Genomic DNA, 59,470 nt, shown 5'->3' with positions numbered 1-59,470 from the left:
GGAGCATAATAGACCCTCTGCAATCCAGGAGCAAGTAGTTAGTGACCTGTTGAGCCATTTAGGCACACACAAGTCTATGGGTCCGAACAGCACCCGCTCAAGGGTACAGAAGGAGCTGGCAAAGAGGTTGCCAAGTCACTCCTGATAATTTATCGTTAGTCCTGGTTAACTGTGGAGGTTCCAAACAGTTGGAAGTTAGCCAGTGTGATGCTCATCTACCAGAAGGGTTGGAAGAAGGATCCAGGGAACTACAGGCCTGTCAGCCTGACTTCAGTGCCGTGGAAGGTTATGGAACAGATCATCTTGAGTGCCATCATATGGCACATACAGGACAACCCAGGGGATCATGCCCAGCCAGCACTGGTTTAGGAAAGGCAAGTCCTGCTTGACTGACCTGATCTCCTTTTATGACCAAGTGACCTGGCTAGCAGATGAGGGAAAGGCTGTGGATGTAGTCTACCTGGACTTAAATAAAGCCTTTGATGCTGTCTTGCACAGCAACCTGCTGGAGAAGCTGTCAGCCTATAGCTTGGACAGGTGCACTCTCCACTGGGTAAAAGGCTGTCTGAATGGCCAGGCCCAGGGAGTCCTGGTGAATAGTGCCACATCCAGTTGGCAGCTGTCACCAGTGGTGTTCCAGAAGGCTCAATATTGGGGTCAGTCCTGTTTAATCAATGATCTGGATGAGGAGATTGAGTGCACTCTGAGTCAGTTGGTGGAAGATACTTAGTAGGGCATGAGTATTGATTTGCTGGAGGGTAGGAACGCTCTGCAGAGGTAACTGGACAAGCTGCATCAGTGGGCTGAGGCCAGCAGTGTGAGGTTCAACAAGGCAAATTGCTGGACCCTGCACTTGGATCACAACAACCCCATGCAGCGCTACAGGCTGGAGGAACAGTGGCTGGAAAGCACAAAATAACCTGGCAGTGCTGGTTGACAGCAGCTAAATGTGAACTGTCAGAGTGCCCAGGTAGCCAAGAAGGCCAATGGCATTCTGGTTTGTATTAGAAATATAGCATGGCCAGCAGGACTAGGGAAGGTGATTCTCCCTTCTGTGATTTTCAGCCTGGAGAAAAGGACGCTGAGGGGAGACCTTATCACTCTTTACAACTACCTGAAAGGAGGTTGTAGCCAGGTGGGGGTCAGCCTCTTCTTCCAGGCAACTTTGTATGTATGGCCAGTCTTCGCGAGCGAAGATTTGGGAAAGGTCATTAACCCTTCGAGCCTGCGCAGTGGATTTTTTAGGTGAGACACAGCGTGCGCTGAACTGAGCCCACCCTTTAATCCTGAGGTTCATCTGCCGGGGCCGAGCAAGCTTGGACAGTGGCAGTGAGGGTCTCAGGACGCAGGTTTGTTTAGGATTGCCTTACAGGGCTGACGAGCTCCATCTGCCCAGGGGCTGGGAATCGAACCCGGGTCGCAGTGGTGAGAGTGCTGCACCCTAACCACTAGACCACCAGGGGCCCCTCCAGACAGCTAGTGACAGAACAAGAAGACATAGCCTCAAGCTGTGCCAGGGGAAGTTCAGGTTGGACATCAGGAGGAATTTTTTCACTGAAAGGGTTAAGCATTGGAACAGGTTGCCCATGGAGGTGATGGAGTCACTAACCATGCTAGTGTTCAAGAAATGATTGGATGTGGCACTTAATGCCATAGTCTAGTTGACATGGTGGTTTTTGGTCAATGGTTGGACTCAATGATCTTGGAGGTCTTTTCCAACCTTAATGATTCCGTGATTCTATGATCCCGTTGACTGCAGGCTCTCATGAGTGGGATGCTACCATGGAAAATTCTAATATGCACAAGGACCCAGCATACAAAGTTAAAATAACTCACCCAAAATCACATATCAAATCAAGGGGAAACCCCCAGGCCCCAGGAGATCCCTATCACCAAGTGTGTACTTCAGCCGGTGCCGCCTGTCTCCTGCCACGCAAACGCAGCTAAGAAAAAGGAGGGTGGCGCTGTGAGAGCTCTTTCTCTACGCTTGTGATCAGATATGTCCCTTACCCCTCTCGGCCCGCTTCAAACAGCACGTCAAACACCCCTCCGCCTAGTGCCACCCCTCCCTGCCCAGGCGTGTGCCCACATGTGGAAGAGAACCATCCGGGATTGAGAGAACTTCCTCCTCGCCCCGCGGCTCGTTTACAGCATCCTCACCGCCCGCGGCCCCCCTCCCGCGGGGCCCGTCCTGTTTTCCGGGAGCTGCGGGCAGAGCGGTCCCGACGGCCGGGAAAGCGCCGCCACCTGCCGACAGCCGGGAGCGCGACCCCTCCCCAAAACACCCCCGCGACAGAGATTCCTGGCAAACCCGGCAGTCAGCGGGGAAAGGTTCTCCTGTCCCCAAAACCACCGCTTGGAAAAGTGCGGGGCAAGGGGAGGGCGATGGTGCCTAGGTGAGAGTAGAGCGATGCTCAGGAATCCCCAAGCAGAATATGAAGGGGAGGATGACCCCTGATAAGGGAACAGCGTGGTGGCATTCACAAAATGCAGAGAAGCAGCGCAGGGAGAAATGAGCCTGGTCAGGGCCGAAGTGCTGCAAAATCAGGAGCCGGGTCTGCCTCCCTCCGGGGCCTGGCACCAGTTTACAAAGTTTCCTAATGCAGACCTGGAGATTATGGGATGATTTCCAGCCTCTGACAGCTTAAGGCACACAAACTTCATAGCAGTGGACATTTCTTGCAGCCATCAGGACTAGAGTATTTTTGATGAAAAGCAAAATTTTCATAAATATTTGCTGACTCCAAGAGTGTAAAAAATCCAAGCTATTGCATAATTTGGGGTAATTTTTAAACTTTAGTGTTGCAACAACATTAATAGAAAAGTATTGTTATTTAAAGAGAGAGGAAAGTTGTATGAAGTGTTTTAGGGGTGGGTTTAAATGTCTTTAAATATAACAACTAATTTCCCTGTCTGAGGATTTTCACCCTATAGTCACACCAGACAAAAAGTTTTGTGAAGATATGTATTAGGTCTGCAGACACTACATTTTGTTTTAGCTCTCAAAGAAATTAATTCATGTTAGAAATTTGTAAGCTTTGTAAGATTTTAATTTTTTAATGAAAGCATTGTCAGTGTTTAGCTTTGTAAATGCTTTTGTATAGAAGTGACGCACAAGCGTCCTCGCTAAACCAGTTCCCAAACCCAGATTGCCTAGATGGCGAGCTCACCTATGCAGAAAATGTCAACATGATATTCCCACAAGATCCATCATGAAAACCACCAGACAGCCTTTCAACCTCCCAGTGCCTGCTCATCCCCACTTCAACCTGAAACAAAAATCTTAATGGTAAATGTGTTATTTTTACTTAGTCCTAAATAGAAGTTAACCATTTCTGCTCAAATTACAAAAAAAAACCCCTGACCACTTTCCCCCAAACCCCAGGAAATATCAGTATGAAAGATTCAGCAAGGTAGAATTGGTGAAAACTTACATGGATTTCAGAGCTGCTTCTAAAATCAGCTGCTAATGACAGACTTAGAGGTTCCTAAACCAACATAGTTATAAAAAATATGAATAGTGAAAAAAAATCAGAAACCTGCAAGTGACTGAGGACTTTTCAATGGAAACCACTGAAAGTTAAAGCTTTGCTAAGGTGCCAGTGGTAAGTGGTTTGTGTACAACTTTTATCGAGATACAAGTTCCAGGCTTATAGAAGAAAGGTCTAGTGGTTTATACTTTGAGGAAATGACGTTGTGCACTGATGATTATTTTATAGGTCTTGTTGTTGCTATTGAAACATGAAAGCACTTATCTTTATGTAGTTTCCTCTATCTCTATCAACTAGTTGTAAACTCTGTTTGATTTTCCAGATCCTTTTCAGTCAAATGTTATTTAATAAGGACTGTAGTGTATACAGAGCAGAGCAGCCAAAGGGCAGTTTTTAATTTGCAGGCTGAAGGAGGCTGTATTATAGCCAGGCAGGGAGGAACTTCCTGGCCATTTTTTTATAAATTAATAAAGTTTTTTGAGAGAAGGCAGCTAATCTTCTTCTTACTGTATGATTTCTCTTCACTTGGAACAGGAACCCTCTGCCAACAAAAGCAAAGCTGGTTGTAGAAAAAGGCTCTGCTCAGCCTTCCTGACCCTGTCTGCAGATAAAAGGGGGAAATAGCAGGATATGTTGCATATATGTAAGTCCTTGCATTGTTGTCAAGGAAATGCTATGAGCTTCTGGGAAATCCATAGTTCCTCTTTAATATGTCAACAGGTTAACAGTGTTGTGCAGACTGTATCTGACTGTGCAAGCAAGATGACGTTCATATGGCTGGATAGTGGTAACAATGACTGGATGGGATAAGTTCTGATTCCTTCAGGAAATATCATCTTTCCATATGAGACGTAAGCACAGGTGTTGACTTAATTTATCCTTACTGGCACACTTTTGTTACACAACACCAATTCATTCAGCAAATTCCACCTATACGAGTGGAATGTCTTTGTATTTGCTCAAAACCCACCACATACTCCTTTTCCTTCATAACACATTTTGAGTTTGAGAACAAGTGCTCTTTTTAAAATCCTCTCCTTACCAAATGCTGGGGAAGTCTTTGAAAACTCGGAAGTTCCAAATGATGCAACATTTTTTCTCTTGTTTTCTGCTTGTGAAGAGCCACTTGGCTGCAGCACAGTATTGGGGGGAGTCTCTAGGAAGAGTTCTTGGGTGCTGCCCACCCTTCCACCACCCACACGTGGAGAGGGTGGTCTGTGCTGCACATCAAGGCCCCACTGCAGGGCAGATACAGGCTGGGGACTGTACAGGCCACTAGTGAGAGAGGTCAGAATGACTTTCTGTGCTATTTTTTGTCCTTTTCATCCCCTCCTATGAGGGCATGTGCTCTGAAAAACAGTTACATCACAGCACAAGAAAGAATTGCCATCCCGTGAGATGCCTGCATAGCTCAGGCCTTCTGCAAGCAGAAGGAATAACTTGATTATTTTTCAGTGCTAGGAGAGGAAAAGCCAAGGACAGCCCACAACAAGAACTGAATCAATACTCAAGAAGGATTCGGAAAATTATTTTTTCTGATCATAAATTTTTCAGAAGCAGCTAATTGATGAGGGACGGGTATTTTCTCATATCTTGAGGTTATTTGCCAAATGCTGAAGGAGGAATTCTGAATAATTTTTGGTCTGTAGGGTTTTTTCCTGTGTCGTTCACAATGAATACACCATGTCTAAAATTTTGATCTCTTTGGGCAAAACAACAACAGCCAACATTTATGTTTTGAGAACTTTCAGTGGGTTGTGGGTTTGGGGGTCACAGCTACCTTCTTACATTCCTTCTGCACTACTGGCTTAGAATGCACTGGAAATCCCCTCCACTTATTGGGTGTTATTTTGCCCATGAACACATTTCCTGAATACTACTTTGAAGTGGTGACACAAGCTAAGAACAATCCCAAAGACCTTGTTTTACAATTCTGACAGGGATTAAAGCATAAATAAATTAAACCAGTTCGTCTCTGGGAACTGTAAATAAGCTTTTTATTCCATTATCTATTTCTTTGTAGCTCTCCTTGTTTTCAAAGGTTTCTTCTTTCAGTTTATTTCTTTTTATGCCTGCTTTTGTGGTTTTGTCCCTTGCCTTGCATCATGAGTGACCTCACTAGAAAATCCAAGAAAATCTCAACATAAAGTTTGTGAGTTCTCCCAAGGCAAGAAACACCCCAACCTCCCACCCCCCCTTATTTTCCATTTGGTTTCATCAGTGTTCTTTCCACTGTTGACCCCAGGCACCAGAAATATCCTGTGGCCAGTCTGATCTCAGCCTACAAGAGCAAATGCCTGCTTCCTCCTGTGCTGTGCAAAGAGGGAACGAACTGGGGCTGAGTCATGCCTGGTGAAACTCTGGGTGGTGTTATTCTAGGGCAAAAGTCATTTGGATGAAAGTGAGACCAAGAACCAAGGGGAGAAGTAGAACTGCTACATATCAGCAGAGGTGCAGAAAGTAGAAAGTACCAGGATTTGCACAGTAGTGTGGCGAATCAGTGGCATGGATGTGCCCAGCATGCCCAGAAACCTCTCAGTGCCACTCAGCCACCAGCACCAGTGAGTGCCCAGAGCTGCACTCTGTATCTCATGGGGAAGTAGATGAAGGGAAAAACTGGAATGGAAGAAAAGAGGATTTGAAAGAAAATGGATTTGGGCTCCAAAATAGAATAAAAGCAAGCCACAGTTGTCAGGGTGTCCTTTCACAGCACTCTGAGACTGCAGGGTTGGGATCAGAGTAGAAAGCTCTCCAGTTCCCTATCCCTGCCTATTCACTCCCATATTTATTCAATTTTATTGTGACATCATTTTAAAATCAGTCCCAATCTCAAGCAGGAGTGAGAGAGAGAGACATTCTGCATGGGGATGGGAACAAATGCCTGGGGCAGGGCCAAGAGATGGGCTCACGTAACTTCACCTGTGTGAACTGCACCAGCTGGTAGCAAGGAAGGACAGAGCAACAAGCTAGTCATACTTTTATTTGACTTTTTTTGTGTATCTATTTTTTTCATCTTGTGAACCTGGATCCTCCTGCTCCTACTGCACAAATATTTTGGGTCATCTCTTAAGAGTTTTCTGTTTAATAAAATTCAACTGTCTTGGATTAAGTTTACTTCACTGGTGAATTGACAAGTGCTTGCCATTTTCTAATGAACAGCTTAATGAGTTTATTTTTGCATAGAGGACATTTACGTGCTTTGTGGTTCATGTTTCTTCTCTGTGCCACATTAATTCTTGCATCTGAGGTTTGTCCTATATTTTGTAGCAGTAATGCTGGACTGCACATAAAATGCTTGTAACACCAAATTATCAGGATATTTATATTTCTCATCTAACTCGTGAAACACAAGGGAGGTCATGCTGCACTTGAGGATTTAAACTGAGCACTGATCCTATGCTGCCCCTCGGCAGGTGACCGCTGGTTCGTGTTTCCTGGCTGCCACAGCCACGTGTCTGCTGCCGGCAGAGCAGAGGTGACAAGGTGGCAGCCACTGGCAGCACGTAACCCCTGTGCCCTCCCTGCAGGCTCAGCCACAGTTTAGACCCGTAGCATTCCCGGAGGAAAGCAGGGAGCTGGTGCAGTCGCGAGCCAGCCCACCAATCCCGCGGGGAGGCGGCTGCAGCTGCCCCGCTTCCAGCTGCCCTTTCCTCTCTCCCTTGGGAAATTCAGGGCTCCAGGGGAGCCCTCCAGCCGTGCAGCTCCCCAGCGTGTGATTCTCGCAGGGTCATCACTAGATGGCGACAGAAGTTTTCAAACTGAGTCTAGTCTCCCGAGGTTTGCACAAGACTAAGAGGTGAGGTTCAGGCTTTAGCCGAACATTAAGAGGCAGGATCTACAGCTTGGGCTGCTGATGGGCCTCTTTAGCTCCAGCCATCATCCCCTTTCCCTCACAGAGAGACAAATAAGCCACATAATGCTACACTTACCTTTGTTTCAAGGTGAGAATCCAGAATGCTGGGCTGGAGATACAGAGGGTGCTGGAGGGCCTTTTATCTGCCAGCAAGGCAATGCAAATAATCACCTCACATTGCACCCACTGCAGCTCCTGAACGTGGCTGAGTAACCTGAGCTTGGTCAACGGGATGAAATAATAACACTGAGATGTCAAGAGTGGCATTTGACACATCATTCAGGAGAAAAAGTCTTTCAAAGTCTTTGGGCTCATTCCCAGGCTGCAGCAGCAGTCACCCATCCCTTCAGCCCTGACCTGGCACATCTCTATCCTGTGCCCAGGCTCAGGCTTAATGTAATTCCATGCAAAAAGGGTGAGGGGGGGAAAAAAAAAGAAGAGAGGCCAAGAAAAATTAAAATTAACTGCATATAAAATAAAAGTGTTCTGCAAGGAAGTCGCTTGCCGTTTTGGGTGTTAAGCTACTCCCTGGGGAAGATGTGGGAGGCATATCTCCTGATTATATGCTGTAAACATGATTAACTTGTTTTTCTGTATAAATGAACCCTGTGATTCATTGCTGTCAGACAACCTACAGGGTTTCAGTTCCAGCTGTATTTAAAAACTGGGTTGAGCAAATTGTTGGTGTTTTCTGACCTGTGATGCAAAATTGTAAAGTCACAAAAGGGTTGATTATTGAAACTGCTTTGGAATATTACTGAAGTTATTATATTACTGCTGCTTGCTGTGCTCTGCTAGGGAAGCAGAAGTGGCATCCTGAAGTGATGACAGTTCACTGCCTCACAGCAGGGACAGCAGGACCTGTTGGGGTGCTGAAACTTGCCCGCTGCTCTTCCAGTTCCTATCATCTTCAACGTCATATTTGTGGGCTTACAGGGACATACTTTGACAGCTTTACATGTGCCCATTCTCCAGATTTCCCCAAGGAAACTCAGAAAACAACATATCTCCCAGGAGGTTGTCTCCTCCCAGGAGTCAAGGTTGAATGTAGGCACAGGCAGGGTCTGGTGGTCTCTTTGCAGCATGGAAATGAGTCCTTTCAGTGCCAGGATGAAATCCAGGACAAAAGCAATTTGCCATGGGCTGGACATTCTCATACCACATTCTAATTGCCAAGTCTATTTTATGTACATTGAAACCCCACATCACACAATGAAGGTCTGGATGAAATTGGGTAGAAAACATAGAAAGAAGAGGCCATGGTCTAGATGACAGTCTTTTGGTTTCTAACTGCGAAGTCTCAGCCAGAGAGTCCATCTGCACAGACTTCCAAGTTTTTATCTTCTCAATGGCTTTATGAGCAGGAAAGTGCAGATGGACACAGAGGCATTGGGAACAGGAGTGACCCACCAGCATCCTGGGAACCTGCTGCAGAGAAGGGAGTTGCACCAGCCACTGAATCACTTTTTCAGTCCTGGTTGGGTCATTTTCAGGAAAAAGAGTCTCTTGGTGGTGCTGAGAACAGAGAAGATTCATTGCCCCAGCAAAAGTGGTTCGGCCGCTGCAAGGTTCAGTAGGCAGGACACTGCCCTGCAGCACCCTGGGAAATGCACTGGTGAACATCTCTCATGCTGGGGAGAGAACCTGGCACGTGCCATTATTACCAGCTTGGTATCAGCATGGCTTTGAGTAAGGATGGTGCTCACAGGTGACAGTCCCAGTAGTTGCTCTGTTTTTCCCCAAAAGTGGAAACCCAAACCACAACCCCCCCACCTTCCATCGCTGTTCATAATCCAGGTGTTTCTTAGAAAATATGCTGTTGAACTGTTCAAGAGAATTTTAGGTGGTTTTCTGATACTGTTTCTCATCTTTTGTGGCAATCCAAGTGTGTTAGTACCCACCAAGAATCTAACTGGGCTGTGGAAGTGTTGGAAATCCTGGAATATCACAAAAGCCATTTAAACCCATTTCTGTGTTTCTAAGGTGATTTATAGAAAGAGGATGAAACTGTGTTGTGTCATTCCTGACACACTGCTTAAACTGGTAAAAGGAGCTGAAAGGCAGGAGCAACATGAGAAGTGGACAAGAAGAGGCACAGTCCACTGTTGTGAGGGCTGGGTGCAGGAGAGGAGCCATTGGTGGGGGAGCACTGAGGAGACAGATGGCAAAACCCTTAGGAAACATCTGGTGTGGCTGCAAGAGCAGAAGGTTACCTCACTTCTTAGGAAGAAATTTTTTACCGAGAGAGTAATCAGATATTGGAATGGGCTGCCCAGGGAGGTGGTGGATTTTCTGTCCCTGGAGGTTTATAAGATGAGATTGGATGTGGCACTTAGTGCCATGGTCTGGTAACCATGGGTGTTGCATCAAGGGTTGGACTTGATGATCTTGGAGGTCTTTTCCAACTTGATTGATTCTATGATTCTATAATTTTATGATTCAAAAGGCTGGGGAAAGCTCATCTACTTTCTGGGGTGGGTTCCTGCCACAGACAAGTGTGCTGCTGGGCACTTCCCATGGTTCTAGAGGGTTGTCTGAAGGAAGGTCAGAATTGCACCCCATGCTTTTAATATGGGTAGAAACTGCTCACAACCCCCTACTGACCCTGACAGGACTCAGGCTGACCTAGCAAGCAGTGTTCTACCAAAACAAGGGGATTGGGATCAAATGCCCACTTCTCGGTGCCAAAGCAAGATCCTGGGAATTCCTCCCTTAAGGACATGTGTACCTGGAAAAGGGAAAAGAAAAGCCCTTCAAGATCCAAAACTGTGTTTTTGCCACTCACAGTCAGTGTCAGTGATTCAGATTTAATCCCTGCATCTGGGTGGGCAATCGCCAGCCAGGCTGCAGGCAAATAACCTGGCCCTGTACACTGGTAGAAATAACTGCAGTCACAACAGCCTCCTCCCTTCAGGCTCCACTGAAAGTTCAGACCAATCTGGGAAGTTTTAGCATTTTTCCCACTGGTAGTTAAAAGGAGTGAATGTAATTCTCTTTCTCCCACCACTACTGTTTTCGTATGCACTGGAGCTTCTGGTTTCCAGTTACCACCGAAAGCAGAAGTGAAAAGCAGCAAGAAAAGCTGTTCTCAGGGTATTTTAGGTTCATGCAACGTCAGGAGATTTTTGGAAACAAAACAGGGGCACTATGAGATAATTTGGCTTGTGCTTAGCTAAAGGTAAGTCAAACTTTGACACCTGCCTATCCCTATGAACCAGTCACATACTTTCTCCTCCCTCTCAAATACCTGTTTGATATCAGCATCCACAGCTCACTCCCAGTTTTGCCTAGCAGAAAGTGTTTATGAATAATAATGTTTTGCTGTTGAGTCAAAACTCATGTCTGAAAGCTTCAAAATAACTGCAAAATTTAAATTTTGCTAAAGTAAGAGCTGAGTAACAACAGATTTTCAGAAAACAAGACCTTACCCTATTTGCCCAAACTTATGCTCCATTTCTGGGATAGAGACCTACTATCTTGTTTCCTTAAGTAGGAAATATTTCTGCACATTTTTCTTCATAGAGTAAACACGTTTTAATACATGTAGTAACTATCTCTTTTTCACAGTCACTCTTTTGTACAGATTTGGTGTTACCCAGGGAGGCAGTGAGAGAGCTGAAAAAAATATTGGAGGGTCTTAGCCAGGGGCACAGCTGTGCTTCAGCAGTTCACCCAGCTGTCCTCCTACTATGGACCAAGGATGAATGGAAAGGACTAAGTCTTGCTACAGCCACTGATTCCTTCAGTCACTCAGGTATCATGAGAAGTGTTGGAATAGATCCAAGAGAAAGGCTCTGATTTTTGCCATTGATCTTAATCAGCACTGTGTACGATGCTGCCATGTACTGAAGATGGCCAGGACCTGGAAACCAAAGATGAATAAAAAGGTCTCAGAAAACAAACAAACAAACAAACAAACAAACAAACAACCGGTTAGGATGGAGACATGAGATTCAGATTAATTTATCTGCCTGTGCACTTCTTATGAGGGAAGCTGAAAAGTTTCTCTGCAGAGCAAACATATTTGCCAAGATCAATGACAATAAGTGAAGATTTGAAAGTGCAACGATCATCTGAGAGCAGTGAAAGCCTGCGGGTTTTCTTTGTTAGACCGAATGACTGTGAGCAATTCATACTGGAGTAGGCAATGGAAGATGCTCTCAGTGAAGAAGTTTAGGTGATGTCCCGTGGACTTTTGTGGCCACAGAAAGGACTGTGAAGCCCTGATTGCAGAGTGAAAACAAAGAGTTGTTTCAAGACTTCATGCTGTAAGGACACTTCGGGAATGTGAGGACTTAAATGACATTCACAACACGAAATCTATGTAGCTGAAAGACCAGACTTTAGGGGTGAGATCTGACCCAGTGCATCCTAGTTGATACTTTAGGTTTAAAAAAAAAAAAAAAAGAAGAAAACTTTGAAACTTAGATCTGGGCAGGGAATTGTTCTTGCAGCCTATGGCATATTGTCAAAGCACTTCCCATTTAGCTCCAGCTTTCAACTGCGATAAAGCTTTGTTTGCTGTGCCTACTTCTACTAGACAGGAAAAGAAAAGTAAGAGTCAGATATACAAGAGGGCAGGGGAATATGCATCAAGGAGAAAGGAAGTAGTCGTGCTGATAAGGATAGCTATTAAGGAAATGTTACAGTAAAAGAGAGAACTGTGTCTCTTTCCATTAAGAAATATGGAGAGGAAAAAAAGAAGGAAGGGGAGAAAGCAGGAAGGAGAGAAAGAAGGAAGGAAGGAAGGAGGGAAAGAATGAAGAAGAGAAAATAAAGAAAGAAAGAAAAAGAAAAAAGGAAGAAAGAAAGAAAGAAAAGAAAAGAAAGAAAGAAAAAGAAAAAAGCAAGAAAGCAAGAAAGCAAGAAAGCAAGAAAGCAAGAAAGCAAGAAAGAAAGGAAGAAAGAAAGAAAGAAAGAAAAAGAAAGAAAGGAAAAGAATCATACAAAAATGCAGGCAGCCAAGATAACAAAATAGAAGAGTATCTTGATATTCCAAAGAAAGACATGAAATCAGCTATAACAGCAGCAGGAATCTCACTTAGGGTTGTAGGGTCAATATAGAGCAGGGAAGAGAATAGTACCAGAAGAGGGGATGGAATGCTTTCCTCACTTTGGGAATGGGAAAGAAAGTAGTTTTGCTGTGGGTAAAAATTGATTTGTTGAACCAGTCATAAAGAAGTTCTAACAGGGTAATGTTGGAAGGTCAAATTTGCATTGTGATCCACTCTCCAGACAGGGGGCAACAGTGACAATTTTGGAGGTCAGCAGTTTTTCTTTCCCTTGTGGACTTGATGTGCCAAGGTGCAGGGCCCATGTGTGATGTCCTTCCCTGCTGCAGAACCAGACATGTCCCTGCCACACTTGCCCACATCTTCCAGATGTGTGGATGGGCAGCTGTTGCATGCCCAAGAGATCTCTGTTCGGTTGCATAACAGATGCTCACAGGTCACGTAGGAGATCAAAAACACAAAGGCCTTGGTAGACAGAGCAGCAGGCCGAGGACTGGCAGGACAAATCCAGGAGTAAGTGTTGACAACCTTCTGGGCTATATGCTATCCTAAAGTCAACCAAGCAAAAGACGCAGGAGATGTTTGAAGAAACACCTCTTCAGAAAAATAAGAAGGTGTGGAAAGGCTCCAACCCTAATGGAATGAGTCGGTAGTTGAGTGAGGGTTTCAGGTGTAGAGCAGGGGCCTACAGAGACAAAGAAAAGGCATGGAGCAGACGAGTTCATGCCTTGGGCACCTCAGAGTGCAAGGGGAAAGTAGAGTTGTCATGAGACACATAAAATCAGTCAAAGGACATTAAAACAAACTGCAAAGTATGGGTTAAATTAAGCGGAAAAAGAACTCAACAGCTGGAACTCTTCCTCTTTTATGCAAGGGCTGCTGTATGATCCAGCAGTGCCGGGGTGTTGCAAAAAACAGCACTATTGTACAGACATTTTCCCTGACAGTATTTGTACTACATCCTCTTAGTTTTTCTGTAGTTCTAGATTTCCTCCATTTTCTAGGGAAGTCTGGGCATAAAGAAAAAATAAACAGCCTTTAGACAGGATCAAGGGTTGGCATCAGCTGATCAGGTGCTGGACATCATTTCCTATGTCCTTTTTAGGGTCTAGTTCCAGGCACCTTCCTCCTTAAAGCTCTCAGGAAATCCCCAAGCTAGAAGGGCTGAAAATAAAACTAGCCTACATTTGCCAGAGTTCAGAAAGGCATCTGAAAATATAGCAGAAAAAGAACTTTTCTCTGCATTCAGCTAAGTCTGAAAGTGGTTCTTAAAGCAAACTTTCCTCACTGTCAACTCATTTCTGCACTGACTTCATTCATAATGGAACATCAGTCTGAGACAGACTTTTCCAAGAAAGTGGTCAAGGGGGTGCAAGATGGAAGCAGCTCCTTGCTGAGGGGTCACCTCCCTTTCCCCTTTCATATAGGTTCTCATTGACCAAGGAAGGTTGGTGGTCAGAGAGGGTGAGTCACAGGGAAATTGGGCAGGGGAATACCAACATTTTGGTTCCAGTGACTGCTCATGCAGCTGCTGGGAGAGCACCAAAAACCACTGGGGCACCAAGCAGCAGCCTGAGAGAGAAGGAGGCAAAGCCTAGGGCTCATCGGTCTGTACAGGAGAAGGATGAGAGCGGAGCAGGTCTGGGATTGCAAAAACGTGAAGACACTGGATGAGACGGTAAGCACAGGCAGGGATGTGGCTCCTAGGGTGGCTAGCAGTAAGCTAGGGGCATGGAATGGACTAGAGACAGTAGCCATTTCCTGTATCCTTCTGACATAACACTTCCATTGCCATCAGCAGAGACAGGAGAGGACCTTCTGTTGCAGGTGCCCCATCCCAGGGATGTTTGCAGTGCCCACACTGCCCAGCCCTGCTCAGACATCCTGCTGCACTCCTCTGCTTGCAGCAGAAATGCACACAGCTCATGTCCATCAGGCCAGTTTTCACAGCTGGTATCCCTCAGCCGTGGCATTTGGGTCTTCTTGTATTTCTAAAGTAATTCATCCACTGCTCTCTATCCCTCCTGCTCCAGGGGAAGGGCAGGGCAGAGGAGTTTGAGTTTCTGCAACGAGTCTCCTTTAGCTTGTGATATGCAAAAGGCTGGACAAAATGATAATTATCCCTTTCACTTTTTAGGGTTCTGAACCATTTCTTGTCTCTATCTCACACATCCGCTCTGTTCATTTTGCCCCACGCTAGAGCTTTCTCCTCTGTCCAAGCTGGTTTGCAGCAAAGTCTGATCCCCGAGACATTTCCACCACCTGACAGGAACTCCACAAAACCTCTCTGTGGAAAGCACCTCAAAGGCTGGGGAACCACACCAGAGGGAGGGGAAGACAGGGAACATACCATTGCTGAAATGCCCAGCCCAAACTGGAGGGAAATGCAATCCTTCCCAGGTCCTGAGGGCCACAGCTTTCCTCTCAGGGAGTGAGGCTGTGAGCGCTGCCTTGCTTGGGGCACATGGACACACTGCTCTACAGACACGAGCCTTTCCTTCCCACACCCTGTGAAAGGTGAGGCAGGCTTCAGGCACAAATAAATAAACATTGTACCGTACTTGGCTCTCAACAGCAAGGAAATAAGATGAGGGCTCCAGTGTACATGGCTGAGAAAACATTTACCATCCAGGACAAATGCAGAAAGGTATCCCGTCCCTGGCAGCGTGCCCGTACAGTCAGCGGCATGACATGGGGAGTCAGCTACGTGCCAGGAGTGAGTCCGTGGGAGTTGTGGAAGTTGTGAATAATCCTGCATGCACCAGCTTGGGATGGAAAGCTGTGTGAAACTCATCACTAGCAGCAATATACCTCCCTAAGTATATGTGGCTGCCTGTTGACCCAACAGATGCAAAACAGGTGGGGTCTGTATGGGGTATCTGAGGTGCATGCCCAGGACTGTGCTACTGGCTGCCAGGGAAGAGATATTTGTAAGGATGATGCTGCAAATGAGTGGCTCAGAGCTCAAGAGTCTGAGTGACAGGAGACAGCTCAGCTGCCATGGCTGGGCTGGGGCAGGAGCCAGGCTCACTGAATGCAGGCAGCTTGCCTGTTTTGCTGGCTAGAGAGCTCCATACAGGCTGCTTGGGATGTGGCCAAATGCAAGGCAAGGGGCATGGAAGCATCACCCTAGCAAAGATGTAAGTGTCTTACTGTACCTGAGGGTAGGGTGGCACAAACTGCGCTGTCACTTTTCTCAGAAGAGGGATTTAAAGTCAGAAACACCAGCCTGCTCAGTGCAATGCAGAAAGAGTGCTGCTAGTGTCCTGCAAAATGTGTGGTGCTAGATAAACACCTGAAAAAGTCTTATTTAAAACAAAAGAGAAACTTGTGTGGATGTTATGGGTAAATGCACTAAGCAAATTAACAGTCAGACTGTATAGCTTATCTCAGGACAGCTTCTGCATCCCTGTTCCCTTTTGTGTTTGACTCACAAGTTGGCAGTGGAACAGCTTTGGATGTACTGTCTCATGTCCTGAGAGGAGACAAGGTGGAGGCACTGACATTGCTTGAAAAGTGGAAATAATCTTTAATCATTCTGCTCTGTATTACAGCAATATCCTGGTGCTCCTGCAGGAGAACCAGCTGCTGCTGGGAACCATACTCAGCATACCAGCTGGTGGGTAGCACAGGACCTGATCCCGCAGCAATCAGCTTCCCAAATTACCTGACATCTGAGCCAGCCCAGCACTGACAGCACACTGGCTTAGGACAAGCACAGTGTACAGGCCACCTCTTCTCTTCAGTGTGTTTTGGTGCAAATGCAAATATTGTACCTATACTAAAGGCTTGTGTCCTTCCAGGGAAGCATAGGGGGACAAAGCCTCAGAACATGTCAAAAGTTGCCTGGATGGGGTAAACAAATCTTCTTCTGTAGCTTCATCCAGCCACAAGGAATAACCTGGGAGAGCTACAGGGAGAAGGAGTAAAAGACTGTGTCATGAGAAGGTGGAATTTATAAAAGCCATTCCTGAGATCTTGCAAGACTGAGAAGGAAGGTGAGGCAACAAAACAGGAAGAGGAAGATCCCAGTGCTGTGGGACATCAGACGGAGATGAGATTCCAGGCAGACTCTCAAGGAAAACAAGGTTTGCCTTGTGTCTGCCTTTTTGGCAGACTTCTACTTTGTATCCAAAACATGGGTCAGTGTGACTCAGCTTTCTCCTGCTGCCTCTCAACATTCAGATCCACATGGATCAGGAGGTATCTCTAGTCCAACTCCACACAGGACAGATTGCAAAGTCACACTCAGTTATTTGGGCTATCCCATTCAAGCTTTGAAAACATATCCCCATGTCTGTAAAAACAACAATTTACAAACTTATAAAGCTACTGACCTTAAAAATTAGACTTGAAATTGTTCATGCAATCTTATATGCACCCAGGTGGTTGCTTGTATTTTCAAAACTCTGGTCTGAAACTCCTATGTCACTGTCAGTGCATGACTTCAGCTGAAGGACTTGGGAGAGAAGTGCCCAGCCAGGAGTGTTACAGAGACGAGTCATACTCAACAGGCCCATATTTAATAGCTGGACATGTTTCCCTGGTGTCTAACCTCTGCCTCATTTCTTAATCGTTCAGGGGCAGAGGTGATGGTGCCTGGGACTTTTGCAAATACAACACCATCAGTATAATTTCTGAGAAGATGATCTGTCTTGATGGCTTCTGGAACTAATTACTCCTATGAGAATCTTGACTCTGACGTGATGTCTTTTCATATAGAAGCACTGTCCAGTTCACTAAAACAACCTCCTAGATGTAAATAAGACCTTTTCTGATTAAAAAGGCTCAATGAGTTACTGTAACCACCACTATTGCATAACCTAGAATAGTATCTGCTGAAATATGAAGGCTGAGCATGCAAAACATTTAAGTCTAAGGGAAGGCAAAATTCCAGCATACAGCTGCTGGAGTTTGCTGAGGTTTGCAAGGAGCTGAAGTTTGGAAGGAAAACCATATTTCCTTGAGTAAATCCAGAATTTTCCTCCTTTCCCCAGGCAGTTGAATGATGAGAGGTCTCTGTTGCTGCTCATCTCCAGCATTCTTCTTATCATGCTGGTTTGATTTCCCATGTGTCCTAACAAGTGATCTGGAGGGGAAAAAAATAACAAACAAAAAAAGTGGCTCTTGCCCAAGACCTGCCTACGGAGAGGTTTGCTGTGTGGTCCCTCTTGTGCTCTGGTATGGCAGAACACAGCATGTGCAGGGACAGGCACAGACATTAATTCTGGCTTCAGGTGTCTGAATTTGCAACTCTGCTCAAGCAATCACCTGATAAATTAGCTCCAAAGTCATTCCCCCTCCACCATGGAAGAAGGAATGGTTCTGGCTCCGTTTATGAATTTCATGGGGTGCAGGAGGAAATACCACACCTGTCTTTGAGATATGTGTGCTCAGAGACACACCTTGAGGCCTCCTCCTTTCAGGTGATTTCTGACTTGTTATCAAATCTGCACCTGTCCGCAAGCACTACAGAGAAGGCCAAGAGAAGATGGCACAGTTAATACTGGAGTCTTGCTGCAAGGCTGGAAAATACAACCTAACTGGTGTATTAGTTGCATAAAACAGTGCGGAAAGGGAGATGGACCTTCCCGAACATTTTTAACATATTTGGGTTATTTCCCTTCCCTGAAATGTTGCTCTTTTGGCAAAATGAGTTGTTAATATGTTGCTGCCAAGGATGGTTTCATATTTCTGAGGAAAAGCCAGCTTAACTTCAAAGTGTACTTTTTGCTTAGGATCTTTCAAAGATCCTTTTTTTACACAGAAAATGGTTTTCCCTGAAGACAACCCAGTGCTATGTGGAAATGGTGTCTGGCTAACTCTGCCTAAGGCAGCGAAGCCTGGTCTTCTGTTTTTTCAAAACCACCTGCACTCAAACCCACATGGATGCAGCATATGTGTCCCTCCTCAGCGAGTCTGCAGGGTGAGCAGGGAGCCAGTTAGACCAGTCATTTTTATATGGTGTTTTATACCCTATTTCAAGCATATCCCTTAGTGGAAGTCTTTGCTGGCTTCCCAGGTCTTACCATCTCTGTATGCCAGAAAGCACAGCCATGGTCCTCGCAGTGCCCAGCCCCATAGCTCCCAGGGATCCAGATTGTCCTTGGGCCATCGGCATCTTGGGGATGGGAGCACAGTGCCACTGGGCTGTTGTCATCCCCAGGGCATGGCCATGCTCCTGGCCCTGCTCAGGACAGCAGTTGAAAACCACTCCCTCCTGCCCAGGAGCTCAATGGGCGAAGGAGCCAGCGGTCCGCAAACAGCTCCACCTGTGCCACTACTGACAGAGGACATCCAGGAGGCTGATGGCCCAGTGCCGGGGCACAGCCATAGTGTCAGCCTCCTGTAAAGTCCCCCTGCATCTGTACCAGAGGGCCACCAGGCTGGGTGGTACTGTGGGATGTGCTGGGCAGACAGTGACTCATGGGGACCAGATAGTGTTGCAGAGCGAGGGCAGATACTGTGAGGTAGGAGGGAAGCTGTTCACAGGAAGCTATATGGGGACACCAGGTCAGGCTTGGAAACTACTGTCATTATGCACAAAAATGAGGCACAACAGCTCAATGGTCGGAGGGGATTTTTATACCACAGGTGAATAAAGGCTCCTGAAGGATCATCCACAGTGACACTGTGATACAGGCACAGGCTGTGCTCAAAGTCAGCTCTGCCATGAGCTTACAGGTACCCAGATCATACACAGCAGCTCCTGTTCACTTGCAATTTAAAAAGGCAAGAGAAGAGTTGACAAAAGGAAAAGACTAACACTGGAAATTCACGCACTAATTTTGCAGATTTCCTCTTTGGGCAAACAATGTTTTGTTTTCTTTTTTTCAGGGGGAAGGTATCCTGGTTTCAGCTGGGATAGAGTTAGTTTTCTTCTTAGTAGCTGGTACAGTGCTGTGTTTTGGATTTAGAATGAGAATGATGTTGATAACACACTGATGTTTTGGTTGTTGCTAAGTAGTGCTTATACTCAGTCAAGGACTTCCCAGTGTCTCATGCTCTGCCAGTGAGGAGGTGCACAAAAAGCTGGGAGGGAGCATAGCCAGGAGAGCTCGCTCTAAGTGGGCCAAGGGATGTTCTACGCCATAGAAAATCAAGCTTAATATATGAACTGGGGGGTGTTGTTCAGAAGGGGTTAATTGCTTCTTGGTGGTGGGCTGGGCATCAGTCAGCATGTGCGCGTCAGACTTTGAGCGTGAGGCTGCCATTGCACGTAGCTTTGATGAGGGTCAGCCACGTGCATCCATTTTCTCTGTACACCTCATTCGGGGAGCATCCCTGGCTCTCCTCCCTCTGACAGCTTCTCTCCAGACAAACCCACCTTCTTCTGAACTGATGCTGTGGCCATTCCTCCCCACTGCTCAGGTGGCACATGCTGCTGCCTCGCCAGGAGGTTGCATAAAACCTTGCAGGTGAGCAAAGGCGCGTGGTTGTCACAGCAGTTCACCTCCTTCCTGGTGAGTCACCATGTCCCAGTATCTGTCAGCATGGCTGTATCTGGTGACCAGCCTGAAGCAGCACGAGTGTGCCCATGGGACTATAATGAGCCACTCCCAAGGTCCAGCTGGAATTTTTTGGGCGTTGCTGAGTTTGGTCAGCACACACTGTTTATAAAGGATTTGTTTTCCCTTTGCCCGAATGATTAGCTATGGATGGTGACAGTTTTAGAAATGGACCTTGCTGGGCCTTTCCTGTAAGGAAAGAAAAGGTTGCTCAGGCTCCAGAAAGTGCTTTGGTGCTCTCTTACTGGGAATTTGCAAAGTCCCTGTGTATGGGATGCAAAGTGAAGCATAGGAAGCAAAGTCTTTCTCCGTGGTATCTGAGCCTGCCTTGGAAGCAGCTAGTGTAGCCCTAAGGGAAGCTATTTCCAGCCTTCCCAGTTTTGGCCATACACAGCACCATGCAGCTCCCTACATCCCAGGCCGTCCAATCAACCAGTTTGGCCTTCCCAGCTGCAGCAGGGTCACGTCTCCAGTGACTCTTCCTCAACTGCTCCTTTGCTCCTGCCATTTAGCCAGAAGAGCAACACACTTATTTCCCCAATGTCCCAACAAAGGGACTAATTCTTGGCCAAGGGCCACACATTTGTATTTTCCTTTGCAGTTAGTCTGACTCTCAGTATTCCCCCAAGAGAAAATGAAACTACACACCAGAAATCAACACGAACAGAGGCAAACCATTTGCAAAATCGAGCTCAGTGATGACCAGCCATCCCCCTAGGGCTTATGCCGGCAGGGTTTTCTCACCACCCATTTTCATTCCCTCCTCCTCACCTCCAGACTCCGTTGCTCCAAGTACACAGCTGCTCAGGCAACCAGATTAGAGAAATAATCTTTCCCCTCCCAGGATATTTCTAACCCAGTTCATTTCCCTGACCTCATTCCCCAGGTGTTGGCACAAACAGGTGAACCTACACAACACAGGGATCAACCACTGTGGGATATGCTTGAGGGATGTGATATGCTTGGGATATGACGTACTGCTCCAGAGAGAAATCCCTGCTTAGCTGCAGCCTGAGGCTCACCTGAAAAACAGTCCTCAGCTATTAAAAAGATCACAGAGCTGAGAGCAATGCTTGGTGTTTGGTGTGCCTAAACAGCTACTTGTTGATTGTGTAGCAGTTCTCTGAAGTGATATTTATCATGAAGCTCTCACACTTTTTAGGCATGTGGATGTGTCTATAAAGAGGTATTGATTCACTCAGCCAAACCTTATCATTTATGTCTGGCAATACATAAACTGTAATTATTTTGGATAATCTGATTAGTTATTACTTTCTTACTGAGCAGATATATAACAGCAATATACTAATGCAAATATTAAATAGTGTCTATATTAAATAGTGTCCCCATAGACAGATTTCTATGGTAAATCATTTAACTTTGTGGGGGAAAAGAGAATGGCATAACAGAAAACAATAAGAGGAAAAATCAATGTAAGGTTTTTTAAGCAAAGGTAGAAGTCCCCTTTGGCAGCCTGTAATTTTGACATGGATCTCATTGTTGAAGTATACAGGCACTTGATAAGCATTTGCAAAACACCCATGCATTATTTGCTGAGAATAAACGCCTGAGTTTTATTGAAGGGAAACTGGGGAAGAGATCATAAACCCATCTCCAGTTACCTGAAAAACTGCTTCCTACTAATTTTATGAATCTCCTTAAAGGTCAAAAGCTATCAGCAAAAGATCCGAAAATTGAAACCAGGTCTCTCAAAGCACAGGTGAGCATCCAAACCACTAGATCATGTTTTCTTTAAGTCAGCTGCACTGAAAATCTGATCCCTGAATATCCTGATCACTACAGTCAGTATAAATACTAAGCAGCTAGTCATCTAGAGAATTTGCACAAAGCACTGGAGCAAGTGGGTTATTCCCAGGAGAAATTTTTGCAGCAATTAACATCAGGACTGAATCACTGCATGCTGTACACAACCACTGTGCAACATCCAGGCAGTCCATAAGGATCACTGGGGTGTGAGAATAAGATTTTATCAGAAACACTTATCATCTATTACCAGAGTCCAAACATCCATCAACAATCACCTTCACCCAACTTGCCAATACATGGAATGATGCCTGTAGCGTACCCGGACCATTAGTAGGGGAGATTGGCCCAAATATAGTCACAGCCCCACACTGTTTTCAAAGATGAAGGAACAGTGACTATGTCTCAAGGCACTGAGCTGGATTTATTCATATGACAATATCAGTATCAAACTAGAAATCATCTGTTTAAGATCATGTGTTAGACAGGAACAGCATTAAATAACAGACATATGAAAAAGAGACTGTGCTTCAGAACAGATTCAGTGTACAACATACACAGTATGCCATTAAACACAAATGCTTATAAAGAGTCATCCTAAGCATCAAAGAGAGTTTTATAAAAGTTTACGTTCTCATCCCATGGGATGTACAGAACTATGCAGTTTACATAGTTTTACTATCATCCAAAACATCATGTTTCAAATGTATGAGGCACAGCAAAAACAATATAATTCCATTTCCATAGGAACATAAACACCGCTTGTCACTAATGACATGCTTTCCAAACTGTAGCACTCACAGCAATTATACATGTGTACAGTTTTAAAGTATTAAAAAGCAAGAGTCTGGAGCCTGCCCATTGTTACTGTGCAATAGGGAATAACATTTGATCTACCCTTGAAAACTATCATAAATATCCTTGCAATAGCTGTAACAGAGGAAGCAGGTGGAATCACTGCCATGTTTTGCCAGGGCCAGCTTGCTGTGCTACTCCCAAAGCTAGCCAATACAGCCAGTGAAGGATTCCCTCCACCCACAGAGAAATGGACAGCAACCTGCTTAGCTCCGCAGCCCAGGGAAGATGCAAAGTTCACACAAATCTGTAACCAAGTGATGCTTTGACTCCAGAGACAGCTGGTAGAAATTAGCTCAGCTTAAGGGATGCCCTGATTTCCAACAAGAATGACCAGAGATGGCCAAATCTTAAAGAGAGAACAAGACTGAACCAGTCTTTGACCGGCTAAATCAAAGATATTTTTTTTTTTTTGGGGTGGGGGAGGGTTTGCTCTAAGGACAGCTCAGAGAGACTGAATCTTATAGCCCACATGCTCAATTATTATTATATTTTTTCATGACATTATTTGCAAGCATATATTATAAGTTTTATAAAAGTGCAAGGCCCAGCACAGGAAGATATCCTGGATTAAGACATTCCTAGCAGTGTTCTTTTTGCCATCTTCTTGTCGGTCAACCAGCAGCCGCACAAGTACCGTTGCTTGGGATCAGCTTATCAGAGCCCCTACGGGTTTAGCTTAATCATCTGTGCAATTAAACACTATTCACATTTGACAGCCTACAATGGCAATAGTTTTATGTACAAATTTGAAAATCAAGTCTTAAAATCAAATTTTAAGAGGTAGAGGTCCATTTCTGACCCGTCAACATAAAATGTTACCGAGTCAGTCATATTCTAATGCTGGTGGTCCCCTAACAATATTGAAGTAACCAGCTAGAGCTCCAAGGTCTATGTAGAGTGATCTTTGCCTCTTTAGCAGGTCTGACTCTTCCATGCTCCCGTTACACAATGAGGAATCTAAAAAGGAAAAAGAGAAAGCACGTCATTATTGCACAAATAGCTACAGCAGTTTATTTTCGTGACTGTAGGTATTACTGGAATAATTGGCCTATTATTTGATTTTACTAATCTGTGGTTTAGAAAATTTCATTTTTAAGGACAACATAAATCAAACCTCACGAAGTATAACAAATCAACTCTAGGGTAAAGAGAGGTAAGCAGTTGGCAAGTGAAAACAGTAAGTGCGTTCAACTATTTCAAAAAAAGCCTCCATCAGCTGGGACAGCTTCCTCATCCACGGAGCTATAGTGATAAAGGAGAGTTTGGTACAAGGAAAAAACCTGCTAACTTTCTGCCAGCTGAAAATTCTGCTTCATCATAGGGCAATTTTCATCTAAACAGATGACATCATCTTTGTCTGGGTGTGACAATACAGAACGAATATGGGACTGTCAGTCTCAGTTTCTTTAGGTCTTTTAAGTCAAGGTCTGAAGAAACCAGACCTGGTTTGCAATAGCAGAATTCCCCTGAATACTTGTATAATGAGTATCTTGGAATCTCAAGCACCTACACTAAAGTTCTAGTTTAATGGTCAAATATTTTTTTCGTGTTCAAAACAATTGATTCAGATGGTCTGAGCCTGTCAAAGGATTATGCAACCTCAAGGCAAAATCCAGAAGGTACAACGCCATTCTAAATTCAAAGACTGTGACTGATTTAAATGTTAAGTAAATTTGTTGCAACAATCATGCATTACAGCACCCAAAACTTTGCATAGATATCTTTTCAAATACTTATCCCAATTAAATAAACCCCTTATCTGGGGTGACTCTTTCCATGTCTTTTGTCAGAACCCTCCTAATGTATTTTATAAGTAGAAGAAAATAATTTTGAAGCCTGTTCACAGGTTGCTGGCACTAAATCTCCCTTGGTCTTGATACAATCCAAGGGCACACTGAGTTTCCTACCTGGTTCGTGTATTATCCTCATAAAGCACTTACTAATGCACAAGGGCAACTGTGTTCTATCCTACAGTCATTTCTGTTTTTAAAACAAAGGTCTTGTACTGCTGACACTCAGCAACCTTAGTATGGCTTTGCGTGCATCTTTTTCCTTAAGGAGGCAAAAAGATTTGGTGGTGGTGTCTGTTGGACTTTGTTGTTGTTGACAAATCACTAGTATCTATAAAACATCTCTAGTACTGTGGCAAATTAAGGCAATTTGGGACAACGATCTATACTTCATGAAGTGCCTTGAATGATTGCCAGGGCTTTTTCAAGAGCCAGTCCTTCCGGAGCTGCAGAATTCAGGCTGAGTTCCTACCCATTGAAGTCAATGGGCGTTTTACAGATCACTTAATGACCTCTGGGTCTGATCTCATCCGATTGGGATTTTCACTGGTCTCTTTCCAGACGAGTTTTGAGTTTCGCTGGCTTCTTAACACTCACTCAAATCAAGATTTGACGCAAAGTAAAATCTAAACGTGCAAGGTAAGCAAGCCTGATACCATTACCTGTAATGTTTTCTGGCAACTGCAGCTCCTTCCTCGCGAGTAGTCTTTTCCTTTCAAACAATGCCGAGTCCAGACTCTGGCACCGTGGCTGCTCCTCTGGGGGTGGGTGCAAGGCTTCGTGTTTCAGTAAGTCGGCTGCAGACAGCCTGTGATTAGGATTCCTTTCCAGAGCTGCTTCTAGCAACTCTCTCATGGAAGTGCTGCAGTCTTCAGCAATGTCCTCTAAGGGGGGAGCTTGCTTGTGTATCTGTTGGAATGCAAAAAAGACCACTGAAACAGTTATTCCAAAAACAATGGAAGAGGAAGTCACAATAACCACGAGTGGTCTGGGAATTCCCCAATTCAACTCATCACCTCCCTAAGTTGAGCTGATCAATTAGAAAAGAACATGCAACTGCACAAAATCCACCTTCATAAAATCAGATTTTATAATGAATTTAAAAACTCCAAGAAACTTCAAGCAGCCTAAAATCCAGTGCAATGCAAAATCACTAGGTTTCTGTGCCACACTGGAAGAACTAGAGATCAAATTTTGCCAGGCTCCAGTTTTTAACTGCAACTTCTAAGCAAAACAGACAAGTAAAAGACAGATGGGCTTGTTTCAATCAAGTCTCACACTGTTCTAACCCTGTCCTTGCAGTAAACCCACAGTCTGTAAATTGCAACACAAATCACAGAGATGACTCCAGCTCAGCCTCCATTTTCCCCTAAATGATCAAAACCCACCTCTTCCCTCCCTCCCCCGAAGCAAAAAAGATGATATCATCTCTCTGACAAATATTTTGGTAGTTTTTATATGACTGGAGTTTTCCCAACACGAGTACAGGAAACTCTTCAACTGAAACTGAGCTATGGTTTTGCTAAGGACACTTACAATGTAGAGGTAGGATGGATATGCAGAACGAGGATATCTGTTCACCCAGGGTGGGATTCCCGTTTGCATATGAATGATTGTAGCTCCCATGCTGTAGATGTCTGCTTTTGTTGTGTGGCCTCTGCAGAGGATAACTTCAGGGCTCATGTAAATCTGTGCAGAATAGTAAAAACAAAGATTAGTCATTAAGGGAAAACAACAAGCAAAGATTAGTTGTGACATTTTGTGATCTGAGAAACCCCCCTCTAAATGGATGCATGCCAATAGTACCTGAAGCCTAAAGACCAAGCACCATCTGGAGAATGAGATTTTTGTGCTCTGCACAATACCACAGTCAAAGATATAGCACCTGGACAAACTCATATTCCAAGTCTGCCCTCCCCAGACAGACCACAGCTCAGCAGCTATGGGACTTGGCTGAGCTGTTCAAGCCATGGCTCTGCTTCTTTCAGCTGGGCAGCAGAAACCTCATCCCTCCACAGCAAAAGGAGTGCCAGTTTGGTTTGTGGGGCACTGCTGGCACTGCTCCATTCTACATGAACAACATGGGTGTGCACTTGGCTAAAGAGAGAGGGAGACCTGCACTGACAGCTATTGAGGTGTGGGTAGGAGTCCACTCTTCAAATCCCTGTTACACTGGATACCATACAACTCCTCTAAACAGAACTGACAGATGAACAGCCTCCCGACTTCCTTACTCATCTTCTTATCCAATAACCTGCATATTGAAGCATTATCCTAAGAAATGGGATAATGAGGAACAAGCCAGGTCTAGGCAAAGTATAAATTAAAAGTCAGGTCCCTTAAGCCCTGTTGCATGCCCTTTCCACCAGATTACCCCCCAGAGCACCTAGCACAAGCATCCCTCTTCTATCCTTTTTTCAAACCAAAAATTTGAATCTTGTCTAAACCAAAATACAGTTTTCATTCAAACATTTCACTGAAACATTCGAATTTGTCAAGACTGAAGAAGGACCTGCTGGGAAGCTCCTGCCAGCTCCAAGCAGTTCGGAGTGCTGCTGGAGGAGAACCAGACAGACAGGATGCAGGAGGCACACCCCATGGCTGGCAGGAGCTGCCTGCACATTTCTGCCACTGCCACTGGATCAGGGAGCAGATTTCAACACAACGTGGGCACAGCCCACGGCACACTAGGTTAGCAAGCCACTGTATTTGCTTCTGGTTTCTACTTTTCCCTCAGCCAATTTCCCTCTAAAGGAGTCAAACAAACTTTAATTAGTTCAAGTCATCCTGTCACAAAGAATCACATTAAAAGTCATTAACTGACACAAGGGCAGGAAGTTAAGTCATCACCACATGGTTCGACTACTTATTAGCACAGATCAAGAACGGCTGCAGGGCTCACGCAAATTCCAAGGAATATTTCCCAGTAAATCACATACCAAATCTGCAAACAGAACTTCTGACTGGAAGTGTGTGCAAAGGTTCAACAAGTGTCTGCAGCTGCTACTGACTCCTATCCACTGCTTTCCTCAGGGCTAAGATAGAATCTCAGTGTGACTGCACCTCTACCTTTAAGTCTCATAAGGAGCAAAGGACAGAATTTCTCATCTCGTAAAAAAAAAGTCTTTGGCAAATACAGCACAACTTGAGTGAAATCTATATAAACAAAAAGCAGCTGCCTTTATGAGGAGAAAAAGGATGCTGGTACAAGATCCTGTCTGCAGTTAAAGTGTAAAAATGGTCAGGATGCACCTGGATTGCACAGGGACAAAATGCAGAAATGATATGTGCACCCAAGCTCTGATTTTAGACTGGTCTAAGACTCTGTTGTCACCAAAGCAGACAGCCCAAGCCATGGATACCTTCCCATTTTCATTCCTTCTGACTGCTAGGCTGGCACTTGCCTGCCAGTCAGACCAAGACACAGCCCAGCTAAAAACCAGTCCTTTCTTCATGCTGGGCTAGTTTTGGTTTAGCATTCCTAAAAATGAATCACACCTTCCACACTCAAACTTTAGCAGACAACTTTTTCCTCCCCTCAAATAGTGATAAACTGAAGCTTACATCTTTTAACCAAGTGACAGAGGCATAACAGAAAGTGTAGCAACTGCCTAGCAAAAGTATTTCCTGCAGAGCAGTTTCATCACAACCACAGTTTATTGTGCTGTATGACTTGTATGCAAAAGCAGAAACACCAGGTTTTTCACAATACACAAACTAAACAAAATTTAACTACCTTTCAATCATTTTGGCCCAAACTGTAACTACTCATTTTCACAAACACAATGAAGATTCACTATATTCAGACTTCCTTTGCTATAGAAATGAACAAAGATCCTAACTCCCAGAGGAGAACACACACAGAAGAAAGATAACTCCACCTGCTGCTTCCCTCAAGGACACAACTCCCTGCCAATACCAGATGTAAAAGAAACCAGCCAGCTCTCAGGCACGATGCTGCATGGCAGTGACAGTCCTAATCTCAACTGTATGAAGAAACAGCACTCTTGAACAACTGCACCACTTCTTAAGGCTGCATAATAGAGGTATGCAAAATGTGGGAGGACTTTGGAGAGTCAAGACCTTACTTTGAAAAAAAAAATAAAATCAAGAAATCCAGACTACAGAAGGCATTTATGGGGGACTGGACTAGGCACTGTGGAGAGGAAGTTGCCTAGAAGGAAGACTCTGAGCAGAAAAGCCTATAGGAACATCGTGAATCCTAGTCTATAAGTCTTTGATTGGTATCTGAAAATCCCCTTTCCCAGTGCTCTCTCTCCAACCTCACTTCCGGCCTGCAGTGCTGTGGCAGGATTGCCGCTTCCAAGGACTAGCTACTGCTCCCCTGAGACACTAAACACCAAACACAGCCATATTTCAGGGTTGTGGGGATTATCAGCTTTCTGTGGACATGACTGCAGGTGCTCGACTGCGCAGAATCATTTTCCTCCTGCTAAATGAAAGGCTAAGTGTTTGTCACTTGGTAAAGTGAAAACAGTGAAGTGTTTTTCACTTTTCATTTGTTCTTACCAACATGAACTTCACCTGCCCTCCAAGACCCAGGAACTGATCATCACCAGTCTGCTCCACAAACCTGGAAATTTCCTGTTTACACAAATCTCCATCCTTGGGAAATACCCTACCAGGGCTTCCAACTCATTGTTCTTATTTTCATTAACAGCACCCAAAATCCCCTTAAACAAACAAAAAACCCCAAACCAAAGTAAAAAACCAACAAAGCATATACATTAAACATCAGAAAGCGTGCTGCTTCCAGTTCAGTAAGCATTTTAAGCTCTTACCTCCCCTGACTAGAAGGCCAGTGAAAAAAAACATTCAAGTGTTTCCTCAATTATCTTGAAAATAAACAAGCCTGACCTTCTGTGAAATCTTAATTTATCCTACCCTTCCAAGGAGCGAAATGCTCTTTGTCAGTTATACAAGTATCTCCTCTTCACACATGTGGTAGACTATCAAAGTGGTTAAGTGCCAACATTTCAGCTGAGGTTTCCTGTAAACAATCTCCTCCAGCAACAGAGAGCACGCGAAGCCACATCTGCAGCAGCTATCCAACCTAATTCTTGCTGCTTGGTTGTTTGTTAAAGCTCCAGCCCTGGAAACACTTTGGCATGAATGCAGCCCAAGTGGTGTGCAGGACCTCTGTGCACACTCAAAGTCACTGAGAACATTTAAAAGGCCCCCACCTCCATCACTGTTATGCCTAAAAGCAAATTTATCAGCTAATAATCAACTGTGCCACACATAACCCTCGAAGAACCAAAAAGTTACATGTAGACGGTGAACAGAGCTTAGAAATGCTAAGAGATGAAACACAGATATCTGTAATTTCTGCAGTCTTGATGGAGGAGTCAAAGCACTGTGTTGAGTAGGTCACCCCAGTTCGTAGTGGGTATCTCAGAAGAAATCTTTGCTAGAGCAAAGAACAAATTCCTGTTTGAAGTGTCTCTGACCAGCAGCAAACAACCCTCCCCAGATTACTGTTTGACTTCAGTGAATAACTGCTAACAAATGGGACTGCAGAGAAAGTGATATGGCTTTCAAAGCCTAACACTTGGTTTTCCATTCAGCAAGTTGAAAAGAAGAATATCATTGAGACCATATTAATGTTTGTAACTTTTCTGTACATTTTATAACTCTTTTATCCACACTTCTAACCCTCAAGCTTCGAATATGAGCCTAAGTATCACAACCACAAGAGTAATACAAGGTAAGAGCTTCTCTCCCTCCAGCTTCTTACCTCTGTTCCCCTAAGGTCTTTGGGATAGTAAACTTCTTCAGTCATTTGAACACTTAGGCCAAAATCCACCAAAACAGCCTTAGTTGACATAAAGACAATGTTGCTTGCTAAAAGAAAAACAAAATTGACAACATTTAATTTCTAGCACTGGCATTTATTTCACAACATGCCTGTTTCATTCAGATGCTGGCCTGAAAAGGAAGAGAGATTAGCACAACCAGTCTCTACAGCCAATAGCCCTTCTAGCCAAAACAGATCCGGTAGTCATTTGGTCCAATTTTAAATCATATCTTCAAATCAAACTGGACTGGTTTATGTAAAAGAAAAATCAATGGTCATTTTCCTAGCTTAGAATAAAAAAAAGGAAAAAAAGAGAGGGAGAAAAAGCTGAGGGTAAAGGAGGAAAGTGGAAGACTGGTAGGCATCTCAGCACAGTACTCTCAAAATACTTAATGGTCTCCGAGGTGGAGGGCATGCTGTGCAGGTCTGGCTATGAACAGCACAGCTGTTGGTCACTAAGAGGTGTCTCTACACTACCAGTTTAAGTGAAGACAGAAACAGAATAACTCAGGCCCCTCCACAGCAGCCACACCAGCCTCCTGCACTGGTCAGTGAGAGCAGCTCAGTGTGACAGTGGAGAACAAACTATGGTTGCAAAAACAATGAAAGACCAAATGTTCCAAACTCCCACTGAACTGCAGCAGTATCTGCTTAATTCACTTTCCTTCACAGAACTCTGCCTAAGGCACAAACTTGTACTCCAAGGTTTTGTTTGCAGCTTTATTTCTGATCAAATATTTATGAATGTAGTGCTCTGTGAGAGCCTGGAGAAATTCCTGTTTGCTGTTTCAGAAGACGTGGTAAAGAAAAGTCTCCAAATTACACAACAGAAACACATTTTCTCCCAGAGGAAACTGTGGGCCATTTTCCATCTTGACAGTGCCCACCATGACCAGCCAGTGGGAAGACACAAGTTTAATTTCTGCGGTACCAACTCCTGAAGCAATGCTTACCAGTGCTACAAAACTACCTAAGTCTGTAGTTTTAGGGATACCTTTGAAGGCATGGATTTTAAACATCCCATAACAGACAGTGCAGAGGGCCACACTGCCACAGCGCAGCAGGCTCTGCTGCCTGCCTGGGATTCAACCCAGCCCTAGTTTGTTTTGGACTGAAGTTCCCTCCACCAAACAGCCTCACGGTTTAACTGCTCTCCAACCAAGGGTTAAAATGAGTGGCAGCACTGAACACTTCCCAAGAGCCAGAATATCCTTCTCCCTTTCTTGGCTCAGGGCAGTTTTTCCTCTCAATAAAATCCCCACCTCCTTCTGTATCACTGGGACAGACTCAATAGCAGCTCAACAGCAGCAGATGGAGTGAGGAAGAAATGAGAGGTGTTTGGGAAACAGCCTTTTCTATTGATTCCACCTGGCAAGGGAAAACACCTCTGCTCCCTGGAGTGGAGGCTGCCTTGCCAGGCAGTGGGCATGGCTGCCATTTCAGGCCCAGGCTTCCCAGCTCACCCCCAGGCGCTTGGCAACCATCAGCCCTGGAGGACCTCTGCCTCATCACCTGCCCTGCATTCAGCAACACAGGAAAAGGCTGAGAAAACAGAAACACACTCATATCCATTGCATTCAAAATGGACTGGTTCTCCTATCTACTATCTAGGTGCAGTAGACTTTGGACTGGTTTGTTTTTTAGACCTTTTAATCAATGTCATTGTTACTGCCAATTACAATAAACCCACGGGAAAGATTCTTACTGTAAGTGAGAAAGAATAATTAAGGGAAAAATTAAGCAGTTTTACAGTTGTAAGCCTCTGAGGTTGTGACATCCAAAGTACTGACCCATATTAAATTTAAAAAAAAGTGCAAAACCGAGATAAAAATCTAGCAATTCCTGATAATCATCTTCTGTCAACTATCTATTATAATGCTTCAGTCTGAATATTTCTATTTCAAACCCTCAAGTTTAAGTAAATAAACTCACAGAGATACATCTTTATTAGAGGCACTGTTACTAGAAATACCTGTCTGTAGGGTGAGGTTGTGCTGGGAGAAACAGCATTTAATATTAAATTAAATGTAATGAATTAAAATGTAGTTTTTAAGCAATTTAATATTAGTGTATTTAATTTAGATTTAAATATGTTTAAATATTCTTTTTATTAAATATATATATTTTAAAAGCAAATATATACTAAAATTTGCTGTAATTGTTGAAAGAAAGAAAAAAAAACAAACCAGCACAAATTATGTATTTAGTTCCAAAGTGTCACAAACTGAGGAACAGCCATGTAGAAATGTAAAAAGAAGATGCAAGCCAAAGGTGAGCATGGAAACACTCAGGATGAATATACATGGAAAGCTGGAAACTTCTGTCTTAACGCAGACTGATAATTTCACTCTTTAGGTTTTTATTTAAATTGAATTTCTCACAAACGGCAAAGTATCTATGACATTCTAATTATCCTCCCCAATGAAGTGAATTAATAAATAATGTAAATAACTATTACCTCCAGAACCTGATCTTGCCACTTGTTCAGCATTATCCATCCCTCCCTCCCAGAGACATGAAGCTGTGTTCCCCAGCTTAGTCCCAGGCTCTCCATCAGGGTCCCAGCCCAGCCTGGACCCAAAAGTACCCCAAGGAATCACACAGACGTACGTTTGATATCATGGTGGATAATCCTCTTGGAGTGGAGAAAGTCAAGTCCTTTCAGAATATGCTTTGTCACCCAAATGATTTCAAACTCTCTCATAGGACCACAACTTTCCAGCTTTTCCATGACAGATCCTCCCTCTCCGGCTTCCATAAAGAGATGGATTGTCTCATCCCACAAAATAGCGCCGTATAATTCAGCAATGTTTTCGTGACGGAAACATGCCTGTATTTCAACATCTGATGGTTTGAACTGTTCCACTGGGACCTAGGACATTGAAACAAAACCACAGAAGAGCAGTTCAAAAAACAAGTTACCCATACTAACACTAGTTATGCTACTGATTAATATGAAAGAAAGTAGCAAAGCACTCCTATCCACTTGTTAAAATACAGAGCTTTACTTTGATCCTGTGACTTGTTCTTCCTTTGCAGTTGACAGACATCCTGTTAAAAGCTGAGAGAGATTTTGGAATCATGCCCAAATAAAAAGTGCAATCTTCCAGAAAAAGCAATGTAGCAAGAGTTATTCCCGTCAAAATCCAGTGGTTATGCAAAAGCTTTATGCAAACTTCCTGGTGAAGGAGATAAAATTCCCACTGCTTTCTCCATTAGCTTTGTGCAGTCTCATCTGCTCTACCAGAAGTATACACCCACCTGACAGGTGGATCAGTGCTTGCCATGCTCAGCATAGTCTGCAGACTAACCCTGCTCAGGACCATTACTGACCTCAATTCAGTCCTTATCAGCACTGTTTTATGGCTTGTGAGAAATCAAACCTGCTTTAAAGCGAGCACCCAGCAGCACTTTATTTCTTCAAAAAGTACTGATGGCAGATTGCTAAGACAATGAAAGCAGTGTTTGCTTACACACAGAAAATCTACTACCACCCTTTTTATTCTCCTTCCCTCAGACTCATGTCTGTGAACCAAGTAAGAGTTTTTTATTTCAAAGCAAAATATTGTTTGTGTTTTCAGAAATATTATGATGTTTTAATTCTGCAGTGGGTTATGCAGGAGCAGCAAACTCAATCTGTCCTCAAATGGACACACTGGCTGCAAGAGAAGGACATACAGCTGCCTCCCCAACTCTTCCACACAAAAGTAATACAAGTACTTATTCATGAGCTGGGGGACATAGAGCAATGACCTAGCTGAGCTTTTACGGCCCTGAATATTTACTGCTCCATTCAGAATAGTATGCTAAAAGGCAAAGCTGAAAGAAAATGTTGGCTTGCATAAAAGTAGGGCAGTGCTCAGCAGTTTTCTTGAGACATGTCTCAACCTTAACTCAGTGCCCAAAACACAGTAAGAGTTGCGTGTACTGAGCTCTCAGGGACTTTAATGGCACTGGAGTAAAGAAAATCTTAGTTAAAGGACAAGAGCGTAAAACCATCTGCAGCAACAGGGTTTTGCTTCAGCAGGGACTTGATCTCACACTGATATTTTACCATGTGAGTACAGCAGAACAAGCAGAAAATCTACTCCCACACTACAGCCCATGTGTCAGTTACATATACTTACAGATACTTTCAAAACTCAGAAACTTTTGCAGTCTCAGAGCCAAAAAATTAAAACAAGTTAACAGTTAAAAATGCGCATTTTTCCTACCTTGTGTAGGCCAACAAAACCAAGATGATCATCAGCCAACAGTGGAATTTGATGCAGACATATTTGAAAATATACTCTATGCATTACATTGTACAATATTTGCTCAGAGATAAAATTACCGAACTAACATACCAGTTTGCATGCCATTCGTTTCTTGGTTTCTCTGTCTTGGGCTAAGTACACCTTCCCAAAAGCTCCCCGAGGAATAAAATCAGAGCCAATGTTCCTGTAAGTCAGCTTCCATGGAAACAGGAGCACATCTGAGTCAATCTGATAGCGCCCATTCTTGGGTGTGATCTGTGGAGTTAAATAAATAATTAAAAAATCACAATGAAGTTAAAACTACTTCAAACCTAATTAATTTTATACATGTAGTGGGGAAAAAAAATTAATATATCACTTATATATTTGCATGACTGCTCAGCAGTCTTTATTTAGAAACATCAAATGGGAACAGCATGTGAGGTGTGGCACTCATTCACAGACCAGGCATCCACGTTTCTCTCCAGTGACTAACTTTCAAAGTGTAAGTTGCAATTAATTGTCTTGAAACAACAACAACAGCAGCTGGGTTAATGAAATTACCCACCTCTTGTTATTAGATTTACCTGCACATGTTTGTCCTTCCTGTAATCTGTTAACTTGTTGTGCCACATACCTGTTACTCACAACTTATCTTATACAATGTGAGCAAGAGTTTCAGCATTTCCTAATATCACATGTACTGCTAGGGGAGCTCATTTTAATTTTCCATCTTGTATCAGAGTTTCTGCTGGTTAGTAAAAGGTTGAAGAAGCCTGCCGTGATTTTACCAGCCACCTTCCTCTAGTTTTATACCATAGTTTAAGAAAAAAAAAAAAAAGAGCAGGAGTGACACTGCTTTATGTGGGTAATGCTGGGAGCTTTTGCTCTTTTGTATCATCAACTAGGCAAGGAGGGCTTCTCCAGGAAGCAATTCAGGGCACCTAAGTCAGTATCTCGCTCTAAATCTTTCTTCGAGTCAGCTCCCTCACTCTGCATGTGACAGAGAGAGGGACCAAACACCCAACTACAGCCATGTGAGTACTGCCTGAGGTCTGATGTTATTTCTTCAGTCTCTTAATCTCTCAGCTAAAGAATTAATAATGTTTTCCATGAATATTCTTCTAATTAATTCAGAGATACATGGTATTGTCAGTATTTGGAATGTCATTAACCTGTTTACTGCTACTTTATCAAGATTCTTGAAGAGATAAAATCGGATCAAGGATATTTATCACTTCATGTCTGTCACATAGCCTCATATTCAGCTCTTCAGTTACCCTTTTTAAGATAACAGCATATTAAGATTATTTAGTTTAGATTGCTTTTTCAGATGTAACACACACAGTCTTTCATGCTTAACCTACCTTCATGTTTTTCAATTAGGAAAGTATTTTCTTGACTCCTAAAATTGTCATTTGTGATTAGTATCTACATGAAATAAATTAATTCTTTGAAGATCCTAAACTTGGGGAGGATAAGTTCTTAACCTTTGGCAGCAGGGGGGATGTCTTTTAATAAACAGTATTTTGCTTAGGATATAGAGAATGAGCCCTCCCTGTACTTATTGTAAAGCAATCCGTACACCTCTAGCAATCTGTACATCTTGCTTGCCTTCTGCATTTCAAGAGATTGAGACTTTCTAATCCACCATGGGTTACACCTTATCCTGGAAAGGACAGTAGTCTGAGTAGAGTGGATTTGCAGAGCTAGAGAGCAACAACCACGACACTATTCACATTTCCAGGAGGCTTTCAGGACTAGTTCCCAGCCGGGCCCTGTGAATGCTACTTTGTGGCTGCAATGCATCCTTCAGTTTAGTTTCAACTCAAAGAAATTCAGCTTGTGCACTTTAAGACCCTTTGTGATGTGAGCCACGGATGCAGTCAGTGAGGGTCACCAGGCAATCAGAAACATTCCTGATCCTAACTAAAATGCTGTAGGTATTTACAATGTAGATGCCCCTGCTGAAATTCATGTAGCCTGCCTCCAGCCCTCAGTTGCTTAATGGGATCACGTGGACCTAATAGTACTTGGTTCATACCAATTGTATGCATCTGTAGAAACAATGTGCAAGCAAAACAACCATGAGTATGTAGAACAGTGTCTACCCTAAGTATAGGAAACATTTAATATTACTAAGTGTCATTTCAATGGTACAGAGTTGAAAAGTGATTGTTTTGCAACACTGCAATACTCCCTCCAAATCGGAATAAAGCAATACCCTGTGCTATTTTACACCTGAGCAACCAGTAAGCCTCAGCAACCAGTGTTCACACATAAAACATAATACATACAAGATATTTAAGATGACAGAAGTGGAACATCTTAAGAAAATGTAGCAGCAGCACAACCATATAGGAACAAACTTCCATTTCATAATTGACTGTTTCTAGAGCAACTGATCTTAAACAGAAGTCAAATGACACTAATATCCAAAGATGCTTGTAGAGCACAAATAATTTTAGGGAAAAAGTGAACACATCTCAAAACAACACATCTATACTTGAATTTACTAGTGTGAGATATTACATAATATTGTAATACTTAAAACCACACTTGATACTATGTGCCTTTTCTCATTATGTTACTATTATTAACATTTTATGGAGATAGAGTGAATTTAGTAATGATATCAATAGATCCTAGATGTTTATTTTTGGGAGTTTGCATAATGAACTCTTTTTACTGCATGAACACAAGGCACTGGAAGACCCTTACTGTCTCCCAAACCTGTAAAACATCATAGTTCACAGAATCATAAAAAAGGCTTGGTTTGGAAAAGACCTTTAAGGTCATCTAGTTCCAACTCCCCTGCCATGGGCAGGGGATGCCACCCACTAGATCAAGTTGCTCAGAGCCCCATCCTACCTGGCCTTGAACACTTCCAGGGACGGGGCATCCACAGCTTCTCTGGGTAGTCTATTCCAGTGCCTTACCACCCTTGGAGTAAAGAATTTCTCTCTAACATCTAATCTAAATCTCTCCTCCTTTAGTTCAAAACCATTCCTCCTCGTCCAATCACTACATGCCCTTGTAAAAAGTCACTCTCCCTCATTTTTATACGAGTTGTGAATTTTATAAGCCCCCTTTAAGTACTGAAAGCACAGTGAGTTGTGTATTTTGCTTTTTTACTGCTGGTCTCAAGTTTGTATTCAATACTGGGAAATATCTTCTAATTTCCAGGAATAACCAAGAGGTAACATAAAGTGGATCCTCCTGAAGAACAGATCTTTCTCCATAGCTCCTTGAGACTGCAGGGGCTAGGCTTGGTGGTCTCAGAGCTTCCTCCAGCCCTAGGGTTGCATAAGAAACCACAGCCTGACTTTTATCCCTGGGACTGGGGTGATCTTTATTTACATTCATTAAAACCTTCTAATTCCTTAGTTCTACTAAATCTCAAGTAAAAAGAAAATGGACATACCATATTCAAAAGGATTCCAGATTCTTGTTGTCTGCATCCTTTAAATTGTTTTGCAGTGTTAGACACCTGATTTGCAAAAGCCAGCAGGTCTTCCACAGTCCCGTATTTGACAGAGGACATAAAAGAAACCTCCCTTTCACAAAACAGTAAAGATTCTGAACGTTCATCATTTTGATTTGCCTCTTCACACATTGTTAATAAGCTGTCTTCATAGACTGCGATGTCTTCAAGGTTTTCCATGATGTCTATCACCTTAGACATATTTAGATCAGTTAGCAAAAAGTCAATTTCCTCTTTGCTATCACTACCTGTGCTCATATACTCCATTACTGTCCACTTTGTAAAACCACTCCTGAAAAAAAAAAAAAGAAACAAACCTGAAAACACTTTTCACATAAATTTGTTTTACGAAACTAAGAATGAAAAGAAGTGATGAGGGCGATCAACAGCTCATCATTATACAGTTAGATTTAAAATTAATGAAGAAAACTAAATTATTAAATTAAAATTACAAAGAAAATCATAACTAGTGGCCTGGGTGAAGAAAAAATGGAAAAGTCTTTGCTAGTGAAATGTATTTAGAAGTTATTAGTGAACCTCTCCTATCATTCATTCTTGTAATTTATTATGATAAAGCTTTTCATTAGAGGAACTGGTACAGTAAGGATACACCACTGTGATGGATATGCATCCCTTAATACAAATAAAGGAATTCACTGTTTGGAAAGGAATGCTAGAGATATTAACATTCTCAATTAGTTTATGTCCAACTTTTTACTGGCAATTTATGTGATGTATCCAGAAAGAAGGGGAGGTCATGGAGCATCTCTTAATATCATTGTACAAAGCACAAGTAAGCCCCCACCTAAGATACACAATCTATATTGTTTTTGTAAATAACTGATCAGAACTAGACTCAAACTAAAATTTTCACCAGTTTCAGAAGAAAGTCAGAAATTGAGTAATCATAAAAGCAATGAGCTTTTGAAGCAGTTTCCAGTAGTTTGTTCTGCTCCCACTAGACATAAAAATAACTTTTTAGGTTACTATTACAACTATTTTGCTGAAGTGGATTTATAGGAAACTGGGTTCGTTATCCCAAAAAGTCCCCTCCTATCCCAGATTTCTACTTTATGTCGGGAGAGAGTTACTTCTTCAAATTAAAAATGTATGCATAGTCAGTCATTAAAATACTGACACAAACAGTTTTCAACACATAAATGTCTAGAGCACTTACCCCGTATTTAACCTGGTTACATCACTCAAAACCATTAAAAACGTCTCAATATAATCCCTGAAGTCGTCGTGTTTTTTGAACTCGTATTTACCTCCGATGATAATTTCACAGCGTTCTGTGTCAGTCTATTAAAAAAGCAAAACAAATAAAGACATCGCATACCAGCTCAAGCAGAAGGACTGGTTTGTACTTACATAGATCATTTGCTTCACGGAAAGAAAAACTAGTAATCACAAGGCTGAGCTAACAGGGGATTTTTCTGCAGAAAAAGATGACAGCTCCAAAAAGAATCAAACTACTGTGTGATCATCCAGATTTCCAAGTAGTAGTGAAAAATAGTTTTTCCATGGTTAGGTCCCGAGTTTTATTCTCTCTGCCTCATGCTTGTTTATAGCAAAGAGAGAAGAATCTCCTTTTCCTTTAGCAGAACTAAGCAGAGCATGGCCTCTTCAGAGAGCTCTCATTTCCCTTTTTCATAATCCACTGCAACCATCTATTTTGGGCAAGAGATAACAACCAGACTAAAAGACACTTAAAAAGTAAGAAGAAAAAAAAGGAAAAAAGACAAGCAGCAAACACAACCTTATCTCAAGGACAAGCAGCAGACTCGGTCCCCTGAGGCCATGAAGCAATGCCATTTACCCAGGTACAGTTTCTGGTTATGATCACTATCTTTCTTACCCGCACCGCAAGGAGGTGGAAGCTTTGTGGCGCATATTTCTCATGGGTTAGAGTATTTACGTCAGCTCTAATGTGAGGGAAACCAAGTAAAATGACGTGTCTGACTTGGCAAAGAATTCAGACCACGTGCTGAAAATTCAAAAGGCAGGACAGGACAGCAGATGCAGCATCAGAAAAGGCAAGGAGAGTGTTTGTTCCACCCCTTGGGGTCTACCACTTTTCAGCCTCTGGGGGAAAAATCAAGGTCCAAACCACCACACCAACTCAGACCCAAACCCTGAGAGTGATGGTGGCAGAGCAGTACTGTGCCCCCCCATTGCCCCAAGATGGACAGAGTGACTCTCACCACCACTCTACACCAGTTCACCCAGACTCCAGTCAACCTGCACCCCTAGCATTAGGGCAGCCAGGTTTGAAACCTTGTGGTCACTAGCACTAGTCAATCAGAAAGGACACAGGCTTTGTATCCGGGATGCTCAGAGAGATCAGGTTTTCCAACCTACACAAAAAGTAAAAGATGATATGGGTATTTCCTAACCCCTATCACCCCATCTTCCTGCTCCATGACCAAGCTATAGGCTGTTAAGAAAGCCTGAAAGTGATTACTCTTTATTATAAAGGAGATTTCTACTTTTCCCCACTGCATGACTTCTATTCGTTGTGCTTTTTCGGTGCTGAATTAGCAGGAGTGGAAAGAAAAGAAACGGTGCAGTCATAAAAGGAACTGAGAGACAACATGTGTAAAGTCAGGTAAAGCTACAAACTAGTCCTGAGGGACTTCCTGAAGAAAAACATGAGCCTCTAGATGCTCTGGTCTTTTGTGGATAAAGACAAGTACATACCACAATTAAACTAATTTACTCTCTGATAGCATTTTCATGTACATGGCGTCTGTACAGATTAGACCAAATGTAACTTTCTGTAAGTGCCAGTTCTGCTCTGTTCCTCAAAATATCCCCAAACTACAGCAAAATACTACTAATATTCTTGGCAGTTTCACTACTACCCAAAAAGCTCTGAATTACTAGAAAAAGTGACTACAACCTGCATATTCTCAGTTCTGTGCTTTTAGTGCTTGAGAAAAGCTGCAAACCCTTCACCTTCACAACTACCTGAAAGGAAGTGGTAGAGAGGTGGAGGTCAGTCTCTTCTCCCAAATAACAAATGATGGGACATGGGGAAATTGTCGCAAGTTGTGCCAGGAGCAGTTTACACTGGATATTAGGAAAAATTTCTTTACTGAAAGGGTTGTCAAACACTGAAACAGGCTGCCCAGGGAAGTGGTGGAGTCACCATCCCTGGGGGGATTTAAAAGACAGGTAGACATAATTGCACTTTGGGACACGGTTTAGTGGTGGGCTCAGTGGTACCAGGTTAAGGGTTGGACTCAACAATCTTACAGGTCTTTTCCAACCTAAACGATTTTATGATTCTATTTTTCCCTATATCTAGCAAATTCTAAACATTAAATGTTTACATAATGAAAGCACTATCTAGACTATAAAAGCTGATTTTTTTAATTATGCAGCAATTTAGCATTATATTTCCACCACTGACAAAAAAGGTGTCAATTTACCAACACAGAATTCACTCCTCCTTTTATCCCTAAAATTCTGTACTAGTATCAGTGGTGAGCACTCACATAATATTTTAACCATTCTATATAACCCAGGTTCATGAAGAAATTACATCACTAAGTAGGTTTTACTTAGATTCTCAGCTAAAAAAACTGGTCTTACCTGCAGTAGAAAAATAAAACTATATGCAAGCACTTAAGTCAGTTGCTAAAGCACAAGACTCTTTCTCCAGTTCTGCCAATATTTCAACATCATCACATGAGTAATTTGCAAGCCAAAGGTTTATTTCTCTATTTATCATGTACAGCTTTTCAACCCCTTTTGCCTGAGAAGTGTGCTGCCTGAGAGCATACTTATATACATCATATTAAATAAGAGTAATTGGATACCAGAATTCTGAGCCTCTGTGGGACTTTCTGAGTGTCGAGGATCAACAAAGCAAAAAATTTAAAAAAATCTGCCATAAAAATAAAAAAAAAACCAAAACCCAAAATGAAAAAAACTAGCCAAAAACTGCGTAGACTGGCTCAACACAATCATACACCCATAATAAAGATCTCTCCTGCTGCTTTTAGGGAATAATGTTTTGATCTAAGTGACAAGTCATTTCCCATCAACGATGAAAAAAGTCCTTATGTGCCTTTAAGAAAACTTATCGACAGACTTCGAAAAACACAATCCCATTGGAAGAAAAGTTCTACTGTCAAGGAACAAGAAATGTCAACAACCTCAATTTCGACAGCATTGAACATGTTCACTTGGAAGAAGAAAATCCCCAACTCCCGCAGCGCTGCCAGCGGCAGAGCCCAGCTCCAGCCCCTTCCTGCCCTGCAGCCCCCGGGGACAGCGCAGGTGCCGCAGACCCAGCGACCCCCGCGGACACACGGCGGGGCTCGGGAGGCCGAGGGCGGACAGAGACCGACCCCAGGACAGCACTGCAGCCCCAGCCCTCTGTCCGCCGGCCGAGCTGGGGGCGAGCGGAGCGGGACCCGACCACCTCCGCCCCGGCAGCGCAGCCCCGGCCCGTCCCGCTCCATCCCGCCAGGGATCCCGGCGCCTCTCCCAGCGCTGCCCCCTCCCGTCTCGACCCCCCCAGCCCCGTCCCCGCTCACCCTCGGGCCGCCAGGAGAGCGCTCGCCGCCGGTCCGCCCGCTCCCAGCGCCGCTCGGCCGCGTCCCGCGGGAAACTCCCGGGGGCGGGGAAGGGCGCAGGTAGCACCGCCCGCCCCTCGCCGAGGGCGGGGGACCGGGGCGGCCCCGGTCGCGGTTTCTATTTCAGTTTCCCGGCAGAGGACGGCCAGCGCCGCCCTGTCCCGGCCTGGCCGTAACCCCGGCCAGCGCTCGTCTCCTGCCCCGGCGGGGGCATCGCTGAACCCCTCTCCTACAGCCCCTCGCGTTCCCGTGTGCACATAGAAGGGATCTCTCAGCTGCACGCATTCATCAAATTTAAGCATTATCTGAATCAAACCAGCTGACACTTGGGTGGAATTTAGGACAACAATTTTAAGAATTTGTTACTGGCAGTAGGATTAAAACACTGCAGGACACGGTAGTGTGAATTTGGCAATTGCTAAAATTGGGCAGGACTACTTTTTATTTCTCATCCAAAAGGCAGTAACTGTTGCAGAACAGTGCTGCCCAGTAGCTCCTCTTCAGTCAGTTCGTTTTTAAAGAGACAAGTAGCACCTTTACGAAAACCAGCTGCCACAGCATTAGGAGCTGATGAGTTGAACTTGTCTCAAGGTGTCAAGAGACAAGATGCATTTTCTGTTTATTATCTGCAGTGTAATGACTATCTGCTTACTGAAGTTAGTGGTAAAACTTTCATTATAAAGTTTCAGGACAAACATTCACCTTAGGCTTCAGTGTTTACTAGTTCATACAAATCCTTTTCTGTTGATATGATCCAGACACACTGACTCCCTTGTTTAAAGGTTTTATGTTTGCTACCTCTCCTATATTGTACAAAATGGTCCAAAGTATGTCACAAATGACATTCTGAAATGTGCAGGGACTTGGACTCACTACAGGACTTCCTTTTCCTTAGCATCATAATTATGTATGTGGAACACTGCTAGCAGGGTTAACCTTTGCTCACACACAGTGTCTTCTCCAGACTATACAGATGATAAATACATTGGCAAGCCTCCACAAAAAAATATGTGCGTTGTTTGTTGTTCAACTCAGTGCATCTGCTAAAAAATGTCTGTGAGAAAAAGGTAAGAAAGCTGAAGATTATTAAAGAAAGACAAAAGAGAGGAAGAAAATTAAGGGAACTGAGGAAGAAGTTAAGCTATAGGAGAGGCCAGGCCAAGGAAAGGGCGGAATTGGCAGCACCTTGAAAGTGGGAGGTTAAGGAGGCTGAGTAACACATCCTTAACGTGCAGCACCTCTCACGCTAGGGTACTTGAGGTATTCTCTTTCAGGAACTTGCTTGTGCTATTAGTTTCCCAAAACCTACAATTAATTTTAATGAAACCATTTTCTTTTTTTAGACCAACTTCAAAGGGGGAAAGAGGAGGAGTTTCTCTTTCCACATCAATGAATTTAGGCAGGACAAGTCATAGGATTCCAGAGGAAACTTGCCAGAGAGAGAGAGGGAGGAAACACAAGTTTCTGCTCCATGGTATGCATATGTAGGATATAAATTGAATGGCTGTATTTTAGGTCAATCTACTCTGTCTTAATGATCATCCTGGGATACAAACCCAAGATCATTAGAGCACAGCAATTATTTACAGACCTTGACTTACTAGGAAGCTACCAAGAGTATATAGAGCTCTGCAGTGAAGACCTACTAACACACGAAGTAGCCACATGGTCCCTAACATACACTACAGATGCGCCCGCATGTTTTATATAAATGCCTGTTTTTAAATACTAAAGAAAATGACTTTTTCTTCAGTCCATACCGGGGGAACCATGCTGCAGGCCAATAACTACTTGCTGGGCACCCTGCAGCTCTCTGCCCCAACCACTGCATTTTTGATCCCACAGAACATGTCCTGGCATGGGACTAGACAAACAGAATCACAGAATCAATTAAGTTGGAAAAGACCTCTGAGATCATCAAGACCAACCTATGACTGAACACTGAGTGCCACGTCCAGTCTTTCCTTAAACACCTCCAGGGACAGTGACTCCATTCCCTCTCTGGGTAGCCTGTTCCAATGTCTAATCACCCTTTCTGTGAATAAATTCCTCCTAATGTCCAATCTAAACCTCCTCTGGCTCTTAAGACTATATCCTGTCATCCTGTTGCTAGTTGCCTGGGAGAAAAGGCTGACCTCCACCTGGCTCCAACCTCCTTTCAGGTGGTTGTAGAGTGTGATAAGGTCACCCCTGAGCCTCCTCTTTAGGCTAAATACCCCCAGCTCCCTCGGCCACTTCTCAATGGATTTGGGCTCTATACCCTTCCCCAGCTTTGTTGCCCTTCTCTAGACTCACTCCAACATCTCAATGTCCTTCCTGAACTGAGGGACCCAGAACTGGACACAGTACTTGAGGTGTGGCCTCACCAGTGCCAAGTACTGATGGAGAATCACTTCCCTAGTCCTGCTGGCTGCACTATTCCTGGTACAGACCAAATGGTTTACATCCCCTTTTCAAGTAGCCAGTCTGCCAAAACCTACATTAGGTCTCCATCACCTTGGCCATGCGACCCTTTGGGTTCACCTCCATGCCCACTCTCACTCTCCTGCCCTTGGCTGGTGGGGCTCATGCAAGGGGTCAAAGCCGGCCCTGGTCTGGGCTGTGGGTGCTTCCTCACACAGGTCAGGCAGCTGCCCACGGCCCACACCTCAGGCCTGGCTTGGGAAGCTCAGAGTATCTTGAATTGGAAGGAACCCACAAGGATCATGGAAGTCCATCTCCTGGCCCTGCACAGGACAGCCCCAAGAATCACACCATGAGCCTGAGAGCATTGTCCAAACACTTCTTCAACTCTGTCAGGCTTGGTGCTGTGACCCCTTTCCCGGGGAGCCTGTTCCAGTGCCAAACCACCTTCTGGGTGGAGAACATTTTCCTAATATCCAACCTTAATTCTCTCCTGACGCAGGTTCATGCCACTCCCTCAGGTTCTGTCAGCGGTCACCACAGAGAAGAGATCAGTGCCTGCCCCTCTTCGCCCCTCACGAGGAAGTTGTAACTGCAATGAGGTCTCCCCTCAGTCTCTTCAGCTGAACAGACCAAGTGCCCTCAGCCACTCCTCATACGGCTTCATCTCCAGGCCCTTCACCGTCCTTGTTACCCTCCTTAGGACGTTCTCTAATAGCTTAATGTCTTTTTTATACTGTGGTGCCTAAAACTGCACACAATATTCAAGGTGAGGCCGCACCAGTGCAGAGCAAAGCGGGACAATCCCCCACCTGGACCGGCTGTCGATGCCCCCCAGGGCACGGTTGGCCCTTCTGGCTGCCAGGTCACACTGCCGACAGCTCAGTTTGTTCCCTCTGCTTGCAGCAGGCAGCTGTCCGCACCCTGGGGCTGGCTGCGTCGTTTGCTCCCTGCCGCCACAGCTCTGCACGCCTCGGGCAGCAGCAGCACCAGCCACAACAAGATCCCTTCCCCCCCCCGCCGGCGCCGTGGGGCCGCTCCGCGCCCAACGGAACCGGGCTGAGCCTCGGCGGCCGCCGTGGAAAGCGGCGCCTGCGCAGAGCGGCGCGGCCGTGCGGGCCATGGCGCTGTGGCTGCTGCGGCGACGCCTGCGCCTCCCCGGGCCCGGCGGCCGCGGGCACGCCCGGCTCGGCCCCTCCGGCGCCGCCGCCGCCCAGCCCGCTGCCGAGGAGCCGGTCGAAGGTACGGAGGGGCTGCCGCGGGCCTTGGGGCCGTGCGGGGTCGGGCAGCATGGCGGGCGCTGCCGGGGCGCGTGGGGACGGGAGCGGCCGCCTGTCCCGCCTGTCCCGCTCGGCCCCGGGAGAGGCGCCGGGGCAGTGCCGGTGTCCCGGGCGGGAGGGGCTCTCAGGGCCCGGGCAGACCGGCCGGGCTGTGCCTTCCCGGGTGCAGCCCGAGGGGCAGAGTCCGCTGTCAGTGCCCGGGGCTTGGTTTATTTACCTCAGCTAGGGGTAAGTCAGGTGACAGAGGTTATCCTGGGAGACCCCCTCTGAAAAGCATAGGAAAGGCGTGACTGATGTGGTGTCTTTGGTGCAAGCCAAGAACTGGTGAGGAGTGTCCATCGCTGCTGTGTTGTAGCAGTTCATGTGGGTGTGAGCCTGAGGCCTGTGCTCATATTCATGTTTTACAGCTTGAAAACGTGAGGTACCAAGCGTTTCTTGAGGAGAGGAGACGATGAGGCAGTATTATCACAGCTTCCCAAAGCCAACAAGTCTTTTACTCTTTATATCCTTGTACTTGCAGATGTGCAGCAAAGTGGATTAAGAAACAACTCCAGATTACAGTTAATCATTCTTGTTTTGCTGCATAACTTTGATCATTAGTCTCATTTGGTTTGCTGCATGACTGTGTAAATGCTTGCATTAGCATCAGCATGCAGAGAGCAGCATATAGAGGATGGGGCTGTTTCTTTTAGCAGCAGTGCTGGTGTATGCATTTTTAAAACGACTGTGAAACTCTGGCACTAACTGGAAATGTTTTGTGGAACAGGGGAAGAAAGCAAAGTGGACTGCCTGTCATGCATTTGAAATACTTACAACCACCATTTGGATGTGAACGTGTGAATTTGTGCCATGCTCAGACTGTGCAAAAGACAGAGGCAGAAAATGTCAGAGCACATCTGCTGTAGTAACTACGTGTGTACAGGCAGTAAATCAGGCAAGAATCACAACCATTCTGGCCTAATGCAGAGGGCTGTGAGAGAAGATCTGGTTTTACCTTCTGATCTTGCAACTCATCCAATGGACTTGTGTTTTCTGCATCTTGGTTACTTCACCCTTCTCTGCTCCTATGGAAACGAGGCTATGTGTCATCTTCATAAAGTGTTTCATTGGTCTTCTGATGAAAAATGGTATAAAAAACTAAGCCATTGAAACAACTGCTTTGGTGACTATTTACTAGTCTCCATGAGAGCTCAATAGACTTACAAAATAAAAGATTTTTAAAAAATAAATAAAAGTAATACTAACAAGTACCATTTCATGATAGTTAAGATTTTCATGAAGCAGCTATATCACATGGGTTCCTCAATATCAAAAACATAGAATAAGGAGCTCTTTGTTGAATCTTCCTGTGGCAGATAGTGCTGGGAAATGCTCCCCAGCTTCCCGATCCGAATGTCAGTATTAATAGGTAGCAGCTTCACAGACTCTGCTGATGTGATGTGGTCAATGCATTAGTTTGAGAGTTATGCAGGGAAGTGATTATAATTTTGGATTTGGGACATGGCCCCCTTGCCTGTATGCAATGAGGAAAAAAGTTTCCATGTTTCTGGATGTTCAGTATGTCTTGATTCCATGTGGCTTCTGTAGGCTGTCAGCAACAGTACAGGTTGCCAGTAGTGTGGTGAGATACAACTGATCTGTGGGTTTCTTGTAGTGAAGCAGATGAAAGTGTATTGTTAAATGAAATTTTTGAGTAGGAGTTTACTGTAAAGGAAGGCGATGAGTTGTAAAAGTATCAAGTGTTGAAATGTTCTGAAGGTAAAAGTGCTGGTTTTGTGGTAGCAGAGAGAGGTTATGTTTTTAGTGCAGCTTGCCAAAGGTCTGCCTCATAGCCTAGCTGACAGTTCCAGGCTCTTATGTGTGTGCTAAGTTTTTTGGTGGTTAACAGCAAGTTAAAGAACAAAGACTCCTTGTATCATCAAGCGTCCCATGGCATCAAGGGAAGTCAGTATTGCTTTCTTCCTACATTTCCTACTCCTCATTATTACAAATCTATGCATTTGTTACACAAGCACACTTATATTTCAGTCTTTTATTATTTCTTCATGATTTTCTCTTTTGCACCATCTTGGAGAACCAGGACAAACATTTATTCAGTTGTTCGACACAGAGGAAGAGATTAAGTGTACTAAAAATCAGTTTTACATCTTTCTGTTTATGTAGAAGAACCTTGATGCTCATTTCTTCTTACAGATGCTGAAGTCAATACCAGAAAGAAGACATTCACTGAGGTCCAAACAGAACGACTGGATCAAGCTGAACGGACTGTTTTAATTAAATGCCCATCAAAACTTAATGAAAAAAAGTTATTGCAGTATTTATCCAGTCATGGAAACGTTAGAAGTCACTTCTTCTTTGAAAATCGTGTAAGTAATTAACAATGTGAACTAAAATCTAGACTCAGATAAAAAGAAATACCGGCATTTGGTTATGTCCTCATACATGTAAGTTATGCAAATTATATATAATTAGTATATTAAATCAGTTTTTATCTGTGCTAATGTTTACAAGTTGCTCAGCAGCAGATTTTTATTCAGAAGTCATCTAAGCAACACCTCTGAGGGGTAGCCAGCAACCCATTTTGCAGTAAATCTTTGAAACTTTGATGTTGCACTGTTCTTTGTTCAAACAATAGAGATAACTATTTCTTATGTGTTTTGAGCATTTCAGGTGTGAAGATAAGTAGATTTCAGAACTTTATGTTTAGTGTTTACTGCCAACAATGGCACATCATAAATATATTTAACCTCTTGTAGAAGTGTCTAAAACATGTTGAGATACAGAACCTTGTATTCAGTTTCAGGGCTGGCATATTAAACTGTCTCAGTACTCCCAGGAACATCTGAATAATATCAGTACAATGAGTTCAAGGCTTGTATGCATTTATCTAACCCTGTATTTGCATTCTTAATGTTTTAGGGCATCAATGCTTTAGTAGAGTTTTCAGAAAAGAGCAGTATAGCCTCGTTGCAGGATGCTGTTGGAATCCCAAATGCTGCAGAGCATCATGTTGTCCCATTTAAATCAAGACTTTTTACTTTCACGCTGAAAAACCCAGTGAGTCAACCTGCTGAAGAGACACCACTTCACCTCTCTCCTCAGTGTCACATTCCAGTGACAGGCCTTATTCAAAAGCTTTGTCTTGCAGACAATGTAAGTAGAGGTTTCTAGATTTCTCTCAATTAAAAATGAACCACCTTCATTTCAGATTTTCAAGTGGTCATGTGAAACTTAAAAAGCAATTTATTTCTAGTAAAAAAAAAGTAACCCGTATTAGAATTTTATCTGTTTCTCCTACATTGAAACAAATCAATTACATTAGTCTTTTTAATTGTGAACTTAATTTTTCCATATGAAAGAAACCTGTTAGAAAGTTTAAAAAATAATCTTCTAATTGCAGTGATATTAAGTGGATGAAAATATATGTTAATAGATAGAAGACTGGTTATTGTATGTTTACAGTTTTTATTTTTCTGAACTAGATAAGCAGTCAGATGTACATTCTACTGAATGAGTATCAGCTTACAGAAGAAAATATCAGGCTCCGATTTCTGGCCTGTTCTTTGGTTCGGGATTTTGCACGGGCATATTTTCCAGACAGCACAGTAAAGCCATTTGGCTCTTCAGTCAACACCTTTGGCAAACTGGGATGCGATGTGGACATGTTTCTGGACTTCCATGATACACAAAAGAGTCCTACAAAAATGGTAAGATTATGCTGTGCGTCTTCAGTTTATTGGATTTCTTCAACAGAGCAGCTCATTCACAGGCAGGAATCAGTTTATTTATATTCAGTTTTACATGAGTTCATACTATAGATTGTGAACAAGTTAATTTGAATGTTTGGACTTGAAGACTTTCAAAAGCTGGATGTGACACATGAAAGAGATCTTTCTTGCAATAGGAAGAAAATGATTTGGTGTTTATATAAACTTTGTACTGTTAGGGTGAATTTCACTATGAAAAAACCCCTCATCCTCCAAAATTGATTCAGCAGAGTCAGACCTTCTCATTCTGCTATTGCATTTTCTTCTCTGGAGCTGCTGGGTCTCATAGCCGTGCTCTGTTAAAGCTTGGCTTTGATTTTTAAGGTCCTCCATGTTCTAAAGCATAGTAAGTTTGTGCATGTGTGAGCATGTGCATTTTGAGAGGGTTGTCAGGTTCTTTTCCTTAGCTGAAAGAGTTGACTTTATGCTCCAGGAAAGTTACTGGATTATGTACTGAGGTGCGTATGTATATGTGTGTGTGTATATATATATATATATATGTACACACAAACAATAAGAGTGTGTGGAGGTGTGAAGGCTTAGAACCTGGGATAGTGCTGGTGAGTAGTTACAGGTGACACAAATGTTCATATTTTTGTTGTCTGTCCTGAGAAAATTACCATATTAACAGCATCTGATTTTCACTGTGGAGGAGCTTGAGGATAAGCTGGAATATGTGAACTGTAGATGTTTTGGGGCCCAGGACCAAACAGGAACTGAGACAGATCAATAATCAGATACTTTCTGTTGTCGGACTTTCTGTAAGATACTTACTAATTACTTGAATGCCTCATTGATAATACAACAGTAAGCATCAAGACAAGCAGGGATTACTAAGCAAGTGCAGAGGCTTGAAGTTGAAATACAGTCACTTGAATTTGTTGACCAAAGTACAAAATTTGCACCACTACCTCAAGAACCTGAGGGTTACAAGAACAACAGTAAGCAAAGTGATTGGCCAAGTTACTATCTTTTTCTTTCTGTTACCTACCTCAATGCTGAATAGTTACAGGCTCCTTTCACTTTGAGCCAGTCCTACTGTAGCATGCAGCTACACAGCCAGAGGGGATTAGGGACCTCTGTCCTCACATGTTCCAGCACACGTGCTGACTGGAGAGCTGTTGGCAGGAGGAGAGCAGGAACGGTCACCTTGGTGATTGCCAGAGCCACTCAGAAATTCAGCACCTAAAGTGAGTTTGTTGGAAAGGCTGCAAGGTCCATAACTTCTGAATTGTTTCACCCAACTGTGAGTGCACGTTTTCTCTGCACCAATCTGGTGACAAGAAAAATAACCTCTGTGTCTCAGCTGATGAGTTAGGTCACTGTAATGCTGTTTGCATAGTATGCATTCACCCATGACATGTCCCAAGGGGAAGGATAAGTCAGTGTCAAGTATTGGATTAGCAAACAAAATTATCCGAGGCTTAAAAACACAGAGAGACTATGAAGAGAACAGACATTTCATAAGTATGAAGTTATTTTATTGAGGTAAAAACTACAAATATGGCAAATCAAACTACAAAGACCTACAGGACGATTAATTTCTGATGTTGTTAAATATATCTTCACAATATTTTTGTCAGAAAAACTATATGATGTGAAGTGATTATTTCAAGTCTTACAGAGGCTTATCTTAATTTTGAAGGATTAAGTAATTTGCATGCTAAATTTTTTACGTTTTTAGTGAAAAAGACATTTTCGTTTGCATTGCTGGTTGATTCACTAACAACTTGGTGTTCTCTGAGGATTTGAAATGGAATCACTGGTGGCTTGAAATTAATGGTATTTTGTTTATGTTCTACCCCTCTTTAATTGTATGCTCCTCTTTTGCAGTTGGAGCATATATGCTCTCTTGGGAATTCCAGAATTACTTGTTTTAGCCACTAGTGATACATAGTAGTATTATACCTTCATTTGAACAAGTAACTTACAGTAAGTTCATCACTATTAGCCTGGAAGAATTTAATCACTGAAAAAGAATATAAAAGAGAGAGCAATATGTTTTTACCTATTTTAAGTTCTGTGGATTTTGCTTTGAATAATTCTTGTCTTTAAATCTCTAGTTGTACAAGCTCCTTTGTAAATTGTTGTAGTCTTTCAGAAGTATTTTTAAATGTCTCTTTTGTTCTAGAGTTAACAGATTGCTTTTAAAATTCTGTGTTAGAAAAAAGGTCCCTTTGAAATGGAGTTTCAGATGAAAAGATTACCATCTGAAAGATTAGCGACTCAGAGGATTCTTTCTGTGATTGGTGATTGCCTTGATAATTTTGGTCCTGGATGTGTGAGTGTACAGAAGATACTCAATGCTCGCTGCCCTCTGGTGAAATTTTCCCATCAGCCGACAGGATTCCAGTGTGATCTGTCAGTGAGCAACAGGTGAGACCTGATTTCAAAAAGTTTAGAAAGAATTCCAAAGTACCTAAAACGTTCTGAAAACCTGTAACGACAACTGTTTGAGTCTGCTCCTTTCTGTGTTCTTAACAAATGTGAATGTTGGCTCTGAAAGTAAAAAGGGTATTTTTTAACTCCTAGAGCTCAGGTTTTGCTGTGGTTAAGTTATCTTTCTCTAGCATGGGAAATAGGCCCTTTCCTTCTTCCTAAGGGCCTGCATTCACCTGTTTCCTGGGACGATCCCTGGAAAAGGAGTCCGTGGTCTTCCTGCGGTGCCGCCAGGGGGCGCGGGCTGCCTGGAAATGCCCCTCACGGCTCCGCTCCCTCCGCGCCCGTTCGGTGACGGCAAAGCGCGGAAACTGTCCTGAATTACCCGAAGTTCTGTTTCAGAACGTGCAGAGGTTATTAAGGCAAGATTGGACAAATGTCTTGCAATAAAATTACTTTTCTATATGCAGCCACAGTGAAAGCTGGGATGCAGTTCTGTGCAAGCATCCTTGTAATTCACTGCTGGATGTTTTGGCTGGTTGGGACTGCACATCTTGTCTTCTCATCGCTTGGAGTAATAACAAACCTCTGTGGACACCATAAGGCACCTCACGGTTGAAATTTCAGAAGTCCAGGTGTTACAAAATTTTGACCTAGCAAACATCTCCAAAAGGCCATGCTGAATTTTTAGAAGAATTCAGCGCAAGTTTTGGGGTAAAATCTGCAACTATAGTTCAATGAGCACTTCAGGCTAAAACTGAACCAAAATAAGTTTTACTCTAACACTCTGCTTCCATTTTTTTTCTACTTTTTCTTGCCCTCCCATTTGTACGCTACAAGAATGTTTGTATAACAATGTGATGAAGCAGATCAAAACCTAACCCATCTGAAAACCTTTATCCTTCCAGATTACTGTTTAGTCCTGCTGAAGAAAACAAGTAATCATTTGAAAATTACAAAATTGACTTGGTTTGCAGATTCATTGTGTCTCTGCACTTAGTGTATTTTTCAGTGCAGCATTTTATTACTCTTTAGATGAAAGTTGTAAAAGAAGTATTTTATTATATAGTAGGATAGAGATATTATCTAATGTACCTTGAAGGCAGTTGTGGCTAAATTATGTTTTTTCACCTCGATTCTTTGTAGCTTGACTCCTGAGTACTTGATGGTGGTTTTTTGTTTTTGGTTTTTTTCTTCTACTGTGATGTGGAACAAGGAAATGGGAAACAGTGCAAATGCAGTATTATTATTTACCCCAGACCATATTTTTCTTACGGGGGAAAAGTACATGTATTTCATCCTGGACAATTTCAAGCATTCCAGCCCAAACCGTTCTACAATTCTATAATTCTTTTTCTATTTTCTAAAATGCATAAATGTTACTTTTTTTTTTGTTTTAATGGATGCCTTCTTATAATTAACAATGAACATTGCATCTGATACGTTACAATCCTCTGGTCATTTACATGTCTTTTATTTTTCATTTCTTCTTCAGCATTGCTATCAGAAGTTCAGAACTCTTGTATATCTATGGCTGTCTGGATTCCCGTGTACGAGCGCTGGTGTTCACTATACGGTGTTGGGCCCGTGTTCACGGACTTACAAATAGTGCTCCTGGTACCTGGATTACCAACTTCTCTCTGACCATGATGGTCATGTTTTTTCTGCAAAAGAGATCACCACCTATCATTCCAACACTAGACCAACTTAAAGAACTGGCAGGTAAGGACAGCTCTTTCTCTGTTTATTGCACTTTATTGTTTATTTCATCTTTGTTTTCTCTAAAAGTGATAAATAAACCCAAGCCATCTCTTTATGCTCTCAAATACTAATGGATATTACGTGTGCCTTAAGTTTGAGGGAATACACAAGTTTTACTTGTATTTTTTGTGAAAATAATGCATTCTTAAATGCAAAATAAATCCATTTTCAGTACAATAGTAAATTCTATATAGAAGGGTTAGACTTACTCTGTGCCTCAGATAATTAAAAGTAATTTATTTGTTCAGTGCTCCTGTGCTGAATTTTTTGTTTATTTTGTATTTTATTTTTTAGAAGACTTGTAGGGTCTCCAATGTCTCTGAAGTTAAGGATTTTGTGCAGATTGATATGATGTGTATTGTTTTATAGATAACAAATGTTTAAAAGAAAGGCTGTATCTTCTCACAATTTGTAATATCCTTGAGATTGTTCAGGCCATCTGCAAAACATCACAAACCAGCTGTTCTGGCTGTTTCATACACAGCTTTCAGGGTTGATTATCTTCAGAGAATCTTATGAAAGCACAGAGAATGACACCTCAAGTTCTTAATTCTTCATTCATGCCTTCTGCTTACTGACATGCTTCCTTGGAAGCTTTGAGTGCTTTCAGTGGAGAAAAAGGTCTGTGTTCAGTTGCTTTAAAATAATTTTAAACATTCACATCAGAATTCTGTAGAATTTTTTATACATAAAATACCTCTTCTGAAAATTTACAACAATATTCCTAGTTCTCTGAAGTTTTTCAGAAAAAGGCAGTGGACGCTCTGGGTCTGATTTTTTTGCAACTCTCACGTAGGTATTAACCCAAGAGAGTTGTGCTGTTTAGTGTATAATACAGCCCTGTATGCAGATGTCATATACCTTATTCCTGTAGGCTTTTGAAAATATGCCATTTGCTCATGATTCTTCTCCTTTGCTTGTCTGTAGACTTTTTTCTTTTAAATCTTTTACCACTTTAAGTTGAATCTTTAACCTAAAAGTTCACTTGTGAACTCCTAATTTTTGTAATATGGTAGCATTCATTGATTTCAGTCATGTCTGTTATCTGAATTTCATTAAATACAATGGCATTTTATTGTTTATTGTGTCAAAATATGCCCATTTTTTTCAGGTGCAAAAGACAAGCATATAATTGGAGGATATGATTGCTCTTTTGTTAGTGATTTAAGGAAGATTAAACCTACAAAAAATACAGAAACACTTGGTAGGTAAATCTCCATAATTTTTTTTTTTTAATGAGCATATTGAAAATAAACTTTTCCTTAATGTTACTCATGGCCCTTGTTTTTCTTTCCCTTAGATGTATTGTTGGGTGAGTTTTTTGAATATTTTGGAAACTTTGATTTCAGAAGGAATTCCATAAATCTTCGAAAGGTAAACGAATTTTAATTGCTCATCATTATCAATTGAATCTCACCATCTGCCACTTGATAAACTACATATATTAAGCAACAATTTCTGTCATTTTTCATTGTATATAGAAAGTACATTTATCCAGAAACTGAGATCTTTCTTTGAAGGAAGAGTGTTTTCCTCTCAGAGCCTAATAACTTACATACCATTACGAACATCTACAGTGTCATTACCTGGATATGTTGGAAAGCACAAAATCATGTTAAGCCTGTATGATTTTACTTGAAAGCCCTGTAATGAAAGTGGCAATTTGAAAAAGTCAAAGCTATTTTGCTTCTGTGAGAGGAAAACTTTTAAAATGTCATGATGTATGTCACAGCAAAAGTCTGACAAACCCTGTACGCCAACAGGCTTTGCACTTAAAACTGGGAGTCCAGACCCAGTGAGAGTCTGCATTAAAACTTACAGCTGAGTTCTGAGTTTGCTTTTGACACTTGCGTTTTCCACTGCAGTTTCTATCAGCCTACGGTGACTGTATGTACAACTCAGTAAGCAGGGCATACATGGTTATTCTGTGCTATTCACTTCAGTTGGCTTTATATGTTTAAGTCATTCTATTTATTGATCCATGTGTGTGCATGCAAGTATAGTAGAAATATATGAAAATATAACTACCCTAACTTGCATCTGTTCCTGCTGGGCTGCTGACAGGGTAGGGGTTCCAATGCCATGTTGCTGTGTGGACACCCATTTGTGTCCTGTTTCCTGGTTGGGTGCTGTGGGTCACTGGCACAAGAGCTCTTTTTGCAGTTGCAGGTTGATCCTAGAAGCTGATTCATTAAGGTGGAGAACTTCTGTTTGCCACTAAGCCTTAAAAAGACAAGCAAAACCATGAGTTTGGAGCCTGAGCTAGTTAAGGGAAGTGTCTGTGCTGCTGATTTTTTTCTGTTTAACTAGTCTGTCCTCTTGGTCCTGGGACAACATGTACATAGACACTTCCTGGACCAGGAGTAGCTGGTGGGTTCCTTCTAGAGCTTATGATAGAAGGCTTGAAGAGGTTCTGGAATACCAAACAGGTCAGCTAAGTAGCACTGATAAGCACTGAAATGGAAGTGCATTTAAATAGCAAACCTACACAGTTGTCAACTACATGTGTTGTACAATACCAACTGACCAAAAGTAAACCATGACCTCAATAGCTCTGTGCTTAGAAGACAGACCGAACTGGGAGGGATTTCAGCCAAGGCAGTAATCTTGTTTAGTTACAGTAGCTCTGTGAGCTCTCTGAGTACTGTGGGATGAATGGTTTGAACAGTTCAAGTGCCTGCAATAGTTTATCAAACTGGGCTACACAGGTTCATATGACGTACTCATGCTGCCTATACACAAACAGAGATAGGAGAAGGGGGTTGCAATGGGTGAAGTCTGAGGTTTGTTGAAAAGCAAATGGGAGAATGGCCAAAAAGACAGGTTAAGCTGTAGTTGCGTGTTCTTTGCCTTGAAGGAAGTCTAAGCTGAATGTGGCAAGGAAAACCACCACTAAGAGGATTCAGAGAACAGGAATCATTCAACAGTCAGGTTGACAGGAAAATTAACTTGATTAATAACGACTGGGTATTTTGCAAAAAGTTCTCTAGTAAGTCAAAACACTTTTAATGCTCATGTAATAAGTCAAGTGATTTGTTGTTTGCTCAGCCTATAGTACATATATGCAACTTCTGCTTTTTCTTTACACTGTCTGCAGGGAAAGGAAGTAAATAAACCTGAGTCATCTCCTCTTTATATCTGGAATCCCTTTGAACAAGACCTTAATATCAGCAAGAATGTTAATCAGCCACAGCTGGAGAAATTCATAGCTATGGCCAGAGAAAGTGCCTGGATTTTACAGAAGGAAGATAAAACTCAGAGAATAATCAGTAAAGAACCTTGGGGACTGGCAGCACTGCTGATACCGTTTGGGAAAAGTAATTCCAGCAAGATGAAGAATAGGATGAAAGGAATAGGAAGTGAAACAATCAGAAGCCTCTTGGACTCTTTAAAGTTAAATAATGCAAACAGCCAACAAAAAGCAGTGGGAAAATGACTTTCAGCACAGAAACACAGTAGCTAATATTCTGTTTTAGGAACTGTATGTGACATGCAGTCCGAAGAACATAACTTTTAATATTTCTGTTATGGGGAATGGAGAGTCAAATGATCTCTGTTTTTCATTGTGATTCTTTTTGTACAGGTCTCCTTTCTGTACATTTTTCTCCTCCTTGCTCTTCACTTTTCCATCTGCTTTATGAACGAAGAATATTCAAATGGAAATTTTACTGGTACATTTTGGAAATAGCCTTCAGACTGACAGGAGCAGAATGGGAAAGAGCCTTTGGGAATTCTGTTGACTAACATACAAATGATATGCTAAGTAACAGCTCAAGAAACAGCCACTTTTCAGTGAAACCACAGTTTGAAAGAAGATGAATGTGTTGGAACTATTGCTTCCAATCCAGTCATGTACTGAAAGCCAGTAAAACCGAAGTGCATGCATCTATTTTTGCTATTGTTTTCCATTCATGTAGATAGTGCCAAGACAAAATAAAGATAATGGAATTAGATAGTAGGGTTTGCAGTTTCCTAAAGCATTGCTCTCCAAGGGTAGTGCAACTGTTTTGTGTTGGAAAAGTGGGTTTGCTCTTGTATTTACCACCTGATTTCAAATTTATTTAGTCAGCTCTCCTTTGTTTTCTGTACCCATAGGACTGGTCCCCACCCACATTTGTGTAATGTTTCTCATTTTGCCTTCAGCCTCATTTTAAACCTGTATTTCAGGTTCAGGCAGGGGCTCTTGTATGCTCTTCTTGCTTCATCACTCTATTCAAAGTTGCTGCCTACTAAGTGACACCAAAGCCTTCCTGCAGAGGGATCTGTCCCATGCAGAGATCCATAGAAAATCATGTATCATGCTGGAGTCCTGTTCCCAGTCTTGCCTTGGTTTTCACATACTCAGCAGAGTGGTGACTGTCTCTCTTCCAGATCAGTTGGGCCAGCAGAGTCAATGCTTTTCACTGACTTAAAACATTGAGTGCTCTGCCTCTGTCCATCTGCCACAAAAAGGAGTGTTTTCAGAAGAAGGGGGAAAGGGGAGGGAAGGAAGGAAGGAAAGAAATCAAAAAGGGAAATGGAAAGCAGGCAAACATCAGACTTTACAAGTACATTTGTGAGTATTTCACCTGTCCAGTTTGAGAGCCACTCATGGATTATAACTAAATGGCAATGGTGACAACTCACAGATTGTTGTCTTTATTCTTAATAGAAATTCCGTAAATGAAATTACTTTGTTCAAATTATCATACAGCTGCAACATGATTACTGTTTCAATTTCAATATTTTTAGATTCTTTCATGTTGCAGTGGTATATGATTTTTTGTAGACTTCCCTTCTAATTGTGTAGTCAGAAGTCTTTTCCCTCATGTATTATTCATTGAAAATACTGTAATAAGCAGTAATGCATACTTCCAAAGTACCGGTAAAAAACGGACAAGGAAAAGTATTTTCCAGCAGTTGACAGACTAGAGGGTTAGACCTTCAGATCAATTCCATATTAATTTATTCAGAGTTTAAAATAATACTCAAATATATCTTGTTTCTGATTAATAAATGTTTTCTTGAATAATGACTCACGTAGTCATTATCTCAATTGCTGAAATTGATTCTCATTTTAACTTCTTCAAGAAGTTAATTTGAATTTGAAACTTAGTTTTCTTTCTAAATCTTGATATGAGAACTTCTTTTTGAAGGCTGATATGCAGTTTATTGTAACTTTTTATTGGTGCTAACCCAAAGCCTTTGAAAACAAGCTTGGCACAATGCTGTAAGGAGCCTGTTGCTGCCTTAATCTTTACAGGACCTAGAGGTACATTTTCTGCTGTTTACCCAGCAATAGACTTTGGAGCTTTTTGAAGACTAGGGCAGTACTCAAGTAGTTGTGTTTTCTTTTTTCTAGATAAACCAAATGGGTAAGGGTGCAATAATAAGAAAATGGGTTACCAGGGAGAGAAGCATGCAGCAGAACTGTGGCAGTGACTACCCATGTGCGTTATATTCACAGTCATCCACTGACATAGGTAGGAAAGATTTTATGTG

The 59,470-nt window shown here is 42.9% G+C and overlaps 2 protein-coding genes across 6 annotated transcripts; one reads left to right on the top strand and one right to left on the bottom strand.

Annotated features, from left to right (window-relative positions):
- Window positions 1–22,033: 22,033 nt before the first annotated feature.
- On the bottom strand, window positions 22,034–45,804 carry MAP3K8 (mitogen-activated protein kinase kinase kinase 8). 5 transcript variants are annotated; one of them, XM_017820262.1, is made up of 9 exons: window positions 45,615–45,804; window positions 38,991–39,115; window positions 37,754–38,105; window positions 34,441–34,605; window positions 32,705–32,966; window positions 30,035–30,141; window positions 25,813–25,965; window positions 24,939–25,185; window positions 22,034–23,443 (listed from the first exon to the last, which is right to left on the bottom strand). In XM_017820262.1, exons 2-9 carry the CDS (start codon window positions 39,023–39,025, stop codon window positions 23,310–23,312), a joined length of 1,455 nt encoding a protein of 484 aa, XP_017675751.1. In that variant the 5' UTR covers window positions 39,026–39,115; window positions 45,615–45,804; the 3' UTR covers window positions 22,034–23,309. The 5 variants fall into 5 exon arrangements, with proteins under 5 accessions (XP_017675751.1, XP_017675747.1, XP_017675748.1 ...); XM_017820258.1 differs by lacking the exon at window positions 45,615–45,804 and adding an exon at window positions 45,284–45,379; XM_017820259.1 differs by lacking the exon at window positions 45,615–45,804 and adding an exon at window positions 43,052–43,311.
- A 1,325-nt stretch (window positions 45,805–47,129) lies between these two features.
- MTPAP (mitochondrial poly(A) polymerase) lies at window positions 47,130–57,980 on the top strand. The gene is made up of 9 exons (XM_017820257.1): window positions 47,130–47,209; window positions 48,276–48,448; window positions 49,002–49,235; window positions 49,565–49,789; window positions 52,014–52,225; window positions 53,724–53,950; window positions 55,101–55,193; window positions 55,290–55,363; window positions 57,087–57,980. The coding sequence occupies exons 1-9, from the start codon at window positions 47,149–47,151 to the stop codon at window positions 57,423–57,425; spliced, it is 1,638 nt and encodes a 545-aa protein (XP_017675746.1). The 5' UTR covers window positions 47,130–47,148; the 3' UTR covers window positions 57,426–57,980.
- The last annotated feature ends 1,490 nt before the right edge of the window (window positions 57,981–59,470 follow it).

This window comes from Lepidothrix coronata, unplaced genomic scaffold, assembly GCF_001604755.1.
Source record: "Lepidothrix coronata isolate B3197 unplaced genomic scaffold, Lepidothrix_coronata-1.0 Scaffold80, whole genome shotgun sequence".
In the NCBI taxonomy this organism is placed as follows: Eukaryota; Metazoa; Chordata; class Aves; order Passeriformes; family Pipridae; genus Lepidothrix; species Lepidothrix coronata.
The sequence above is the reverse complement of the archived record's forward strand: the minus strand, read 5'-3'. Positions and strand labels throughout refer to the sequence as shown.

Bases quoted from the DNA above. Each gene is read 5' to 3' on its own strand.
- MAP3K8 (XM_017820258.1), bottom strand. From the start codon at position 45,310: ATGAACCTGCGTCAGGAGAGAATTAAG. The intron at 39,116-45,283 runs GTTGGATATTAG...CTTTTTTAATAG, and splicing joins TGCGTCAGGAGAGAATTAAG to ACTGACACAGAACGCTGTGA. The intron at 23,444-24,938 runs GTAATGGTATCA...TTTCCTTTTTAG, and splicing joins GTTGCCAGAAAACATTACAG to ATTCCTCATTGTGTAACGGG.
- MTPAP (XM_017820257.1), top strand. From the start codon at position 47,149: ATGGAAACGAGGCTATGTGTCATCTTCATAAAGTGTTTCATTGGTCTT. The intron at 47,210-48,275 runs GTATAAAAAACT...TTCTTCTTACAG, and splicing joins TGGTCTTCTGATGAAAAATG to ATGCTGAAGTCAATACCAGA. The intron at 55,364-57,086 runs GTAAACGAATTT...CACTGTCTGCAG, and splicing joins ATTCCATAAATCTTCGAAAG to GGAAAGGAAGTAAATAAACC.